The sequence below is a fragment of the Hemiscyllium ocellatum genome, chromosome 11 (assembly GCF_020745735.1).
Source record: "Hemiscyllium ocellatum isolate sHemOce1 chromosome 11, sHemOce1.pat.X.cur, whole genome shotgun sequence".
Lineage (NCBI taxonomy): Eukaryota > Metazoa > Chordata > Chondrichthyes > Orectolobiformes > Hemiscylliidae > Hemiscyllium > Hemiscyllium ocellatum.
The window spans coordinates 92,129,096-92,181,530 of NC_083411.1; the positions used below are offsets into that span (position 1 = coordinate 92,129,096).

The following is a 52,435-nucleotide window of genomic DNA, read 5'->3' on the forward strand; positions in this document are numbered from 1 at the left end:
CTTATTAACCTTTTATTTTCAGATAAGAGGAAAATCATTACAGACCACTGTAAAAATCCCATAATATTAAACACAATTAAGGCCTGGAATATAATGCGGCAAAATGAGGGTAACTCACATAAAACATCCCCCCATGCACCAATAGTAGGCGCATGGGGATTCCAACCGGGGATTACAGATGCCACCTTTAAACTCTGGAGATCCAGGGGCATCTCATGCTTAGGGGACCTATTTAAAGATGGGATCCTGATGTCCTTTGAGCAGCTGCGTCTGAAATTCGGAATACCTAATGGGGATCTCTTTCGATACTTCCAAGTTCAAGATTATATACAGAGGAAGACTACATTAATAGATAGTCTTTATAAATCAGACAGAGAACGTAATGTCTTACGACCAGCGGGGGCATCCTCCGTTAGTACTATATACCATTTGCTACATGATGGAGTCTCAGGAGACATGGATGACCTGCTTAAAACATGGGAGCAGGACTTGGGGCTAGAAATCTCTGAGGATATGTGGAATGACATTTGGGAAAATACTAGAAGAATTGCTATCTGTAACAGAACTCAGGCTATCCAACTAAAGATACTTCATAGGGCCCATATAGCTCCAGCTCGACTGGCAAAATTTAAGGCAGGAGCATCTCCAATGTGTCCTAAATGCAAAATAGAGGTGGGTACTCTTGTACATTGTCTGTGGACTTGTCAGAAAATCCGCAGATACTGGACTAAAGTGGCAAATACCCTGACAGAAATTTTAGGAACGGAAATTAGGGTGGACCCTGTATCTCTCCTTTTGGGCTTTTCGAACCTCTCATCTCTGGATATGCATGGGAAGAGACTATTTTCTATTCTCTCTTTCTGTGCAAGGAAAAATATTTTGGTGAACTGGGTGGCTGGGGGCCCCCCTGGACTTTCAAATTGGCACAGATTAATTATGGAATATATCACCCTTGACTTCCTCACAAATATGGTGCACCGAAAGACTGAATTATTTTATAAAATATGGCAGCCCTTTTTGAATTATATAAATGCAGATATTTCGGCCATCCTAACAAGGGCTTTTATTTAGTGAAGATTTCAGACCGGGCTACTCCGGGGCCCCTTGGGAGAGGAATCCTGCGCGAATACGGGTTTTATTATATTTGATGTTTATACATTCCGAGCATGTAAGAGACTTAGGTATACACTCTGGTTAGTTATAGGTTAGATTAGTAGAAAGTTGAGGTTTTTTTTTCTTTCTTTTTTCGTTTCTTTTTTTTTCTTTTTTTGTTTTCTTTCTTTCTCTTTTCTTTGTTAAATTATGACTATTGTATATATGATTTAATTGTACATCAATGTTTGTATTTGAGAGTTTTGTTTATTTTTGTAAATTTGCAAAAATGTTAAATTTCAATAAAAATATCTACAAAAAAAAATCCTCCAACCCTGGCAACATCCTTGTAAATCCTTTCTGAACCCTTTCAAGTTTCACAACATCTTTCCGATAGGAAGGAGACTAGAATTGCATGCAATATTCCAACAGTGGTCTGACCAATATCCTGTACAACCACAACATGACCTCCCAACCCCTGTACTCAATACTCTGATCGATAAAGGAAAGCTTACAAAACACCTTCTTCACTATCCTATCTACCTGCGACTCCACCTCCAAGGAACTATGAACCTACACTCCAAGGTCTCTTTGTTCAGCAACACTCCTTAGGACCTTACTATTAAGTGTATAAGTCCTGCTAAGATTTGCTTTCCCAAAATGCAGCACCTTGCATTTATCTGAATCCATCTGCCAATTCTCAGCCCATTGGCCCATCTGATCTGTTGTAATCAGAGGTAACCTTCTTCGTTGTCCACTACACCTCCAATTTTGGTGCCATCTGCAAACTTACTAACTATATCTCTTATGCTCACATCCAAATCATTTATGTAAATGACTAAAAATAGAGGGCCCAGCACCGATCCTAGTGGCACTCCACTGGTGACCAGTCTGAAAAACAACCCTCCACCACCACCCTCTGTCTTCTACCTTTGAGCCAGTTCTGCATCCAAATGGCTAGTTCTCCTTGTATTCCATGAGATCTAACCTTGCTAATCAGTTTCCCATGGGGAACCTTGTCGAACGCCTTACTGAAGTACATTTAGATCACATCTACTGCTCTGCCCTCATCAATCTTCTTTGTTACTTCATCAAAAAACTCAATTAAGTTTGTGAGACATGATTTCCCATGCACAAAATCATGCTGACTATCCGAATCAGTCCTTGCCTTTCCAAATAGATGTACATCCTGTCCCTCAGGATTCCATCCAACAACTTGCCCACCACCGAGGTCAGGTTCACTGGTCTATAGTTCCCTGGCTTGTCTTTTCCGCCCTTCTTAAACAGTGGCACCACGTTTGCCAAACTCCAGTCTTCTGGCACCTCACCTGTGACTATCGATGATACAAATATCTCAGCAAGAGGCCCAGGAATCACTTCTCTAGCTTCCCACAGAGTTCTCGGGTACACCTGATCAGGTCCTGGGGACTTATCCACCTTGAACCGTTTCAAGATATCCAGCACTTCCTCCTCTGTTACCTGGACATTTTGCAAGATGTCACCGTCTATTTCTCTACAGTCTGTATCTTCCATATCCTTTTCCACAGTAAATACTGATGCAAAATATTCATTTAGTATCTCCCCCATTTTCTGTGGCTCCACACAAAGGCCACCTTGCTGATCTTTGAGGGGCCCTATTCTCTCCCTAGTTACCCTTTTGTCCTTAATATATGTAAAACCCCTTTGAATTCTCCTTAATTCTATTTGCCAAAGCTATCTCATGTCCCCGTTTTGCCCTCCTGATTTCCCTTTTAAGTATACTCCTCCTTTCTTTATACTCTTCTAAGGATTCACTCGATCTATCTTGTCTGTACCTGACATATACTTCCTTTTTTTTCTTAACCAAACCCTCAATTTCTTTAGTCATCCAGCATTCCCTATAGTTACCAACCTTTCCTTTCATCCTGACAGGAATATACTTTCTCTGGATTTTTGTTATCTCATTTCTGAAGGCTTCCCATTTTCCAGCCGTCCCTTTATCTGCGAACATCTGCCTCCAATCAGCTTTTGAAAGTTCTTGTCTAATACCATCAAAATTGGCCTTTCTCCAATTTAGAACTTCAACTTTCAGATCTGGTCTATCCTTTTCCATGACGATTGTAAAACAAATAGAATTATGGTCACTGGCCCCAAATTGCTCCCCCACTGACACCTCAGTCACCTGCCCTGCCTTATTTCCCAAGAGTAGGTCAAGTTTTGCATCTTCTCTAATAGATACATCCACACACTGAATCAGAAAATTGTCTTGTACACACTTAAGAAATTCGTCTCCATCTAAACCTTTAACACTATGGCAGTCCCAGTTGATGTTTGGAAAGTTAAAATCCCCTACCATAACTACCCTATTATTCTTACAGATAGCTGAGATCTCCTTGCAAGTTTGTTTCTCAATTTCCCTCTGACTATTGGGGGGTCTATAATACAATCTCAATAAGGTGATCATCCCTTTCTTATTTCTCAGTTCCACCCAAATAACTCCCCTGGATGTATTTCCGGGAATGTCCTCCCTTAGCACAGCTGTAATGCTATCCCTTATCAAAAATGCCACTCCCGCTCCTCTTTTGCCTCCCTTTCTATCCTTCCTGTTGCATTTGTATCCTGGAAAATTCAGCTGCCAGTCCTGCCCATCCCTGAGCCATGTTTCCATAATTGCTATGATGTCCCAGTCCCATGTTCCTAACCATGCCCTGAGTTCATCTGCCTTCCCTGTTAGGCCCCTTGCATTGAAATAAATGCAGTTTAATTTATTAGTCCTACCTTGTCCTTGCCTGCCCTGACTGTTTGACTCACTTCTGTTCTCAGCTGTCTCTGATCGATCTCTTTCCTCACTATCTCCCTGGGTCCCACCACCCCACCTTACTAGTTTAAATCCTTCCAAGCAGTTCTAGCAAATTTCCCTGTCAATATATTAGTCCCCTTCCAATTTAGGTGCAATCTGTCCTTCTTGTACAGGTCACTTCAACCCCAAAAGAGATTCCAATGATCCAAAAATGTGAATCCTTCTCCCATACACCAGCTCCTCAGCCATTCATTCATCTGCTCTATCCTTCTATTCCTGCCCTCACTAGCTTGTGGCACTGGGAGTAATCCAGATTTTACTACCCTTGAGGACCTCCTTTTTAAAATTCTACCTAACTCTCTATAATCTCCCTTCAGAGTCTCAACCTTTTCCTTTCCAATGTCGTTGGTTCCAATGTGGACAATGACCTCCTGCTGGCTCCTCTCCCCCGTGAGAACATTCTGAACCCTCTCTGAGACATCCTTGATCCTGGCACCAGGGAAACAACACACCATTCTGCTTTTTCTCTGCTGGCCACAGAAACGTCTGTCTGTACCTCGGACTACAGAATCCCCTAACACAAGTGATCTCTTGGAAGCTGACATATCCCTCGTTGCTTTGGAGCCAGTCTCAATACCAGAAACTTGGCTGTTTGTGCTACGTTCCACTGAGAATCCATCACCTCCTACATTTTCCAAAACAGCACACCTGTTTGAAATGGGTATATCCACAAAAGACTCCTGCTCTAGCTGCCTACCTCTCTTACCCTTCCTGGAGTTAACCCATCTATGTGACTGTATCTGAGACTTTCCCCCCTTTCTATAACTGCCATCCATCACATACTGTAGCTGTTGCAAATTCCTCAACGCTTCTATTTGTCTCTCCAACCAATCCACTCGATCTGTTAAGATTTGCATCCAACAGCATTTATGGCAGATATAATCTGCAGTAACCCTTAAACTCTCTTTAAACTCCCACAACTGACAAGAAGTACATATCACTGCAAAGGCCATTTTTGCTCCTTCACAATCTACACACCCAGAAAATAACACCGTCTTATTCCTCTACAAACACTGCCCCAGGTTAAATTAATAGCTATGGCTTATATTTTAAGTTTAATCAAGAGGCTTATCTCCAAAAACATATAATCAAGAAAGAATCCACTATACTCACTACTGCAGCCTTTCTATTGGACAGATTTAAAACAACAATTAACTTATCCAATTCTGTGCTGTGAACTTCGCCCAACAGTTCCTCCAAGATTAGTTGTGAATTTCACTGTTTGTTAATTTTCTCAGATGCACTTTGATGTCCAGCGATACACAATTTCAAACAGCAAAGGCGGTAACTGTGCAAGTTTTCTCTCTCTCTCTCTCTCCTGCATTGTCCTCATCATGTGCTTCCTTTGTCTGCCCTTCTCCCTTTTAAACTGCTGTTGTTTTGACTTTTTTCCCCCAAAGTTCCAAAACAATGCAACAGCATGTAAAACAGTAACTGCTGCTCCTGGAATTCGAGGAAATCACCTCCAAACACCTAAAATACCTCAAAAAAAGGAGCAGCTCTTACAGCCAGAAATTTTTCCCGTCCTCCATCTTGGATGACCACATCTTTGGATTGTGGGAGGAAACCAGAGCACCCGGAGGAAACCCACACAGACACGGGGAGAACATGCAAACTCCAAACAGGCAATTGCCTGAGGCTGGAATTGAACCCGGGTTCCTAACCATTGAGTCATCATGTCACCCCACGAGTTATTCAATATTGACTCTACCACCAGTAACTGAGCTGTTGTTTTACACGCTAATCCTGTATCTGCATGTATTAAAAATGTTTTGAAGGAAAAGGAAACTGCAGGATTGACAGGATATGCAGAACAGTGGGACTAAATGAATTACTCTACAAAAAAAAAGTACCAGTGCAAATTTGATAAGCCATTGTTTGATTCTACACTTTATGGCCTGGCTGTAAACTGTGAATGTGTGGATGGTTTCCACCTTTTCTATCTATTCTCTGCCATATGCCACACCTAAAGCTTGCTCCCCATTGTGCTTTGAAGGTGGAGTGATTCTATAGCCAAAGTTCTGAATTCACACATTGGAAACATCTTGTGCAATCTTGAGAAAAGAAGCATAGAAACATTGAAAATAGAAGGAGGAATAGGCCATTTAGCCCCTGAAGTGTGCTCTGTCATTCAATATGATCATGAGTTGATCATCCAATTCAATTCAACAAGCAGCTGACAGAATCATGAGAAGTCTTAATCATGCACAGATCCTTTTCAAGAAACCATCATGTAGAAGGTCAAGAGAGAGAAACAGGTTGGTGACATCATGGTGGAGGTTGGAGAAATGGTGGAAGTTGATCTATTGAAAGCTGATGGGATTAAAGAGAAACCCATTACGCTTCTGAAATGGAGGTGTTATGCTGAAAACAGGGAGTGAAATGGATGCAATTGAGTACTCTATTTTCTATGGTAGAGGGGTTCTTCAGTTGAAGAAATAAAGAATTAAAGTGCAAGTATAGAAGGTACTTTCATCAGAACATGTGATACAGACTAACAAACTGGAAGAATGAAACATAATCCTACCAGGAAGTGGGATACGAAGAAATGTAGTCAACATCGTTGAAGGAATCATTGAGTGTTATTGGAAATTAGCCAATAGTCTGTTTCCAAAATTGGAAACAGAACAGTTAAGCAAAAGATGAGTCAAAATGAATCATATGAAAGCCAGGAGTTGGCAGAAATGAAAAGCAAATTTAATGCCAGTATCCAGAGTGAAGACAGGAAAAGGTATTAATGCAATCATCAATTTTCCCATAATGGAGAATGGTGGGAACGTAAATAGAAACAATAATTAGGACCGTTTAGATGTTATCAGAGCAAATCCTTTCATTTGAAGGGAGTGGAAGAAAAAGGGAAATTGTTCAATGTGAGAACAAATTATTCCAATGTAGGAGAATGGTTGAGCCTCCAATCATGGAAGATATGGAACTCTCAGGTCACACAGATACTGAATAGATGTATTGAAGGTTTGGACTTCCATTGTAAAAAGAAGCAGAAAACTGGAAATTGTTCAGGTTTTGGAGTACAATGGAAGAGTTCAGTGTGCCTGTGGAGACACAGTTAAATGAAAGAGATAATAAAACATAATTCTGAAAGAAGACCAGGTTAAAACAATGGGTATAATCTGATAATCTTATTGTAGATGTTGAAGAGAAGGCAGAAGTGAGCTGAGTATTGCACAAAACAATGAAGTTTGAGACTACAGTGGAGAGGATTGCCAGGCCAGATTACATCAGTAATGCTTTGGTTACAATCTTAATATTTACTGTGAGGTCATGATCTACTTGGAAAACAAAGGTTGGTTTTGGGCAGAAGTGGACAATTTATGTAATGGTCCCTCTTAGTTAGTCCTGTCCGCGTTATTTAATCGAGGAGCAGAATTTCTGCAGTTTCTGGAGGAGATTTCTCCCTGGTAATCAGCCTTCTATTTGCCTCGCTTTTCTCCTGTTCCTCAAAGGTTTCGAAATCTGCCGTGCTTTGCATTGTTTCTACTCCACGTCATTCACTGTATTATAACCAAGGGCCATAAAATTGTTTATTGTAGTAAATCGTTCTTCTAAGGATTACTTATACAAATTTGACTTTCTAATCATTCCCGTTTGAAAAAGTTGATCTAAATAATGTGAATAGTGTAACTCGCACGGTCCATCTTAGCAGTCACCTGAAGTTCTCATTCATAAGAATATGACGTAAATATTCATTCCCCGTTGACTAATAAAAGCAGATGAAACATTTTCTATAGCCTCGCAATAATATTTCTCTTTTAAATGAAACTCCATCTGTTGCAGACTCGATATGTTCTTTAAAAAACGAATTACAAATTGTTTTATAGTTTATCGACGAATAAAATGTGAAAACAGTTGAGAAATGGTCACTCAACGAATGGCGTAGAACCTATATTTTTTCCTTATTCCAGTTCTGTGGTTTCATTGATACTGACTCCTATACATTAGTTTTGGTGCCCCGACTCTGACGAATGAGGAAGTTAGCTGTGACCGATAGTCAAGTGAAAAAAAATGTGCTCGGGAAAAATCCTTGGGGGCTGGTCACATAGTACCTGCTGTTTCCTTCATCAATGCCAACTCCTATAAAACTGAGAGGCACGATAGTTTAAAATAACAGCGAAGAAGGTGCCTCAAGGACAGTGCATGTAAGCAACATTAACATTCGTTCGATTATATGTTATGCGTTGATATCTCAGGAATTCAGTTATCCAAACATCTAAAGCAAAATGGTTTTAAAAGATGAATGTGATATTATTTAGTACATATAGAGATAGATTTACGTGACCCATGAATGATATCAGATTTATATTTTATAAACCTTAATACAAAATCAATGATTTCGACAAATTGAAATATAACTCAAAGATGTGTGATAAGACATACAACGGTAACAATGCTTTAGCGGTTTGATATTAATTTTCTAATGTCAACTTGACTGCGGTTTAATATGTGTCCACAATTATGTGTCTATTTGTCTATTGTGTTTAGAAATGTCTATTTATAAAATATGGAGAGATCATATTCAGTAAGGATTGACGAACAATAATTAACAATTTCAGGTTAATCTGAGGTATCTAATACACGCCGCTTCTAAAACGAGAGCCGACACCGTTCAGAAAGCAATCGCCGAGAGACTGTTACTGACAATAACTGATTTAGTGATTCTGTCACCAGTTCGGTTCGCAGGCCTTCCGAGGTACATCCAGTTTGAGTCCCCGAAATTGTTTTCTGAACTTGTCTGGAAGGACGAGGGAAAAAAACCATCCTCGTCTCTCCAGAGAATTCCAGCCCCTGTGGATATCTTTCGCATTGTTTTCTTTCGGCAATAGCAGTGGTGTTTCTGTTCTTACCCGCTGTACTTAGAAATTGTGCAATAATAGCACTCTTTATTCTGTTATTGTTTTGGCGGAGTAGGCGGGGGGGGGGGGGGGGGGGGCGATACTCCAGGAATACCATGCAGGAAAGTTTACCCAACGTTGCGCCGACATTGTACATGCATTACCAAGAGATGGCGCCACATTCTTAAAGCTAAGACACTGAGTCTAATGTATGTTTTCTAATATTGCTAAATTCACTTTTTGTCAGTTCCAGTGACTGAAGCTCTTATGAAAACAACCTGTATTTGTGTAATGCAGCCTCGGTTGGCTGACTATTAAAACCAAATGCACAGATGGCGGAGTTAATTGTTTCAAGGAATGCAAACATTCCGTCAACAACAAATTTCGGTTGCAGCATTTTTCACGTAGATAGACGTATGACACTCCACAGGTGAGCGCCAACTGAAGAAGAATATGTTAGCCAAGGTGGCCAATAGCCAGATCAAAGAAGCTGATCAAGTCATAAATGACATCCTATGCGAGTGTAACACACGAAAACGTTTTCTCCTTCCTTGACCGGTCTGCAGCCTTTGACGCGGTTATCCACACTGTCCAACTTAGATGCAACTTACCTTTGGCCAGCTGGTTGAGACCATTGAAATATGTTTCCATTTTTATTTATCTAATTCTAGCCAAATTAATCACTTTGCATGAGCAGGAAGAGAAACCATTCTCAGTCCCCCAAGGATCTAGCTTTTGCCCCTCCTCCTGTTTATCTAAATGCTGCTCTCTAGCTCTTCCGTAGACAGAGGAGTAAAGTATTGCAGATGCTAGAATCTGTACTGACAACAACCAATGCTGGAGATCACAGTGACACAGACAGCATCCATGGAGAGAGAGCAAGCTAATGTTTCGAATGGAGATGATTCTTCATCAGAAGTGAAATGAAGTGTAAATGGTTCCCCCCTACACTTCACCAGCTCTGAGGAAGAGTCATCTGGACTTGAAACATTAATTTGCCCTTTCTCCATGAATGTTGTCTGAACTGCTTTGATCTCCAACCTTAATTGTTTTCGTCCAAAGACATAGGGTTAGTTTTCACATACATGTTTTAACAGCATCTCTATCTTAGCATCACCCCACTCAACTCCTCTACTGTTGCTAAGCTATCAGGCTGCATATCCAGTATCCAGCATTGATAAGCTGGAATTTACAGATAAATATTGGGAAGACTGAAACCATTGTATTCAGTCCCCAAGTCCAAATTCTGTCCAGGGCATCCAACTTCATCCCTACCCTTGATAACAGTCTGAGATTAAGCCATTTTGTTCCCATCCTTAAGGTCCCATTTGAACTAGAGTTCAACTTCTGATGTCTTATTAGTGCCATCAGGAAAACCTTATATTTTCCCCCAGAAATATAGTGTGACTTTACCCCATCTCAGTTTAACTATTCCAGTGCAGTCATGGATGGTATCCACATTTTATTCTCCGTAAACCTGTACTATCCAAAACTCTGCTGCCCCATCTTAGCTCATAACAAGTGCCATTCTTTATTCACCCCAGTTCTCACTGACCCACATTGGCCTTCATTGTGAGTACATATAGAAGGAAAAACTTAGGATGTTCATGATTACTATGAGAAAATAACTGAAGGCACAGATATTGAGATAAACTTTGCCAAGTCTCAGGGAGATGACAAAGGAGGTCATCAAAGGGAGAACCAAGATAGACCTTGTGAGGTACTAGAAAGCAAGAATTTTGAGAGAGTAGTGAAAGAGTGGAAAAGGATAGGATGTTTGAGCGAGGAGAAGTACAATATGCAGACTTGGTGATAAGAAGAATGCTGTTACCATGGTGGAGAACGTGAGGACTGCAGATGCTGGAGAGTCAGAATCGAAGTGTGTGGTGCTGGAAAAGCACAGCAGGTCAGGCAGCATCTGAGGACCAGGATAGTTGATGTTTTGGGCATAAGCCTGAAACATCGACTCTTCTGCTCCTTGGGTGCTGTCTGACCTGCTGTGCTTTTCCAGCACCACACTTTGCAACTATTACCATGGTGGTTGAGTGCAGCAGATGGTAACAATTTTTGAAAAACAAAAATCAGAAAATTTGTAATAATGCATTACAAAACAGGTCAAAAACATAAATTGCATTGCTTTTCAATGTTTCTCAATCCATGCAGGCAGGTGAGATGAGCCTCAAACCTGATTGGAGAACTGACTCCTGGGCCTGCTGACAGGAGGCATTGTCCAAGCATCTGGCCTATTCCCCAGTGCCTCAGAGAACCTGGGGCCTTCCTGAAAATGTTTTTGTCAATCTCTGATAATTGGCTTTTATAGGTCTTCAACTGCCCTTAAGCGACCTGCTACTTGTGGGAAAAATGATTCAGAAATGGAATATTGTCAGCTCGGTGCTGTACTTCTCCTTCTGTACTCCTCTCTATGAGGAGGTAAAACTGATGGCTCATATTTGTCTATTTATACATTACCATGTCTATATTTTTATGGCATTGTGCAAGGTTTGGATGTTATATATTAGATCATGCAGTCTTTTCACACCCATTATGATTACTACATTTGTTAAAACAAGTGATAATTTTTGTGAGTAATACATTTTGTCATTAATGCAGATTCAAGTTCATGGTGGGCTTTGTATTTTCATTGTAAATTAATTCATTTAAGAATATATGACTCATAAAGTGCATGTAGTTTAATCCCTACATTAATTTATTAATTCATTTTAGGCTCAAAGAAGATGTCTAGCTCGGAAGGTTTTGCAGCTGTATTTTACAGTGAGCCAGGAGTCCTGGGGCTTCTGGCCAATGTGATCAGTGCCTTCCTTGTAGCTCTTCAAAATTTTGCTCAAGTCAATACAAACATTTTGGCCAGTGGAACTGAAAACATCTTGGCAGGTTAGTGACAAATAACAGTGTACTACAGCTGTGATTCGTGATCACTGTACACAACATAAAATATGATCGGATATTGCATGAATCGCAAAAGCCACTAAACTTCAATCATGCAAAAAAAGTTTGAGATGTTTTATAGCAAGCATTACTCAGGAAAATGGTTTAGGATTGTAGGATTTCTAAACTGATATGAAATATTATATTTTGTAAATAGTGTAAAAACACATGCCAATTCTTAGCCCATTTTTGAATTAATTGTCAGGTGATTGATGTATTTAGGGAAAATAAAGAGAGATTCGTAAAGAAATGCCAGTCGTATATTCAGATTCCAAAGGAACCAAGGGAAAGATTAATAGATCATGTGCAATAATTAATATTCCTAGAATCTGGTTGCTACTCTGGAAGCAATACATGCATATATTAGGATTGCAACTTTGGCAAGAACTTTGATAGTAGTAATCCCAGCACCTTGACACAGCAGCTGATCTGTGAATCTGTCCAGAAATGGCATAAACAGAACATGACCAAATTTCTGGCATTTCTGAAGACCCACCATCTAAGTTCTTGAGGTCAGTCAGAATCCATGTTAGACAGAAGCACAAGGATGTTGAAAAACAGGAAGTATTTATCAACAAAGCTAAACTGCAATATTAACAAACTCTCAGAGATTTTGAATGATTGTTTTTGAAAAGTCTCATCAACCCAAAACCCTTATGAAAGTATTACTTTTTGACATTTTTAAAGTTTATAGTGGTCAGTAATGAAATAAGCTTGAAGTCTATTTATTTGATATCTTAAGCAAATTATCCAAGAAACCAATACTATTAAAGATTCCATTCTCTGTTTTATAGGTGTTCACCTTGTTTTGATTGGTGGTGTGACACAACTTGTTGCTGGACTGATGTCCTTCAGAAAGTATGATCATCTGGGAGGCACAGCCTTTATAGCATTTTCAGCTTTGTGGAGCAGCTTTGGGGCAACTCGGATCATTTTGGGAGCAAACTCTCCTCTTAATGTCACCTCAAATGCAGTGGATTTACAAAACACCAGTGTTGCAATTGATAGTTCAGATGTGCCTTTGCCTCCGATTAGTGAATCAGCTGTTGCAGGGCTGGTAGCCTACATCAGTGTTGCATTTACTCTGTCATTCTGTTCAGCTACAGCAAATTACATCATGCCTTTTGTCTTTGGGGCCATAACACTTACTCTCATTTTTGAAGCTGTGGGTCTCTTTAGCCAATGGGCTTTAATATTATCAGGAATATTTGAACTAGTGATTACAGTCTTTGGGCTTTATGGAGCCATTGCTCTGCTTTTAAAGGGAGTTACCCAGAGGTACATCCTTCCAGGGTTTGGCAATTCATTATTCAATGTGCTGCTTCTAGGGACAGCTAATAAATCATCTGCTAAGGCTAGTGGTGAAGAGAAAAAGAAGAACACTAAATATGCAGAGCCAATGGCACTTGGTAATTTGTGTAGTGTGATTTCTCCCTTTATCTTTGCTTTTTACTGCTTCGGGTACATCCAATCATTTTATGTAGGAGCTGTGTGGGTCAGCATCAATTCTATTGCGCAGCTTTATGCAAGCTACTATGGTTATTTACGCAACGATGTCTACTTTGCGACTAAATACTGTGTCCATAGTATGTATTGGCTTGTGAAGTCCTGGGAGGAGTTTATTTTATCCGTCCTCATCAATGTTAATAATTTAGATAGCAGCAGAGCCAGGATGACAGGAGATTGGTTTTTCGTGGTCACATCGTTGATTATATTGCTACTATCTCTAAACAGAAACAAACTTGAAATAATCCATAATGGTTTTTTTGTTCTTCTGACGATCTCCACTATTCCTCAGATTAACACTGTATCATATTACAGATTTTTTGGGGCAGTTTGCTCAATGTATACAGTCCTCTCCCTTTATGCAACATTTTCCAGCCTGATCAACTCCATAGCGGAAAAGGCATTGATTCCTATTGGAACTGAAATGCTGTCTTCAAAATCATTCCAGAATGTTCTGTTTGCCCTAAAACAGCGGTTCAGCAAAGCTGATGAGCTCCCAGTTTTTACTAGTGTGCAGCTGCCAGATGCCCTTTTCTACATTTGCAATGGGCTTGCAGCCCTGTCTGCCATTCAGAGTGCAAACATGGACAAGGCCCAAGCTCATCTTACTATTCCTTGGGTTCTGATCCCTGGGACTCTGATCCAGCTCTATGTGTCGAGGATTCAAGTTCGTGGAGGAAGGCGCTTTGGCTCGGTGTTACCCTTCTGTTATGCAGCTATCTGGGCAACGTGGACCTGGCTTCGATTTGCAGGTATATCTTCAAATGTAAACAAATCCAGTCGGTTCTGCCATAAAGCACATTTCTTCAACACAAATTTGCGATAACGTGATTGAAGAATTTCAACCATTATTTATAGAACACAAACTTCCCTTACCAGTATTAGCTGTAAAGGGTTTCCAGTCCCATTGGTTTAAATGGTGTTCCATCACGCAATTTTCTTATAACGCAGGATTGCATGGGAACAGAACTATCGCCTTATATCAGAACCGACTGTGAACACATCTTTATTGTTTTTCTAAACATTACATCATTTTCCAATTTTATAGCAAGGTTAATCTAGTATTGTGTTGTCAATGTACCCAGTAGAAAATCATAACTTTTAAAAAAATATTCCTACTCTATTTAAATTATTGACAGTCAAAGGAATGACAATGTGCATGTATATACTTCCCTTTCAGTCGGTGCTTAAATTTACATTTGATTATAGCAACCCAATGTAATCTTTAACTATCATTTACTTCTGCATGACATTTCTAGCTTAAAAATCTCATACCACATAAATAATACAAAGCCAGACACCATAAAATATGTTGCTACATATTATTCAGATCAGTGAGCAGGTTTTTTTTTGTGTTGTGTTACTATTAGGAAGCACATGAAGAAGGGCATGGACAAAATCTTCAGATTATGTCATCGTTCCCTGTGTGCCAATTCCTGGGTCTCTGGCTTTATATTCAAATTTCATGTACAAGAATTGAAGGATTTTGCATTGTGCTACAATTCATATAATTATGTTACGCAATCATCTTGAAAGACCAATTCTTCCTCATTCTGGAAATGTTTTATGAATGCTTAAACATTCTTCTCACTAAAAACAAATCATTGTGCCATTTTAGCGCAGAATAATAACAAAATTGAAATGAAGGAAGTAGTTAGAAATGTATTAAAATTTCACACAAATCATCTCTCACATCAAGTCAACTCTTAACTGTCAGTAGACTGAAAATTTCCATTGATAATTTCTTGCTCAACTTTCTCATACTATTAACCATAATATCAAATGTTTATATTCACTTCTGACTGTATGGAGTTTCAAAATTATGTGTTTTATGCAGGTCATTTGTTAAACATTGATCCCAATTCTGATGGTGGATTCACTGCAGGAGCCATAGCTTTCCTTATTGTCAACATGTTTCTGGTTATCTTGGGTGAGTGCTTTAATCATAATTCTTCTCAGTTTGTGTACTTCAATACTTGATGTCCATGAGGAATAAATTTATTTTTTTTCTCTCTTTCACAGCTATTCATGTAGATGTGGTGCTTCTCCTAGTCACAGTCATTATGGAAGTGATAATCATTTGCTTTCTACTATTCACCCTGGAGCAACTGCCTCTTCCTTTGGAAGGTTTAACACTAGTTCAAAATATTTCAATTTTAGCATTTTTATTTTATAGCCAAAAGAGCACTTATGGTTTTTTCCTCATTTTTTTTTCCTGCAGGTGTAATGCTGGCGTTGATCAGTCTTGTCTGCGTTTATGGAACAACAGCTTCTTTTGCCAACCATATGTTTGGGAAGCAACTAATTCCTCTGGGTGACCCCCTCTTCAGGGTAAATGCTACATGATGGCTATTCATTTTGAATGTTGATTATTTTTCAATGTACTGCTCTGGTCTTCCATTCAAATGGGATTATATCAATAGAAGTAAGTGGACCAGTGCATGTAAAAATGATTCAGATCCTTGCTTTAAAGTCATACATTCTGTTTTATTTTAATTTTTATTTCACATTCTTGTTTATGTCAAAACTAGTTAGTTAAACTGATTAAAACTTAAGAGTTGCTGTGCAAAATGAACTGAGGAAGTGAGAAATTATTGGGCTTTATATGTGGAAGGCAGTGTAATGTAGCTCATTTCTATTGTAAATGTAGGAGTGAGAATTTACAATAGGACATGTAGACAGAATGTGAATGGGGATACAAGACTTTATCTAATGCTATAAATGTGTGGGCATTCTGTAAGCATTCAAACATTTTCTTTCTTTATTGTGGTAAATCTTATTAGATTAATATTATGGACGTATTTGAGAAATAAACAATACTTTTGTAATATGAGGTCTAATGTTGAAAGAATGCCAACAGGATTTTTTTTTATATGTGTGTGCCTTTATAGATTTTGATAGAATCCATTATACTTCTGATATTAGACAGTAATCTGTCAAAATTAATTTTTAACCATCACGTAATGCATTTGTTATCCCTACACAAAGTTCAACATTTCCAAGCATCCACAACTTTACAAACTTGTCACAAAGTAGCAATTAAACTTGCATTGACCTATCTATAGTAGTTACATTATGATCTTAAATGAAAGACAATACTCCTGCCAGGATGAAATAACCTAGCATCTGTGCTTCTGTGAACAATACCACAAAAAAGACCCACAAGTTAAAGGATAAACTGTCAGGAATCATACATATGCATTTCACTTCCTTGGCAGTTAATAAACTGTTCATGAACACTATTTAAAATTTGAGATGGCTTCCAAATTCCCATAACTTTCCAATTGTTCATCAATTTTCATTCTAGTTTTGTTTACAAGGGACAGAATAGGGATGTTCTACTCCTTTATTTAAATATAAACAACACTGAAGGACAGTGTGGTCATTTGCATTATAATAATTCAATTAAAAACGATTATGTTTCTGACATGTTTTATACTTTCATACATAAATCATAGGCAGGAACAAACAAAAAGAAAGATCAAGACCCTTTGCCTTGTTCCATTGCTTCTTCACGGAAAACCAGTGGTCTACAGACTATTGCAAAAATCCTAGATTCTGGCCGTGTGTGTGGCATCCCAACGGATACTGTGTATGCTTTGGCAGCTTCCTGTAAACACCCAGAGGCTATTAAAGGTATCTACAACATAAAGGTAAGGCTGGCAAATGCAGTGAGGCATAAATACTCAGAAATGATTCTTAAAGCATTTTATTTTTAGTCTGTAATATCATTTTCCTTCAATGTGCACTTGTCAGTCATTTGGTGCATATAATTGATGTCTGTGATTTTACAGGAGCGTCCTTCTGAGAAGCCTATTTGTATCTGTATCTCCAGCCTTGATCAGCTTTCTGCAGTGCATCCTCCATTCAGCCCCTTGCTCTGGGAATTTATGAACCATGTCTACCCTGGAGGGATGAGTTGCATTGTGAAGAAAGGAGAATGGCTGAAGAAACTAGGTATGCATCACAAGTAGTAGAGCATTTTGAAATATCTGTTCATCCTTATTCAAATAGCCAGTTTACATCAGCTCATGAGTAAGAATGGAAATGAGAATAGTATCTGATAAATCATATTTTTTCCTTTTTTAAAGGTATTGGTGCTGCATATGACCATGTTGGTACCAAGGAGAGCATCATGATTCGTGTTCCTGACCACACTGTGACAGCTCATCTCGTGAACATGACTGGACCATTAGCCATTACATCAGCCAATCCGAGTGGGGAGCCTGATAGCATTCACCATGACATGGTTATCTCGTATGTATTCAAGTATTGCCATGGAATTATTTGTTGTTTTATTTCTTGGTAAATGCATTTTTCAATGTTTTACATTATCATTTTATCAATAGACGCCTGGGGCACAAAATTGATGCTGTTTTATGTGACGGAAACTCTAATGAATTGGTTGCTTCCACTGTCATCAACTGTACTAAGATTGATGAAGGTATCCAGATTTTTAGTTATTTTTTTCTTTCATCTGCTGTTTAAACTGATTGTATCTGAGAAAAGCCACAGTAGTTTGCACACTAAGTTTTACATACATACTTATTTCTTTAAATCACATTTTAGTTCTGATATGTTTACAATGTGGTAGTTGAAATATATGATGGGTTTACAGTTCAGTCAGTTTCGTATATAGCTGTCACATCTCGTGCTAAGCAATTTTCTCAATGATTATTTTGTTTTTATAAGTACAGGTCAGTACTTCTGCCAGTCAGCCTGATATAACTTAACTTGATAAGCCACAGGTCCATCACAGAAATAGAACTGTAAATTAATTTTATCCATTAACTAATATAAGCTGAGCATCAACCTTTACACATGACCATGTCTTTTTAAAAAAATATTGTTAGTTTTAATATGGAGTTTTCAATAACTCTGTAATGAATGCTTCCTAAAGTAATTGCTACTTCAGTCATAATTGTTATGGGTTTTGGGTATGATTATTCTGTTTCTAACAAAAATAAATTACTTTCTTCAGAAGGAATCACAATCCTAAGAGAAGGATGTGTTCCAGCAGTAAGAGTGATGCAGATTTTTGAACAAGTGAAGAACAAGCTTGACTAATGGCAAACTCCCACTGACAGAATGTTTTCGAACCAGCATACAACAAAGATATGTGCAGCACCAGCATAAAGTCATAGAATACAAGCAATAATATTCACAATGTGTTACATGTGGATAATTTCCCATTATGTTTGATATATGTAGCAGTGGGTCTAATGCAATAATAACTAGAATTTTCCTTTCATTAAAAGGAATATGGGAGATTGGAAATTTTTGTACTTTTATAGTTATTAGTTCTGCTTATCCAAGTAACATTTTACATTGTTGTTTTAAAAAGACCTGATATGAAGCTGGTTGGCGGGTGACAATCCTACAAACAGTGAATAGTAATAATTCACTAATTCTGCCATGTTTGATAATATAAAGTAAAAGTCATAAAAATATATTTATACAAATAAGTGTTATCATCAAGATATGCATCTTCACTTAGAAATAGATCTTAGTAACTGTTAGTATCATGCCTGTATAGCTCACATGCGTGATCATGTTTCATTCCGATGTGGGGAAATGAAGTAAAGCACCACATTATTTATGGTGACATACATGTTGAAACAATAGTTTGTATATCTCAGTAAGCCTCAATCTACCTCCATGACATTAGTCTTCCAGTCATAATGATGGTGGCAGTTGAACATTTTCAATTAATTATGGTCTAATTGTGGTCTGTCCTTTCCATTATCGCAACACACAATTATATTTTTGGCAAAACTGGTTTTAATAAAAAGATATATAAATAGTAGAACATAAAAGGAAACCTGCCTATTCTGTGAATTTGGTGTAAAAACAGAACACAGTGATACGTGAAATTAAAAAGAAGGCCAACATTTCAGGGATGATCCTTGCTCATAAATGCTAGTTGCTTTCATCACTTCAATAGATGTAAATTAGGATACAGTTGCAATGTGTTCAACAAATCTTTTATCTGTTAATACATAAAAATATTGGAAAATAAATTTTGTTGGAAAACATTAAACACAAATAAAGATTCCTAATTAGAAATTAGCTAGAAATGACGAGGATTGTTTCATATTACATTTTTGTCTTTATTTTGGTATTTTACCATAACCTGCTCATTTGAAATTAGTCAAAATTTATTTCAAAAGGGTAAGCAATTTAATTCCACCTAACTATATTATGCTAAAATTGTATAATGATTTATAATAATTTTCTGTATATTTAGCCGTTGGTGTTAATACCTTCTTATTGGAATGTTTTGTTACCTGAATGTAATTGTAATTTTTCCTGAAAACGTGGTGGAAGCAGATTGAATAATAATTATCAGAAGGAGATTGGATAAATACTTGAAACGGACTGATTTTGTGAAACAGCCACAGTTATTATTTCTTTGGATGTGCCTTTGGTCTTAATCACATGTGTGATTTTGCCAAAACCGCTTGAGTACCAAATGTTATAAATCCTGGTCAAAAGTGAAGGAAATAATGATGAAGATATGGTGAAGTAATATTTGATGCTTTTGTATTATAAGTCTTGTATGAAGGAAATTATTTGTACATTCTTTCATTGTCTGTTTGTGACGGTTATGTTAATAAATATTATTCCAAACAATTCTATCATTAACAGCAATAAGTTTGTATTTCTTTTCTGCGTATTTAGCTGCAGTTATTAACTGAAAGCGAGTGATTCAGGTCAATCCAGGTCAGGCGGGGTCAAGGGTCACTCAGAACATGAGAACAGAACAGTGAGCAACAGAAAATAGATAACAAATCTGATGTCATGCAGCGTACAGCCAAATTGTCTGTACAGTTTCATTTTGATTGAGAAAATATTTATTAATATGTTTCATTGTACATTCTGAAAATGTCTGATTTTTAGATAACTCAGGTTTCTAAGCAACCAGTTCTGAGAAATTTTACCTGTACTTTGCATCTGTCCAGAGCAAGGGGGAAGTTTTTTTATTCAGTCATGGAATGTGGATATTGCTGGCTGGCTAGCCATTTATTGCTTGTCCCTAACTGCCCTTGGTTGGCATTGGTAAGCTGTGCTTTTGAATCGCTGCCTACTACATGCTAGTCACGATGAGAAATGGAGATCATTCAGACATTTGAATGTAATTGTAACTTTTCCTGAAAGGGTGGTAGAAGCAGACGGAATAATAATTATCAGAAGGTGATTGGATAAATACTTGAAACGGAGTGATTTAGTGAAACAGCCACAGTTATTATTTAACAAAATAATTAACAAAGAAAATGTATCAGATAATTTAGTTCCACTTAAAATTGTTAAATCATAAGAACTAGATGAAATGCATCCAAGAGCAGTAAAGGGTAGTAAAGATGGAAATTACAAAGACACTGGCCATAATTTCCAATTTCCCTGAAAACAAAGACTAAAGAATTGCAGGGTATACAAAGAAAGCCTGCAAGTAATACTGGCCAGTCAGCTTAAGAACAGTGATAGAGAAGATTTTCAACACAATAACTCAAGTCAACTTTACTTGTGCCAATGTGAGTTAAGTAAGGAAAGCCAATATGGATTTGTTATGGGAAGTTATATTTAACCAACTTGAAAAATAGCTTTATGCACTGCCAATGATTAGGATCTGGAATGCCTTGCCTGTGGATGAAGGAGAGGCATTTAACTGTGGCTTTCAAAAGAGAATTTCATCATTACCTGGACAGCAAAAATCCAGAGGCCTATAATGAAAAGGTGGTGGAATGGCAATAGATGAATAGTTCTAGTATAGAGGCAGCATTGGGAAAGGGGGCCCTGAGGGCAGCACTCATTCATCTCTCTTTTCTTGAATGCATTTTATTTGTTTCTCATGATTCATCAATTGTTTTTAGATTAGATTAGATTACTTACAGTGTGGAAACAGGCCCTTTGGCCCAACAAGTCCACACCGACCCTCCAAAGAGCAACCCACACAGACCCATTCCCCTACATTTACCCCTTCACCTAACACTAAGGGCAATTTAGCATGGCCAATTCACCTAACCTACACATTTTTTGACCGTGGGAGGAAACTGGAGTACCAGGAGGAAACCCACACAGACACGGGGAGAACGTGCAAACTCCACACAGACAGTTGCCTGAGGCAGGAATTGAACCCTGGTCTCTGGCGCAATGAGGCAACAGTGTTCACCACTGTTTAAATGGAACCAAACTGTCTAATATGTCTTCTTTATTAATGTCAAGAAAGGGGAAGGCCTGACTGGTTGTCCAACTCAAGCCTTGGCAGGGAAATGAAGAGATGCTTCTCTCGGGATCCTCTTTTCCAATTCGGCCAACACCCCACCAACCACCACCACCACCATCACCCACAACCTTGTCCCTCCTGGCCTATCCATCACAAATACCAACCCTTGCAATTCCAAACCCCACCTCCCCAAGCTTCTTATATACTTACATCCTCTCTTCCCGACCCCAGTACCAGACCTGCACCCTGAACTCCATCCTGGTTCTGGTGCTAAAAGGATTGAATTAATGCAGATATCCAGACCGAGATTTGAGGCAGAAGGGCTAAAAAAAATCCAGCAGGATTGTGTTAGGAAATCCCAAAAGCTTTCTTCCCAACTTTGGACTTAAATCCAGGACTGACAGCTTTGAGACAGCTAAGTAGCCTAGTGAGTCCCTTAAATCATCAGTTCAGGACCACCTAATGGCCTCAACCCACAATAAACCTCAGTATTCTATCTGAACTGTGTCGAGTTTTATTGCAGTATTTTGATTGGGACACTTTATGCCTATCTGCGGAATCTGTGGGGTGTCACAGATAGCCATCCCTGTCACTGACATCTACATCCCTTCTATCAATGGACAAAGTCAAATATCACCTGACACTGGGTTATAGTCCGGCAGGTTTACTTGAAACTGTAAGTTTTTAGAGCTGCTCCTTAAGCAGCTAGTGAGAGAGAGTACATCGGGCACAGAATTTATAAGTAAAATATCAAAGGATCATACAACTTATGCGAGTGCATTGAACAAACCTAGATGGCTACTAAGTCTTTAATCAGTACGCATGGAATAATTAACAAAGAAGATGTATTGGATAGTTTGGTTCCACTTAAAATTATTAAATCATAAGAACTAAATGAAATGCATCAAAGAACAGTAAAGGACAGTAAAGATGGAAATTACAGACACACTGGCCGTAATTTCCAATTCCCCTGAAAACAACGACTAAAGAATTGCAGGGTATAAAAAGAAAGCCTGCAAGTAATACTGGCCAGTCAGCTAAAGATCAGTGATGGAGAAGATTTTCAAAACAATAATTCCCAGCCCTATCCCCACTCCCACCTCCCTCCCTATCCAGATGATCCATCACTGATGTCAGTACAACACCACCAGGGGCTACTGATCCCAGTGGAGCTGTCTGGTGTGTAAATGAGCAGCTAATCCTTGATAGCCAGCAGCATTCAAGAAAAAGATATACATCTCATGATAGGAACTACAGTAATTATTTGATTTCAGTGAAGTTAGCAACAGGTTACCTGCTGACTATTAGAAATTTTATTCCATTAAAGCTCCTGGAAATTGTATCAGTGGGGGTGACACCAGATTTCAATATGGATCACCAGACCTTCTGCGACTTACTTTATCCTCCAACTGTTGGCATTGCTGGGACTGCAGAGGTGTTCCTCAATCAGTTGGCTGACAGTTTTCTGAGGTAGCCCTTGCTCCTCAGTGAGGGACAGAATGCTTGATTCTGCTCATCATCACTGTACAGATGAATCGACTGCTCAAACACTATAACCAATGGCTGCAGATGGTTAAGTTGCAGAAGGATGTTATTGTGCAGCAACCAATGTTGAGGCCTAAGCCTACAATCCTATGTATTGGCTAATTCTAGATTATTGTTTCAGATCCATGTCATGATGGTTAGTGAGGTTAATAATGATAATTAATGCCAGTGGCTGAAAGTGAGACTATACTGAAGAATGTGAACACTATCACTGTAAGATATGAGCCTACTATGTGAAGATACCTATTTAGTATTCTTCACTAGATTCACTTATACCATTGAACAGCTCTTCAACAATACAATGTGCTGCTGCATGAAAATCATGCAAATATACTTGAGTGAACATAGTTAGCATTCAAATCTAAAACTTTTGACATGCTTTATTAATCACATTAACACACTTAAGCTCATTATGTTTTTCTTTTAAATAATTCAGTGTACCTGTGATAGATTCAACGCAGATTCAAGGAATGATTTAACACAAGCTATTCAATCTCTCACACTTCCTTCAGACTGACCTCAACGTTTAATCTGCTAAAGTAGTAAAATTTCAGTTAAAAGACTGATGAAATTACAACTCAAGAAATCTTGCTCAGGGAATTTCTTAGAACCCTTTCTAAGGGAGTGTTACCTTCCTGTAATGTGCAATATGCCAATGTGGCATTACATCCTGTCGTTGCTTAGGACTGACAATGGTCCAATTGCCAATGGCCTAAACTTGACAACACACGCACTACAGCAGCCCAGCTGATTGGCATCACATTCATAGATGCTCAGTCATTCTGCACTAATGCTCAGCAATAGCATTTGTAACATCCACAAGATGCACAACAGAAATTCACCAAAGATCTTTAGTCTGTACCTTCTAAACACATGATCACTTCCTCTAGAATGGCAAGGGCAGCAGATACGTAGGAACACCACCTCCGACAAGTTCTCCTCTAACCCTCTCATCATCCTGCCTTGAAACTGCACCATCATTCCTTCATTGCCACTAGAATTCCTAAGGATGTTGTGGGCCTACTGATCGCAGCAGTTCAAGAAGGCAGCTTACTATCATCTTCACAAGGGCAACTAGGGATGGGCAATAAATGAGGGCCAGCCAGCGACGGCCACATCCCACAAGTAACGTTTTAAAAAAATAGATGAAATTTAATCCTGAAAAGTGAGAGATGAGACATTGTGAGAGGGTCAACAATACAAGAGAGTATACATTGAACAGTAGAAGTCGAGGAAGTAAAGAAAACTTTAATGTACATGTCCATAGGTCAGGCAGCAGGATAGGTAGATAAAGTGGTCAAGATGTGGGATACTTACCTTTATGAGTCAAGGAATTAAACAGAAAAGCAAGGAGATTATGATGAAGCTGTATATGAGGTTAGTTAGGCCACAGCTGGAGTACTGATTGCAGTTCTGAGCACAGTAGAAAGAATGTGATCACACTGGAAAAGGTGTAGAGGAGATTTGCCTTGGCTGGAGCAATTCAGCTTTGAAGAGGGCCTAGATGGGGTGCAAATTTTTTTTAGTGCAGAGAAGGCTGAGGGTGTTTGAAGGTCTGAGGGCCATAAACATGTTAGGCAGGGAGAATCGGTGGGCGGCACGGTGGCACAGTGGTTAGCACTGCTGCCTCACAGTGCCAGAGACCCAGGTTCAATTCCCGCCTCAGGCAATTGACTGTGTGGAGTTTGCACGTTCTCCCCGTGTCTGTGTGGGTTTCCTCCGGGTGCTCCGGTTTCCTCCCACAGTCCAAAGATATGCGGGTCAGGTGAATTGGCCATGCTAAATTGCCCGTAGTGTTAGGTAAAGGGTAAATGTAGGGGTCTGGGTGCGTTGCACTTCGGCGGGTCGGTGTGGGCTTGTTGGGCCGAAGGGCCTGTTTCCACACTGTAAGTAATCTAATCTAATCTAAACGTAATCCTAATAGAAAGGTCAATAGCAGTGATTTGAGGAAAAAGATTTCACCTAGGGGGTTGTGGACCTGAAACTCACTAACTAAAATGAGGTGGGTGCCTTCAAGACATTTAAGTAATATTTAAGTGAACACTTGAATATAAGGCACATAATGCTACAGGCCAAATGAAGGCAGCTGGGATAGAATAGTTGTATATTTGACGACACACAGATACAATGGGTTGAAGGCCTTTTCCTGTGCCATAGAAACAAATTACAACTCTATCACCTAACCCCAAGCAAACATGCTCTTTCTGGTCATTCAGAGGTGAACTATGACTCTATAGGAATGTAATCTTTGAAGGCAACCAAGTGGTCAGAGTGGCAAGCTGTATGCCAATACATGCTGAACTATATACAGAAAAGGTCTCATGGGTGTAAAAGAAAAGATTAGCGTATAAATCAGTTTTTTGGCCTGGCATCAATTATGATGTCAAGCAACTGATCAAGTAATTTGTTCCATGTAACATTCCTCCAGAGCCATAGTGCAAGATTGCAACTGATATTTTTCATACAACTACATTCTGGTGACTGACCACTTCATGAAATGCCAGTGGAGATTCCTTGTGCTATGCTCACTACTTGCTTCCATACCTGTTTTTGTGTCATCTGCAAACTTGATCATAGTTTATTCAATTTTTTCATCATCATTTGTAATCCCAGTACTGATGCCTGTTTGAGCTAAATGTAATATAATTGTAACTAATGTAAACATATAGCTATGACTGCACAGGTAAATCTGAAATGTCATATTATTGTATACAGTTAAATGTTAATTAAGATATTCACCTCACTAAGTGCCTGACTCTCTGTGGTATGTGTTACATGGGTAATATATGGATAACCACAAACCCATCACCAGTATGTGTTGAAGTGGAAAGGATAACAGAAATAACAATACAAATTACTCATGAAAGAAACAAATAAAATCATAACATTTGTTGTCACTTCTTCACAAACTGATTCTTAGTTTCTTGTTTGACAATCAGTTTTGTTTCGTGGACTGTTGCTTTCTAAAACTCATATGTCTTTTTATGTGGTTTACATGTCCTATTTCAACTTTATAATTCAATATTAACAAGGTGGTTGAGTAAATGATACCCATAAACTCATTTAAAATACTGATACAACCTATAAAACAACAGTGAACAATTCAACATATGTTTCTCATTACCATCTTGAAATAGGTGAAGTTAATTTTCAAGTGTGGTCATTACTTGTTGGAACAGATTTGTCATCAGACCCAGTGATATAAATCTATTGGACTTTGTGATGTGCAAATTGGGGAATTTGTTCAGCAGGTTACCATTCTAATGTCAAAGATAAAATCTTGCCTAGAGTACTTTACTGATAACTATTTTAGTACGTCCTATAAAATTACCAAAGATAAAAGCAGAAAAGGGGAAAATAGCAGTGAAAAACCCAACAGTTTCCTCATTCTTCATCCTCTATCATTAACAGTGTATGTTGTATTGCCTTCAGTTCTGTTAACTTTCCAAAGAAAAAGAGAGAAGAGCAGAAAAAACAAAAGCAAATTCCTCATGCGAGTAATAAGTAAAGTCAACCATTTGCTGTTGATTCTAAATAAATTCCTCATTTGTCTTCTGATTGGTCACTAACACTTTACTAAATTGTATTTTTCTAACATTCTCAGCTCCTTTCATCTCTTGTGCTTGTTTCTGTTTGATATCCTATTTTTATAATTAATACTAATCATAGTGGCTGAATAATTTATGCCCATAATGTTAGATAGAAAAATACTCATGATATATAAAGTTTTACAAAGTCTTTCCTGCTCCCCTATTAAAGGCAACATCTCACGTATGCATGTAGTTTTAGGAGTGGCCCATTCATCTCTTGCAGCACATTCCATCATTCAATAATTGCACGACTGAACTTCACCACTTTCCTGCTCCCACTCACATTTCTTTTAAATATGCAACAAGGATACAATGTCAGTCTAAAAGATACTAAACTATTAAGCCTATCCTGACCTGTGGATAAGAGATTTCCAAAGATTGAACACCCTTTCAGAAAATAATTATCTTCTAATTTCAATCCCAAGTGGTCAATCCTTTATTCTGAGATCCTGATTATGTTAGACGAAGGAAAAATCTTTCCTGCACCTATCTCACCTGATCTGGCCTCTATGTGACTCAAGAGGAGCAGCAACGTGAGTGATTCTCAACTGCCCTCTGATATGGCAAAGTGAACCATTCAGTTGTATCAATCGCTACAAAGTCTCAACAAAGAAATTAAACCGAACGGACCATTTGCCATCAACCTAATGACCTGAAACGGCAGTGGCAGAAACAGCCCTGCTAACCCTGCAAAGTCCTCCTCACTAACGTCTGGGAGCTAGTAGCAAAATTGGGAGAGCTTTCTCACAGACAGGTCAAGCAACAGCCGGACACAATTTATACTTGCCGAATCATACCTTACAGATGATACCCCATTTACTACCATCACCACCATCCCTGGATATGTCCAGTCCCACCAGCAGGACAGACCCAGCAAGGGTGGACCCATAGTTGTATACAGTCAAGGGGGAGTTGCCTTGGGAGTCCTCAACATTGATTCTGGCCCCAATGAATGGATTCAGGTTAAACATGGGCAAGGAAAGATCCTGCTGATTACCACATACCATCCTCCCTCAGCTGATGAATCAGTACTCCTCCATGCTGAACAACACTTGGTGGAAGCACTGAAGATGGCAAGGGCACAAAATGTGCTCTGTTTGGGGTATACCAAGGTTCACCACCAAGACTGACTCAGCAGGAGCACTACAATTCAGCTGGTCAGGTCCTAAAGGAAATAGCTGTTCAACTGGGTCTGCAACAGATGCTGAGGGAACCAACAAGAAGGAAAAATGTACTTGACCTCAACCTTACAAATCTGTTGGCTGCAGATGCATCTGTCTTGATAGTAAGAGTGACCAGCACACAGTCCTTGTGGAGGTAAAGTAATGCCATCACATGTTGTATGCTTTGTGTGGCACTGTAATGATGCTAAATGTGACCGACTTCAAACAGATCTAGCAGCACAAGACTGGAAACCATACGGCATTGTGAGCCATCAACAGCAGCAGAATTGTACTCCAACACAATCTGTAACCTTATGGACATCATTGACCTCCTGAAATTATTGCTATATTGCATATAGTTCTGGTCACCACACTACCAGAAGGATGTGGATGCTTTGGAGAGGGTACAGAAAAGGATTACCAGGATGTTGTCTGGTATGAGGTATTTTAGCTATGAAGAAAGGTTAGATAGACTGGGGTTGTTTTCACTGAATCACAGGAGGTTGAAGGCCGACTTGATAGAAGTTTATCAGATTGTGAATTGTATGGATAACATGGAAAGAATAAAGCTTTTCCCACGGTGGAGGGTCAATTATTCGGGGACACAGGTTCAAGATGCGGCAGGGGAGAAGTTTTACAAAGTCTTTCCTGCTCCCCTATTAAAGGCAACATCTCACGTATGCATATAGTTTTAGGAGTGACCCATTCTCATCGCTGAGTAAGGCAAATTTTTTTACACAAAGCGTGGTAAGTGTCTGGAATGTGCTGTCAGAAGAAATGGTGGAAGCAGACACAATGGCAGCATTCAAAAAACTCCTGGGTGAATACACGAACAGGAAGGGAATAAAGGAATAGGGATCCTATTAGTGAAGACAGTTTTAGTATGGAAGGGCAAAATGCGTCAGTGCAGACTTGATGAAAAGGGCTTGTTCCTGTGCTTTTTTTTGTTCTTTGTTCTATCAAACAAAGGGATCAACCCTGATTCAATAGAAAGGTCAAGAGATGATGTCAGAAGTAGCATCAGGCATACCTAAAATGAGGTGTCAACCTGGTGAAGTTACCAAACAGGACTACTTGCATGCCAAACAGCATAAGCAACAAGTAACAGATAGCTAAGTGATCCAACAATCAAAGAATCAGGTCTAAACTCTGTCATCCTGTCAAATGTTGGACAATTAAGCAACTTACATGAGGCGGAGGCTTCACAAATATCCACATCCTCAATGATGGAAGTGCCCACCACATCAGTGTAAAAGATAAGGATGAAGCATTCACAGTAATCTTCCTCTTCCAGAGGTCCCCATCATCACAGATATCAATCTTCAATCAATTAGATTCACTCCACTTGATAACAAGATTTGGTTGGAGGCATTGGATACTGCAAAGGGTAAGAAGGGCCCTGGGAACATTCCGGCTGTAGTACTGAAGACCTGTGTTCCAAAATTTGCTGCTCCTCTACAAACAACATTTTTTACTGAATTTGTAATAAATGCATGTGACAATAGATAAATCAAATCAAATTGAGCTGTTCCAGTATAGTCACAACATTGGCATTTACTCAACAATATAGAAAATTGCCCAGGTATTGTCTATACACAAAAAGCAGGACAAATCCAACTCAGGACAACTACTGCCACATCAGTCTACTCTTGATCATCAATAAAGTGATGGAAGGTGTCATCAAACAGGAGCTGCTCAACAATAACCTGGTCAGTGATGCCCAGTTTCACCAGGGCCATTCAGCTCCTGACCTCATTACAGCCTTGGTTTAAACATGGGCAATAATTGAATTCCAAAGATAAGGTGAGAGTAACAGCCCTTGACAGCAAGACTGCAATTGACCAGGTGTGGCATCAAGGAACCTGAGCAAAACTGGAATCAAAGGGGATCAGGGGCAAACTCACTCTTGATCATACTGGGCACATAAAAGGACGATTGCTATTGTTGGTCATCTCAATTTCAGGACTTCACTGCAGGAGTTCCTCAGAGTACTATCCTAAGCCCAACTGTCTTCAGCTACTTCAATAATGACCTTCCCTCCCTCATAAGGTCCAAACTGGGGATGTTGCTGATAATTACACAATGTTCAACATCATTTGCAACTCCTCAGATACTGAAGCAGATTCAAGGACCGCAAATTCGCCTCCGACGCGATGGTCAATGCCTTCCAGCGCATTCTCCACTTGCCGCCCTCAAAACTCACCTCTCCAACTGCAGCAAAGATAGAACACCCCTGGTCCTCACCTTCCACCCCACAACTCTCAGGATACAACACATTATCCTTTGCCATTTCCACTGCCGACAGTGAATCCACCACTAAAGATATATTTCCCTCCCCACTCCTTTCAGCATTCTGCATAGACCATTCCTTCCGTGACTTACTTGTTGAGTCTATGACACCCATCGACCCACCCTCCATTCCCGGTACCAGCCCTTGCTGCTGCACAAGGTGTAAAACCTGCGCCTGCACCTCTCCCCTCACCTCTAAGGCCCCAAAGAATCATTTCAAATCTAGCAGAGATTTTCCTGCACGTCCAAATACCTCATCTACTGTGCCTGTTGCTCTCAAAGTGGTCTCCTCTACACTGGGGAGACAGGATGCCAACTCACAGAACGTTTCAGAGAGCATCAAACAACCCAACCACCCTATGGCTGACCACTCCAACTCCCCTTCCAACTCCCCCAAGAACATGCAAGTCCTGGCCCTCCTCCACCACCAAATCAAAACCACCCACCAACTGCAGGAAAGACATCTCATCTTCTGGTGTACAACCACATGATATCACCATCGACTTCACCAGTTTCCAAAGCTACCCTCCCGTCACCTTATCCCACATCCAACTCTCCAACTCGGCACTGCCCTCTTGACCTGTCCTACTTGTCCATCCTCCTTCTCACCCTCTTTCCCACCTATCCACTCCACCCTCCACCCCCACCAATCTATAACAATCACCCTCCACCTATCGTCTTCTGACCTACTTTCCCCCAGAGCCCCACTCCAATTTATTTCTTAGCCCCCTTCCACCTCCACATTCCTGATGAAGGGCTTATGCCCAAAATGACGACACTTCTGTTCCTCAGATGCTGCTCGATTTGCTATGCTTTTCTAGTGCCACACATTTCCTCCATCCAGGGCAAAGCAGCCTACTTGATTGGCACGGCATTCACAAACATCTATTGCCTCCACTGACCAGCAATCTGTACCATCTGCAAGATGCACTGCAGCAATTCAGCAATCTTTATTTAGCACTTTCCAAACCCACTTCACTTCCATCTAGAAGGACAAAAGTGGCAAATTGGAACACCATCACCTCAAGTTCCACTCCAATCTACTCACCATTCTGACTTGCAAATTCATCACCATTCCTTTACTGTCGCTGGGTCAAAATCCTGAAATTCCCTCCCTAATGGCATTGTGGGTCAACCCATAGCATATGGATGGCAATGATTCAAGAAGGCAGCTCACCACTTACCTTCTCAAGGACAAATAATTTTGGCCAGCCAGCAACGCTCATGTTGGACGAGCGAACAGAAAACAAAAACCTGTATGAATTTTCTAAGCTTGAATTCACCTTTCATTCTTCCAAACTGCAGAGAATAAAACCACAGTCTATTTAAATGATTGCTGGTTGGACAATCCCTCTATCTCAGGAATTAACTTGGAAGGTCATTGTTAAACTCTTTCTATGACAAGTTTGTTTATCCTTAGATAGGGAAAACTGCTCACAATACCTTAAGTGTGGTATCTTACCTTTTTTTGGTTAAATGCAAGTCACATTGAGACTAACCTTGCCATGAGGTCAACTGAATTTATTTGCTGTAACTTACAAAACTTCCCTCTTTAATTGCTGTTTCAGTCCTTGGGTTGAGAATCACACCCCATTCCTGTCCTATCTTAGCACATGGGGAGGAATTAGCCACTCATGGAAGTACTCCATAAGGCCAGGGTCCAATGGGTATCGCCATCTTTCAAAGCCTACCGTGCACCTGCAGCATTGCTGCTAGTCAGTAGTTATCCTGGTCATCTTGTGTTAGGCATCAGGAGAGATAGCAAAGAAGAGGAGGCTGGCACCATGTTCCTCTGAGAGACAGCTGGAGGTCTTTGTGCATGGGGTGATGGAGAGGAATCATTTACTGGAACTGGCAGGGGAGGCCATATCACCATGCATTCGTCAAGATTACCACCCACATCAGTGCCTTCTTTAAGCTGAGGACACTAAGGTAGCAGTTCCACAAGAAGGATAATTGTTTTGTCCATTCTGCCAGTTTAAGTGCAATATCTTGCACTCTGCTATCTGACACCTACACGAACTCCCACTCTGTTACATGTCACATCTTCTTTCACTCACTCACGCTCCTTCGTTAACCCCCCATCCTCCTACACCACTAACCCTGCTTGAGTTCTGTGCTGGATCATCACTTCCTGAGAGCACATCAACAACATTCCCCCATATGCATCAGCTCTTAGAGCTATGCTATCAATTTCTATCTCACTAATTCACCTGCTTTACATTGTTACAGCATAGGAAGGTAATTCCTGATAGAGCTAAGCGACTGCACACAGTTGTGGAGTTGGGAAGATGTCCATCATCTCACCCCGTTGAGGAAAGGAGACTCACTGCTGTAAGGAAAAGAGACTTGACCTGGTGGGAAAAGACCAGGAACTCATCTGTGAGGATATAGAGATGTGCACATCCCACTTCCTGAGTAAATAATACTTGTCTTTCCTCAGCATCTTCTGCTTTAAAAGACATCTGGATGGGTATATGAATAGTAAGGGTTTAGAGGGATATAGGCCAACTGCTGGCAAATGGGAGCAGGCTAACTTAGGATAGCTGGTCAACATGGATGAGTTGGACCGAAGAGTCTGCTTCCATGCTGTGTAACTCTAGGACTCTAAATGAATACTTTGAGGTATGGCATAAGAACAGGTGAGTTGTTGTGAAGAGTATTACACATAAGTGGCTGGAACTTCAAAATAACTTTGTTGGTTGCTAAAATACCTTTATGAGTAGAAGATGTAACAATGGATTATTTGAAATCTTCAAATAAGGCTAAACTGAAAGAGTTAGAGGAAAAGTTGAAGGTAGACATAAAAGCAGAATCTCCAAAGGATGTGATGACTAAAGCGCTTAATCATATTTAAAGTTAAAAAGTGGAAGCAAGATTTAGTTTAAAACAAAAAAAGCTGAAATAAAAGGAGGGGAAAAAAAGAGAAATGGAAAAAGATCATTTAGATTAGAAATGGGCCCTTCGGCCCAACGAGTCCACACCAACCCTCCAATGAGTAACCCACTCAGACCCAATTCCCTCTGCACCTAGCACTAGGGGCAATTTAGCATGGCCAATTCACCTGACTTGCACATCTTTGGACTGTGGGAGGAAACCCACACAGACACAGGGAGAATGTGAGAACTCCACTCAGACAGTCACCTAAGGCTGGAATTAAACCTGGGACCGTGAGGCAGCAGTGCTAACCACTGAGCCACTGTGCCACCCAATTTATAGGGGATAAAAAGAGAAATGAAAATAAGAAAGCTTAAATTGGCAACAGAGGAAGAAGAAACAAAAGGGACCAATGGACAGGGAAATGTATTTAAAAAGTTCCAGACAGTAAAAGTTCAAACAATATGCCATCACAAGAGAGACATTGAAAGTAAAGGAAGAAAGCAATTGTTCAGAAGGTGATTGTTAATGAGGAATGAGGAATTGGGTTTAGCTAATATTTTTCTTTAGTGCCTACATTTATAAAGTTTCAAGTGAAAGATATTTTACCTCTTCTGAAGAGATAGCTGTGAAATCAGAGTGGACAAAAAATTGCTTTGACTTTAATTTGCAGATTATCCTGGATTTTCTAGAACGCAAAACAAAATGAGAAATCTTGCAGTATATTGTATCAGTGGATTCTATCAGAAACAAGATCAGATGCTGGCATGTGGTAATATTACTTGATTAGTAATCAAGGACACCAGACAAATAATCTTGGTATATATGTTCAAATTCATCATGGCAGATAGTGAATAATCTTTTAAAAATTGTAATTAAAATATAGGTTTACAGTGACCATGTAACTATTGTCAATTGTCATAAAAAGTCTGGTTCATTAATGTCATTTATAGAAAGAAATCTGCACTCATGGTCAGGCCTGTATAGACTCCAGAACTACAATACGGTTGATACTTATCTGCCCTCTCACGAGTGGCCTAGAAAGCCCATCAGTTGTATCAAACCATGAAAAAGTCTAAAGTTATTGGACATACTGCCCAGCATCAAGTTAGGTAATGGAAATGATGATAGCACAAACAAAAATTGCTGGAGAGAGGTTTGTCAGCATCTGTGGAGATAGAAACAGCACTAACCCTTCAAATCTGATTTGACTTGATGGTGCTATGTGAGCATCATTGATGGATGCTGTTGGTGCGACAGGAAGACCCATGACAGTTGGTGCACCGTGGTATTCCACCAGAAAGGAAGGAGTTATCCTGGGAGTCCTCAATATTGACAAAGAAACCCATGAAATCTCATAGCATTTGATCAAACCTTGGTAAGGAAATCACCTGTTGATTATCACATTGTTTCCCCCCTCCACAACCCCACACACACACACACACACACACACACACACACACTCCTCCCTCAGCCCCCACTTAACTGATATGCACTTTTTCATGTTGAATACTACTTAAAAAAACACAGAATGTAATCTGGGATACAAAATATATTCCTGGTGGCAGACTTCATACCCTCATATGGTATGTCTCCAACACCACCGCTGTCACAATGCCAGGAGGTCATCCCGAGTTCAATGAAGACTGCAGAAGGATATGCCAGCAACAGCACTAAGTTTACCAATCAACTTAGAGAAGCTATTACACTTACATACCAAATAGCAGAAGCTGCATGCAATAGACAAGCTAAACATTTCCACCACCAATGGATCAGATCCACATTTCACAAACTTGCCACCTCCAGTGATGAATGGTGCTGGACAGTAAAACAACCAGCAAAACGTAAAGGCTCCAAAAACTTCCCATCTTCAATGATGGGGAACACATAACATCAGTACAGAAAACAATGCCGAAGAATTTGCATCCATCTTCAGCAAAAAGTCGTAAAGCTTTCTTTTGAAGTCCCCAGCATTACATGTCAGTCTGTGCCCAATTTGATTCATTCCACATGAAATAAATTAATGGCTGAGGTCATTGGAAATTGCAAAGTCTATGGGCCCTGACAACATTCAGTGAACATTTAGCTGAAGGAGCATGGTCCAGAACCAGCTGTAGCCACATTGTTTGAGTACATCTACAATACATGGCTTTACTAACAATGTGGAAAATTGTCCATGTATGTCCTGTACAAAAAACAGGACAAATCCACTCAATTACTCCCAATCAGTCTATTTGTAATCATCAGCAAAGTAATGGAAGGGGTTATCAGCAGCACTGCTCAGTGCCATTCAGGTTGGCTTCTGCCAGGTACACTTAACTCCTGATCTCAGAACAGCATCGGTGTCAGGAATTCTGTGAGGAGAAAGTTATGTCTTGTGCTCATCTATCATTTACAAGACATAGACTGAAATATGATGGAATACTCTACACTTACTTGGATTAGTACTGTTCTGTAACAGTCAAAATGTTTGACACCATCCAAAACAAACAGCCAGATTGACTTGCCATTCCATCTTCCATATTTAATATTCGTTTTCGTGGTGGCAGCAGTATGTGCCAAGATGCACTGCAGCAACTCACCAAATCGCCTCCAACGGTACCTTCCAAACATATGATCTCTACTACCTGAAAGGCTAAGGGGAGCAGATGCATTGAAACACAAGCAACTGCAAGTTCCCTTCCAAGTCACACACCATCCTTTCCCTGTTCTATCACTATCGTTGGATTAAAATTCTGACACAGCCTTCCAAACAGCACTGTGGACATCTCTACGCCCATGATGGCAGGAGTGAAAGAAGCTAGCCCATTACTACCTCCACAGAGCAAGTAAGGATAGGCAATAAGAACTAGTGAGCCTATATCATGAACAAATGAAAACAAGCGTTCCAAATTTCAGCACTGTAGTAAACTCTGACAAGTTTATTAAAGGAGGTTTATTCAGAGATTTGAATGGGCTGATGAGCGCCAGAAGGCCTTTGAGAGCTGGGAAGTGATACGGACTATCGCATTGGTTTTAAAAGTACCAAACCATGCAAAATGGTTGTTGATGTCAGCAACATCAATGTTTGAGTTGTTTTATTACAGGTCGGTAAGATGGGGATTGACCAGCCAGTCAGGGACATTTCTCACAAGATAAATTCTTGCCAGCAGAAACTTTCAACCGTGGAAAGAGAGGTTTTGAGTTAAAGAAAAGAACCAAAAGAATTGTGGATGCTGTAAATCAGAGCCAAAAATAGAAATTGCTGGAAAAGCTTAGCAAGTCTGTGAGCATTGTGGAGAGAAAAATCCAGAAGTCTGCATTTCGTTTTTAGTGCCAATGTTTGTGATATTAATCACGACTGATTAGGAACTTGCTGTCGAAGGTGTGAATGATGGAATCCAATTGTTATGGCCCATGTTAGAATTAAGTTTATTGCCACATGTACTCAAGTTACAAGAAGAACAGGAAGAAGGGTCTGAGGAAGGGTCATTTGACCCAAAACATTGACCCTGATTTCTCTCTACAAATGTTGCCAGACCTGCTGAGCTTTCCCAGCAATTTCTACCTTTGAGTTAAGTGTTGCCTCTCCAATATTTTCTTGTACATTTATCTAATAACAATGTAGAGAATTAATTTTATGGACCATAACCCTTAAATATTGTTGTGTATGAGTTCCTTATAACAATAATTCATCTTTCTAATCTTGTTTACCCAGTGCCAAATTTCACAGTACGAGATTCCTACTTTTGATGCCTAGCTCCTTAAACCTCTTATGCAGGACTTTTTTCCTGGTCTGCCATGTCATTGATACCTACCCTGTGGTGGGGGTGGCCAATGGTCTGGAGAGGAGTTGGTGAATAGTGGGCCCAGAGCAGAGCGGGGATGGCCAGCAACTCAGAGAGGGGCCGGTGGACTAGAGGGCCTGGAGCAGAATGGGTACGGCCAGCGGCCCGGAGCAGGGGTGGTCATCAGCCTGGAGTGGAGCGGGGACAACTGGTAACCCAGAGCAGAGTGGGGGTGGTCAGTGGCCCGGAGCAGAACGGGGACGGCCAGCAGCTTAGAGCAGGGGAGGCCATTACACCCGAATGGAGTGGGGACAGCAGCAAGCGGACACAGAGTGACGGTGGCCACTAATTGGGAACAGGTGGGGCCTGGTCAGACCACATGAAACACCTCAAGGAAAAACTGTAATGTCTATCTTCTTAGCTCTATTTCTTATTTTCCCGACTTACACAATGTAGATCTGTATTGTAGTGTAATGTTTTTTTCTTTTTATTGTACCTAAGATGGCACTATGTGTTAGTGGCATTGTACACTTTTTACTGTACTCCTGTAACTTGAATACATGTGACAATAATTCTAACATGCCCCACAACAATTAATTCTGCTCTTCACACCCTCAACAGCAAGTTCCTAACCAGCCCTGACCAATGTCACAAACACTGGCACCAAAAAGGCTTCTGGACTTTTAAACTCAGCTGCAAGGAACAGTGACTACCCCTCTGATTATACTGTAGCTACTAGCACCACCCTTCTATTATCTCTTTATACTTGAATAGCTTCGTGCAATAAGGCATCATAGTCAGTCAGCTCATCTGCATTATAGCCTTTGCAGTCATCAAACAAGTTGCAAGAACCTCAGAATTTTTGGATAATTGCCAGAACTGAGGGGATCTTCATGCCTGTGGCCATCTCCATGTCTGCTTTTCTCACAATCACAGTCTCCATACCTGACTGCTGACAAAATCAGATAGTATTCACCTAACGGGTGTGACTACTTTCAGAACAAAGTGTCCAGGCAACACTCCCATTCACAAAGGTGTCACAGTTCAGCCTTTAATGCAAAACCTCTTCATCACAATTAACTCATAAAACAGAAATAGAGCAGGTTGACTCTGACTGATTGAACATTGCAAGGTGAAATTAAATAGGGATTGTCACTCTTTTCTCAGTGGAAAGAAAATTTAGTGTATAGATGAATTCCTTTCATCTATGCAGAACAGGATACCGTGTTAACATATGTAACTTCCTGTATTGTAAACTGTGTCACACGGCAAATCTGACTAATAAACTAATAAAGTGTTTTCTAATGTGGTTCTTAGTAGTCTTAATCAAGATTATTTCATAGATCTAGTCCATTAGTAAAATTGCATCTAATGTTAACCATTTTATCCTGTGTGTTTGAGTCACAAGCCAGTTAAGTGTACCAGGTAGAGTCCCCATGTCAAAATATCATGGGACAATAATGATTAATACAATTGACCAGTATTTTTGGAAATTCAGCTTACCCATATATCACATGAGACTCTTATATGTGCTCAAATCATCTTTTTGAATTGAAAATAGCATCCTGTTAGTAGAATTACTGCTGAGTAACAGCATGAGGTGGCTAGGTTCATATTTTGTTCAAATTGTGACATCCTTTCCTCTTCCAGCATAATCTTCGGTAAAACTGGGCACCACTCAGGGCCAAAACTTGTGGTCATAGCCATTTTATTACTTGGTGTAATATGGTGTGAGTGATGATTGGATCACAGTAGCTATTAACTTGCAGGATCATTTTGAATCTCTCCCATCTCAGTACTAAAAGCACACCGTGAATATATGGCTATTCACAAGTTTGCTTGGTATTACACACTTGAACTGTATGAATTATAATGTGTATATTCGCCTTTCATCGATGGCAGATGAGAAGCCATCGAGTAATAGAGTCATGGGTTTCCTCCGGGTGCTCCGGTTTCCTCCCACTGTCCAAAGATGTGCGGGTCAGGTGAATTGGCCATGCTAAATTGCCCGTAGTGTTAGGTAATTGGGGTACATGGAGGGGTATGGGTGGGTTGCGCTTCGGCGGGTCGGTGTGGACTTGTTGGGCCAAAGGGCCTGTTTCCACACAGTAAGTAATCTAATCTAGAGTTGTACAGCACTGAAACAGATCCTTCGGTGCAACTTGACCATGTGTCCCAACCCAATCTAGTTCCACCTGCCAGCAACCAGCCCATATGCCTCCAAGCTCTTCCTATTCATAAACCTTTTAAATGTTGCAATTGTACCAGCCTCCGCCACTTCCTCTGGCATCTCATTCCATACACGTACCACCCTCTGCATGAATAAGTTGGCCCGTAGGTCTCTTTCATACCTTTCCCTTCTCACCCTAAACCTATGCCCTCGAGTTCTGAACTCCCCCACCCCAGGGAAGAGACTTTGTCTATTTATCCAATCCATGCCCCTCATGATTTTATAAACCTCTATAAGGTCACCCTTCAGCCTCCGACACTCCAGGGAAAACAGCCCCACCCTATTCAACCTCTCCCTATAGCTCAAATCCTTCAACCCTGGCAACATCCATGTAAATCCTTTCTGAACCCTTTCAAGTTTCACAACATCCTTCTGATTAGGAAGGAGACCAGAATTGTACACAATATTCCAAAAGTAGCCTAACCAACGTCCTGTACAGCCGCAACATGACGTCTCAATTCCTGTACTTAATACTCTGACCAAGAAAGCATACCAAACACCTTCTTCACTATCCTATTTATCTGCGACTCCAGTTTCAAGGAGCTATGAACCTGCACTACGAGTTCTCTTTGTTCAGCAACACTCCCTAGGAAATTACCATAAATGCATAAATCCTGCTAAGGTTCTCATTCTCAAAGAAGAGTACCTAATTTAATTGACCAATTTCAATGATGAATTTGAGCACAGAATATAGACTAGTCAAAAACGTTACTTAATGCTGCTGCAGATTCAGATATCTCAAACATGTCATTTACAGATTCAAACTAATCAAAGTATAGAAGATTAGAAGTCATTCCACTGAAGACACATTTCTCATGGTAACCAGCAAAGAGCAAGATTTAGGAGTGATTCCAGAGCCTCACTAAGATTTTGGCTGTACATGGTGTCGTTGAAACTGAACACAGCTGTGAAAGCTCCCAAGTTCATGATTTTGAACAAAACAGATACTGACAATAATGGCACATCCAGATTACCAAGCTGTAGTGAAGCAGTGCAAATCTCAGTGGCTTCCTTGAGTTGACACTGGATCCATAACCAGTTAATATCAAAACAGCACGAGGCCATAGTATTCTTCTCGATATGTAGGTCTTGGATGATTTTTGCAGAAGTATAGGAATAGTGAATGTGAAAAACTCATTTGAAACTGGTTGATGCCTTGAGTGCATCAATGTTGGCTGAGGTGGAGATAGTCGAGTGTGTCAAGTTCATGGGAGTGATAATCACCAACAACCTGTCCTGGTCCACGCACAGTGAAACTATGGTCAAAAAAACACAGCAATGCCTGAACTTTCTCAGAGATGGGCCCAGCTATGTCTGCCACTTTGTCAGCTATGTCAAACAGTCCGTCTTCAGTACCGACACAGGCACTGTGCCCCAACTCTTCCGCCGTTACATCGATGACTGCATCAGCGTGGCATCCTGCACCCAGGCTGAACTGGAGTAGTTCATCGACATCGTCCACAACTTCCACTCCATCCTCAAATTCACTTGGTGCATCTCGGACACCACCTTCCCCTTTCTCGTCCTCTCCATTTCCATCTCCAGTGACAGTCTCCAAACAGATGTTTATTATAAACCTACAGACTCCCATAACTACCTGGACTACACTTCCTCCCACCCAGTATCCTTCAAGAACTCAATCCCATTCTCTCAATTCCTCCATCTTCGCCGCACCTGCTTGGACGAGGAGACATTCCACTCCCAAGTATCCCAGATGTCCACCTATTTTGAACAACATGCTTTTCCTCCCTCCATCATCCAGACAGCCCTCCACCACACCACCTCTGTTCCCTGTCTCACTGTTCTAAATCCAGCCCCAACGCAATAAAAACAGAGTCCCCCTTGTCCTCAAATACCACCCAATAAATCTCTGCATCCAATGCATTATCCTTAAACATTTACATCAATTGCAACTAGACTCCCCCACCAAGAACATCTTCTCCTTCCCACCCCTCTCTGCCTTCCACAAGGATTGTTCCCTTAGACAGCCCGTGGTTTGCTCCACTCTCCCCACCCCTATACCCCACCCCACCCACCCTTCCCCAGAACCCCCAGATACCTTTCCTTGCAACCAGAAAAGATGCAAAACTTGCCAGTAAACGACACCCCCCACCTCTATCCAAAGACCCAAACAGTCCTTCCAGGTGAGACAGAGATTCACCAGCCTCTCCTCCAACCTAGTTTACTGCATCAGGTGCTCCCAATGTGGTCTGCTCTACATCGGGGAGACCAAACATAAACTTAGGGAACTGTTTGCCGAGTGTCCCAGCCAGGCCCACAGGGGCCAACTGGATCTCCCAGTCACTGCCCATTTGAATTCCCCCAAACAGCCGCTTTCTGACATGACCACCCTCGGCATCCTCCATTGCCAAAATAAACCAAACCGCAAATTGGAGGAACAACACCTCATCTTCCGCCTGGGCAACCTACAGCCCAGAGGGCTCAGCATTGAGTCCTCCAATTTCAAATAACCTACCTTCCCATTCCCCGACTCCCTTCCTAGCCCCCTCCCCATCCCTTCCACTGCTTCCTGCCACCAACCGGATTCATTGCTCCCACTGACCAAGTAGATCGTACCCTCTACCTGTCTTCACCTATCTCCACTTCACCACCTTGCCCCGGCCTCCCTCTTTATCTGCAGCTCCACTCACACCCACCCCCAGTCCTGAAGAAGGGTTACACCCGATGTGACAACTTCTCCACCTCCTGGCTTGCTGTGTTCTTCCAGCCTCCTGCCTGTCTATCTACTTCCTCAGAAGGCTAAGGAATTCAGCATATCATTAAAGATTCTTATCATTTTTTTATAGATGCACCACAGAAAACATCCAAAGCACTTCAGACGGTATTGGTGAAACATGGCCACAACACACACCAATGGTCAGGTGAGGTCCAGCTCAATGGTACATTCCCCAGTTTGGGTTCCAGTGTCCCATGAATTGGAACCGATATCTCATCTGCCAACGGCTTCTCATCTTCTGTCAATCAAAAGTCTGTATTCACTGGTCAATATGCACATTGTGAAATGGGGTTCTGTGTTAAAACATGTAACTTACTGTATTGTAAACTGCATCACACTGTAAACCATTCGATATTTCAAATGGGTCTTGTTTATCATGTGGTTATATACTGATGTGAAATAGTGACTCAAAGGAATTAGATATTTATGATGTTCATTAAATTTATTTATTTATCAATTAATTTATAGTTTCCATCTTGGTGAAGTCCCCTCTCTTACCCATTGCTGGCTTCACAGTCAGTGCAAAGGCAATAATAAGAAACCCTGAAAATTATAGATATTTTTTATCATATAATTCAGAGATGTTACTATATGCTTCTGGAGCAGGTGGAAACCTAACCTGGGTCTCCTGGTTCATAGGTAAGAATACTCCAACTGCCCAATTTGATAACTTCGGAAAATATCACAGTGTGGTGTGCAAAAGCTTCAGTGAGTTCACTTGTTAACTAGTCACAGTTGCACTAAGGGCACTTGGTTATCTCTGCTTAAACAAGAAAGAAAGTCGGCTCATTTCTATTAAACTACATCATATTTCTAAAACAGTATCATTGGTTAGTTTCTCAATTTACAGAAACATTAGACATGAGAGAAATTAATTCTAAGATCTTCTCACTCACCCAAGTCCTTCTTACTACACACACTAACTGCATTTAACAGCAGCAATTTTGTGTCATTAACATGAAAGCAGGAACCAAGAAAGTGAAACATTGGTATTATTGCCTGATGCTGAGTTAAGCCGGAGCAGTACAAGAGGGGAAATGGATTAATTCATAAACTATAAATAGTTACCTGACATGTCCTTGATGTGGTTTAGAGTAGAAATCCCATTGGAAAGCTACGACTGTGGGCGGCACAGTGGCACAGTGGGCGGCACGGTGGCACAGTGGTTAGCAGCGCCTGAGACCCGGGTTCAATTCCCGACTCAGGCGACTGACTGTGTGGAGTTTGCACGTTCTCCCTGTGTCTGCGTGGGTTTCCTCCGGGTGCTCCGGTTTCCTCCCACAGTCACAAAGATGTGCAGGTCAGGTGAATTGGCCATGCTAAATTGCCCGTAGTGTTAGGTAAGGGGTAAATGTAGGGGTATGGGTGGGTTTCGCTTCGGCGGGTCGGTGTGGACTTGTTGGGCCGAAGGGCCTGTTTCCACACTGTAAGTCTAATCTAATCTAATCTACAGTGAATGAATTTAATACAGAACAACCTCAATTATCCGAACAAGACGGGCGGGGAATCGGATAACAGATCTGATCGTAAACAAAAGAAGCCATACTGAACATAAATTACGTAAAAAAAAAAGCACGTTTAGAGAGTTCTTATTCAATTCAATCGATCAAATCTGCTCAATCATTGGATATTGCTTAAAAAACATTATATTTTTCAAATAAAATTACTTTTTGACTGCAGTTTGAAGTCTGTGTAATGTTTCGCTGACATTTTCCTCGGTTTTATCCCGGTTCTCAACAGCAGCCGGCATCTTTTTGTTCGGTGTCGTCTCTCCCTCCTCAGTGACCACCGAGCCTTAGAGAGAGAGAGAGAGTGGTGCAAAATACAGGGGGAACACGAGTGAGAGGGAAGGTTTTTTCGCTGACTTCAGTTTCTGTCCTCTCATCAATATTTTATTCAAGGGGTAATGTTTTCCTTGTGCTGCCTCCCGTCAATTTTCCTCCTGTTTATTTTCACCTGTGCTAGCTCACTACAATTTGCTCTCTCCCATCAAAAAAAAAGCTACATTAGATTTTCCTGTCAGCTGAACGATACTGACCTACATTTTGTTTGGAAAAAAGTGTCGTCATGGGATAACGGGAGGAAAAAGCAAGGGAAAACTAAAAGTGTCAGCGTATTTTTGACTTAACCCTCTAGAGAATGAGCTGAGGAAAAGAATTGTAGAGTTTGCTAAACGGAGCGAATCAATGTTGAGAGGGAATCTGCTGTTAGAGCTCACAGCTCGGGCTTGCACATTTGTTTTTCTCGTGCGTTCACAGTCATAAACCTTTGTCCCCAGGGAGGATACGTATTGGAGATACTTTTTATAAAAAGTGTAAAACTTAACTCTAACGTCATGTCTTGAGTATATATGTGAAGTTAATTATTTATTAAAGCATACCTGCATCTATATTCCTGTTCAAATTTACAAAATGATACATTAAATGGATGAGGTATAGAATGTCCTTGCTTCAGTTGAAATGCGTGGTCAGAGACCTTGAGGTCTTGTTCGGTTAATCCGAAATTCAGATAATTTAAATTCGGATAACTGAGGTTGTTCTGTATTTAAAGTTAATGTACTACCAGACCATATAACTTCTCTCTCATTAGACAGAGAGACAGCAGATGGTGGCTTACTCTGCGGACTACCACCTGTGAGGCTAGGGGTAAGGTTGTGAAGGTAGGACCTTGATGGTAAATCAGCCAGTGCAAGAAATTGAACCTACACTGATGGCAATCCATCAGCATTACAGACCAGCCATTAAGCTAGATGAGCAACCAACCCCTTAATCTTTCTCTTTTTCTTTAATAACTAACTCTAATTAATGATATTGTTCTGTATATTGGATTAAGTTTTATTTTATTATTCCATTTAAAAAACCATTGTGTTTCCCAGAGAAAAAAGAAGAGGTGTACCGAGTCATTTTCATTTTCAAGCACAGAAAAAGACTAGGCTACAGTTGACCCCAGCAAAGATGACATTTTTTGTTGATTTCAACTTCAGTTTCTTATCATATAAATTAATTCTTGTCATAAATCTAATTTTATCAGCCCCAACTAGATCTAAGTGTATTTTGAACTTATTTGTAAAATCTAGTTAAACAGTCTTACTTGGCAATTTTTTTCACAGGGTACATTTCTCAGGATGTCATCAGTAAAAAGAATCTCCAATTCAACTTTGACCACATTATTTTTACAACCTTACTATTACTTTGATTTATTATTGGGTGTTTTGATGGTTTTCATGCTGAACTGAGATGAGCCAAACAATGATAAATGCAGAAGCAGCAACCTCTGAAATATTTGAACATAATCCTGAATTTAGAAACTACTTTATATTCCCCCAACACCACAGGGGAACTTGGTCTTCACTAGTTCTATGAAAGAGGCAACCCATTGTACAGGATTCACTCAATGTATGGAACAGAAGTAACAATGACATGTATTATAGGACTAAGCCTTCATCACTGGAGTTCTTCCAAACCACATCAGGAACTATTGGCCAGTTCAAGTATCAAATATATTCAAATACATCAAGCAGGTGATAATGAGATGGCACTCTAGAAAGTAACCATTTGCTGAAAGGAAAGTGTAGCATGTACCACATGGCACAGTTTAATGAACGATGTTACATGGAGTAACAATGTGGGCAGCAAAGTCAATTCTCTTGGCTTCAGGAACAGGATTTTTTTTTTCCACTCAACAGGTGGCTAAGTGATAATGTTTCTCCTCATTTCAAGAAGTAGCTTTGTGTTCCCATTATTTATTTTCCTAGAAAGTTTTGTATTTTCTTAAATATGTAGTTGCATGGAGTAATTTAATTTAAATATCCTTTGCAAAGCAACATAACTTGAGCAGGGAACTTATAATATGTTGACATTGCACCCACAGCCCTTCCCTCCCCTAATCCCCAGGAAAATGCTGTGGGAAAATGGCACAACTAATTAAGATGCTGAGCAATAGTAAGACACAGTCAAGATTAGAATGGTGCTGGAACAGCACAGCAGGGCAGGCAGCATCCGAGAAGCAGGAAAATTGACGTTTCAGGCAAAAGTCCTTCATCACGAATGAGGCCTGGTGCTTTTCCAGCACCGCTCGAATCTTGACTCTGATCTCCAGCATCTGCAGTCCTGACTTTCACAATTGTAAGACACAATAGGAATGTGTCAACCGAACTTGCATTTCTCTTGAAATATTTCAGGAAATATTGTCAGTACATCTTCGGGTTCTAAAAAAAGTAGCAGCAACGAAAGTAAATACTGGTTGCAATTTTCCAATATTTCTTTGGTTTCTTTGGTCCTCAACAGATTAGAATTTAATCAGTGTAACATGTTATGGAGGAAAATGGTGAAACAGAAATTAGGAGATGAAATCAAAATTAGAAAACCAAGGTCACTCCTGTGACATAGAGATTTGTGCCCCTCAAACAGCATGAGGCTAAATAGAAGGGAGCTGAGCAGTTGTTGGTTTTAATCCTGTTGCTCAGATTAATGTAGGTGTTGCTGCTGCTTGTGTCTTTATCTGACGTCCATGATGGACATGCAAAAGCTGCTCCCATGCTGCTGTGAAGACTGAGAACAGGGAAAGTTGGGTTGTAGTTTGTAAAATATCAGGACAGCAATGACTTCCAATATTTTGGAATTTTTCTCAAAGCAATGAAGTTTTGCTCTGAACAATTGCTCTGAGGAGCTGCCTCTCACCGAGGCAAGGAAATAGTTGTGCAATTTAATTGTTGACTTCATTTTATTGATCTCTTGTTCCTCATTGTGCTCTCACTTGGTTCACTCTGGTAAGTTTCACACACGTTGAGAAATCTACAAACTTCGAAATTAATGTCAGGATATTGGGATGGTGTCAGAAATAATGGACTCTGAACAAGTTCAACTTACAGAGCCAGCATTACCTTGGGAATTTCCTATTGTCTCTGAACTCATCTCAGTAAATGGTGGAAGTGAGAAAGACCATGTTAGATTTCTGACTTCCATTTTATCTTGGAATATTTAACCCTGCATCTCTTCCCAAAACAACATTGCCTTCCTGAGGATCAATTCAGTTTCTGCTAAGATTCCAGATGTACTACCCTGTGATATGGAAGTATCACCATGAGAGAGCTTTCCATTGCATTATCTCACAAAATAGGAAGTTTTCACACTTTTCTCTAAATTTCTCTCTTAAAGTAATGATATTTCTAACTTTGTTTCGATCTATGAATCCTGAAGAGCACAAGGTACTATAAACTGTTTTGTCTGGACAATGAACGGAGGTGTCACATTTAACTGGAATTACATTCAAAATGTGGTACTGCTGATGGAAACTTTGTGATTTGCTGATGCAAGCATGTAATAAAATGATTCTGTTAAGTACTCAACACATTGGCATATTGGATGATTGGAAAATTCCACTGTAGTTTAGAACAACATCCTCATGATAAGATTAATCTCTAATATTTGTCATTGTTTATAACACGCAATTAGATTTACTCTAGGAATATCCATTCCACCACTAATTATTTTTCTGAATGATGTCAACCATAATTTATTATAGTATTGCAAAATTTTCAATGAGTCTATCTCCTCTGTATCTTGAAAGAAGTGTGTTAACTTTGAGGTTTGCAGTCATGAATACTACATTACTGAAAGAATTTCTTATCGGCAATAGATTCCATGTAATGTTATCATCCATGCGATCAAACAATATGCTCATCTCAATCAGAGTTGTTACTATTGTCCTCATCTAACATCCAAGGTTAAGCAGCAGAAGCTTCAAGCCCACTCTAAAGTAACACATGATAGGGGTAAACCAGAGGCATGGAAAAACTAACAGTGGAATAAACAAAAGTTTTCCTCATTCTTTATTCCTTTGGAATAGTATCATTGATTTCTGAGCTGGTCCCTTTCTGGATTGACAAGTCTGCGAGCAACAGAACTATTTTGAGAAAGTATGGCAACCGTGTTGACCTTGGCAAGAACAAGGACGATAAGGGTGCTGACAATTATGTGAATTCCCTCTTATTAGACCTCTCACCACCTGCTGCAGATCCCCTAACACTTCTGCTCTTCAGTCTCAGTGTTGATTCCGAGTCACTCTTGATGTTGCACAGCTTACATTCTGTGCACATTCTTCACTCAGAGCTTCCTGATGTTCAACATTGCAGTGAACCGATTCATCAGTTAACTGGAAAGGGCAGAGACTGTGATGTAGTAATCAGCAGGATTCTCAGTTAATTTACTGTAAATTTCCTCTCTGCTAGTCACTGTCATTTTATGCTCTCAATTATCGTAATAGTCTCATTTGTTTTGGCATGGTGTGTGAAAAGACTCTACAGAAACTGATATCCCATTACCTAATCACCCTTAATTTACACTGATCCAGCTTCCTCACATCCAGCCTCCTTCACCTCCACTCCCTTACCATCTGATGCCTGGAGGAAGAATACCTCATCTTCCACCTTGGGACCCTCCAACCCCATGGCATCAATGTGGATTTCACCAGTTTCCTCATTTCCCCTCCCCACACCTTATCCCAATTCCAATCTTTCAGCTCAGCACCAACTTCATGACCTGTCCCACCTGTCAATCATTCTTCCCACCTACCCACTCCACCCTCCTCTCCGACCTATCACCATCACCCCCACCTCCATCCACCTATTACACTCTCAGCTACCTTCTCCCAGCCCCACCCCACCATTTAAATCACCACGCTAGGCTCCCAGCCTCATTCCTGACGAAGGACTTTTGCCCTAAAAAACGATTTTGCTGCTCCTCAGATGCTGCCTGACCTGCTGTGTTTTTCCAGCACCACATTCTCAACTTCCCCACAGCCAGCTCTCAGAGTGAATGGAATCTCTGACACTCTTGCTGGTATTTGTCAGTTGGTGCTCCCTGATAGGACCGGGATAACAGACCCAATGAAGGAACTAATATTTTATGAAATACACCTGGCAGACTGCATTATAATCAATACAATGTGTTTTAATTTTTGTAAAAGAATTTCTGCAATTCAATTTTGCTATATCCAAATCCCTCTAGATAGGACATGGCAATCTGTTCAGGCCACTCATGAAGGGGGATGAATTCACTCACCTTCTATATTCACCCAGCACCTCAGTTGGTCGCAAGAAAGAGTAACATAGAATTATTGAATTTAAACATCCCTGGACACTACGGGACAATATAGTTTGGCCAGTCCACATAACAGCATTATGGGAGGAAACCAGAGCACCTGGGGGATTCATAATAGTTTGATCTAGTTTGGCATTTTTGTTTTTGTTTTTATAACTGACTTTCCATAGTTCAACTTTGTTATGTACTGATACATCCAGAAAGGATATGGCCAACTGTTAAGGTTCCTCATGAAGTGGGATGAATTGGGTCACCCTCTTTATTCCGCTGTTAGCCTTACTTGTTCACAACAACATTAATTTAAATGCAGATCGCATAATCATAGAAAGAATCCTTTCAGCCCCTCAGATCTGCACTGACTCTTCAAAGAGCATATCATCTAAACTCTGCCCACCACCCTATTCCCTTAACCCCACATTTCCCATGGTTAACCCCCCTAACCTGCACATTCTTGAACACTACGCAGCAATTTAGCATGGCCAATTAACCTGCACATCTTTGGACTGTGGGAGGAAACTGAAGCTCCCGGAGGAAACCCACACAGACACAAGGAGAATGTTCACACAGATCCCTTCTGTTCTGGATGTCTTTTTTTGAGACCCAAAAATCTCGTATCTTAAAATTCAACAGTTTTATTTCCTGCCAATGTGATCATTTTCAGATGGCATGGCTGAAGGAATGAGCTTCAGCTGAATGACCTGGCATTCTAGTTTTTAAACTTTTCCATAAAAATTAAAGAGTTGTGATCAGGATATGATCACTCTGGACCCATTTCATACATTTATCTTAATCAATTTGAGAGTCAGTAATAGAAGGTAGCTGATCTGCTGTTAGCTTTATTCCTGCTGCCCCAGTTAACATTAATATTGCTGATGTTTGTGTACTTATCTAAGGTCCAAGGTAGGGTTTCACCACACACCGCTCCAAGATCTCGGGATTCCCCACACACTGCTCCAGGACTCAGGATTCCCCAGACACCACTCCTTTATTCAGGATTGCCCACGCACTGATCCACATCTTGGAATTCTTCACACATCGCTCCAGATTTCTGGTTTCCTCACACGCCACTCCAGTACTCGGGATTCGTGTTTAAAACCGAGTGCTTTGACCAGCTGTGTCGCTCCTGAAATATTCACCTTACATCTGCTTGAAACAACTAGAAAGGTTAGGGTCTGGGCTACCTTCTTGAATTGTTTTAAAGGGGTCAGGCATGGTCAACATACAATTGGGGGATTTGTTCAATAATTCCAATTTTGGCTTAGGGTTACTGGACTCCAGGGCAGTGAGTAGTAGCGTTAGTATCTTTCATTCTGGGAGTTGAATTCAGTTGGTTTAAATTGTGCTTGATGTGGTAATGGCTCTTTCAATCGCTAAACGTTTTCTGAGGATGGAAAAAGTGACTTTGGGGGCTTTACAAAAGGTGAACAAGGCAAATTTGCTGGAATTGGCAGACAAGCTGGAGATGGAATTACCTTCGTCTATAAGAAAAGGAGAGATAATTAGAGCCATAGCTGGAAATTTGCTGTAAACACCATTAGAATCTTTGGAGATGGCTACAATTCAGTTGAGAATGAAGCAGCTTGACTTAGAGGCAAAAGGACAGGAAAGAGAAAAGGAAATTAAACATTTGAATTATGAATAAAGGCAGAAGAAATACAAAAAGAAAGAGAGAAAAGGAAGGGAAAAAGAGACAAAGAGAGAGAGAGAAGAGAGAGAAAGAGAGAGAGAAGAAAGGAAGAAACAGAGTTTGAACTTCACTAATTGGCACCTCGATGGGAAAGTCAGTTTAAAAGGATGGAGATGAAGGCTGAAGGTTAAGTTAGTGTGGAAGAGAGTGAGGATGAACAAACCCATCATAGCCAAAGGCCTTGTGGCAATCTGTTTAAAAATACGTTCAAACATTGCCTAAATTTGATGAGAAAGATGTGGAAGCCTTTTTCACCTCATTTGGAAAGGGAAAGGTAGATCCCAGTGAAGGTCCTAAGGATAACTTACCACAGGGTTAAAAGGAAACCCTTGAAGGAGACAGAGAAGTTGAAAAGCTCTGGTGTTTTCACTGCAATAAATAGGCCACATGGAATTACTGTGCTGGTGGGTTAGGAAAAGCACTGGGAAGCCAGATGTAGGAAAACAGGATAAGCCAGTGAATTTTGTTGGAGTGGTAACAGAAAGCACAGTAGAAAGCTGCACCAGAATATACAAGCTGGTCAGAGGTGGTTAAGGAGGAAGTGCCATGTCTTCTTACACCATATACCTGCGACGGCAGAGTTTACTCACATAGGCCAGGAGCAGCAGGTAAAGAGGTTACAATGTTAAGAGACACAGGATCCTCTCAGTCTGTGATGTTGAAAGATGAGGAGATGCGTACTTCTGAAGGACTATTGCAAGAAAAGGTACTAGTAACAGGAATTCATAGTGAGACATGAAATGCTCAGTTATATAGAGTGAGGTTCGAGTATTCAGTGAAGAGTGGAGAGATCATGGTAGAAGTACTGGACAAACTCTCAGCTCCAGGAACACAGTTTGTCCTTGCTAATGATATAAGTGGTTCACAGGTAGTAGTGCTGCCTACTGGTTTTGAAAAGCCAGTGGAAACTCAAGCAACTGAACTATTGCAGGACATGTATCCTGAGATTTTTCTGGACTATGTGGTAATGAGGTCACAAAGTCACCGGTTGAAACTGGAGAGATCAAAGAGTACAGATAAGAAAGTTGAAGTGGAATTAGCAGACAGCCTGTTAGATCAGACGGTGGAGACAAACCAGGAGCAGATAGATGACACAGCAGATGTTTTAGCTCAGATAAATAACTGATTTACAGCAGAATGATGAAAATTTAAAACAATTATATCAAAAAGCATTCACAGGAAAAGAATCTGAATGTAACCCTGTTACTATCTTAAAAATGATGTCTTAATAAGGAAATGGAAACCAGCACATATTCAGGCAGAAGAGAAATGGGCAGAAGTTCATCAAGTATGACTAGTGAGTTATAGAACAGAGATGTTGCAACTAGCACGTGAACTACCAGCCAGACTACTGCGACCACTAGAACTCATAACAGCACACAAACCAATGAAGGACCCGATACCCAGCATGAGCAAAACCAATGTGGTGTACAAAATCCCATGCAAGGACTGCAAAAAACACTACATAGGACAAACAGGAAGACAGTTAACGATCTGCATCCATGACCACCAACCAGCCACGAAATGACATGACCAGCTATCCTTAGTAGCCACACATGCAGATGACAAGCAACGTGAGTTCGACTGGGACAACACTACTATTATAGGACAAGCCAAACAGAGAACAGCCAGGGAATTCCTAGAGGCATGGCATTCATGCACAGATAGAATCAATAAGCACATCGACCTGGACACAATATACCGACCACTGGAACGGACAGCTGGAACTGACAACTGGAAGCGGCAGAGACAAATCACTATAAATGCCAAAGGAAACATCACAGAAGACCTTCATAAGAGACTCCCAAGCACTGAGTATGTCACCTAGTCAGGGGACGAAACGTCTGCAACACAAATTCCCAGCTCGCCGAACAGAACCACAACAATGAGCACCCGAGCTGCAAATCTTCTCATAAACTTTGATTAACCTTTTTCAAGTGTCTTAGTTGATTGTTTAGGACACCTATCTTAAGTTTTCAGATGATACTAAAGTCGG

At 40.3% G+C, this 52,435-nt stretch overlaps 1 protein-coding gene across 3 annotated transcripts; it reads left to right on the plus strand.

Moving 5' to 3' along the window:
- Positions 1–8,002: 8,002 nt before the first annotated feature.
- Positions 8,003–19,225, plus strand: si:ch211-153b23.3 (uncharacterized). 3 transcript variants are annotated; one of them, XM_060832249.1, is made up of 12 exons: positions 8,065–8,085; positions 8,500–8,636; positions 11,503–11,670; positions 12,519–13,982; positions 15,068–15,160; positions 15,253–15,357; positions 15,452–15,561; positions 16,689–16,883; positions 17,025–17,187; positions 17,322–17,487; positions 17,580–17,674; positions 18,212–19,225. In XM_060832249.1, the coding sequence occupies exons 3-12, from the start codon at positions 11,514–11,516 to the stop codon at positions 18,295–18,297; spliced, it is 2,634 nt and encodes an 877-aa protein (XP_060688232.1). In that variant the 5' UTR covers positions 8,065–8,085; positions 8,500–8,636; positions 11,503–11,513; the 3' UTR covers positions 18,298–19,225. The 3 variants fall into 3 exon arrangements, with proteins under 3 accessions (XP_060688233.1, XP_060688232.1, XP_060688235.1); XM_060832252.1 differs by having other exon boundaries at positions 18,215–19,225; XM_060832250.1 differs by lacking the exon at positions 8,500–8,636 and having other exon boundaries at positions 8,003–8,085.
- The last annotated feature ends 33,210 nt before the right edge of the window (positions 19,226–52,435 follow it).

What these genes read in the sequence shown, in the direction of transcription:
- si:ch211-153b23.3 (XM_060832250.1), top strand. Translation starts at nt 11,514, where the DNA reads ATGTCTAGCTCGGAAGGTTTTGCAGCTGTATTTTACAGTGAGCCAGGA. An exon ending in GACCTGGCTTCGATTTGCAG is followed by an intron (nt 13,983 to 15,067) that starts GTATATCTTCAA and finishes TGTTTTATGCAG; the next exon opens with GTCATTTGTTAAACATTGAT. An exon ending in AAGGTATCTACAACATAAAG is followed by an intron (nt 16,884 to 17,024) that starts GTAAGGCTGGCA and finishes GTGATTTTACAG; the next exon opens with GAGCGTCCTTCTGAGAAGCC.